Source organism: Bos javanicus, chromosome 15 (assembly GCF_032452875.1).
Source record: "Bos javanicus breed banteng chromosome 15, ARS-OSU_banteng_1.0, whole genome shotgun sequence".
NCBI lineage: Eukaryota > Metazoa > Chordata > Mammalia > Artiodactyla > Bovidae > Bos > Bos javanicus.
The window spans coordinates 82,184,975-82,257,063 of record NC_083882.1 but is presented as its reverse complement, the minus strand read 5'-3'; the positions used below and the strand labels follow the sequence as shown (position 1 = coordinate 82,257,063).

General features: G+C 40.0%; 5 protein-coding genes and 1 pseudogene across 5 annotated transcripts in view; 5 read left to right on the top strand and 1 right to left on the bottom strand.

Annotated features, from left to right (window-relative positions):
* The first annotated feature begins 830 nt into the window (after positions 1 to 830).
* LOC133261527 (olfactory receptor 5B12-like) lies at positions 831 to 1,775 on the top strand. Its single transcript, XM_061439995.1, has one exon. The coding sequence runs from the start codon at positions 831 to 833 to the stop codon at positions 1,773 to 1,775; it is 945 nt and encodes a 314-aa protein (XP_061295979.1).
* Positions 1,776 to 11,743: 9,968 nt separating this feature from the next.
* LOC133261526 (olfactory receptor 5B12-like) lies at positions 11,744 to 12,688 on the top strand. Its single transcript, XM_061439994.1, has one exon. It carries the CDS (start codon positions 11,744 to 11,746, stop codon positions 12,686 to 12,688), a length of 945 nt encoding a protein of 314 aa, XP_061295978.1.
* Positions 12,689 to 25,313: 12,625 nt separating this feature from the next.
* On the top strand, positions 25,314 to 26,750 carry LOC133261525 (olfactory receptor 5B12-like). The gene has a single exon (XM_061439993.1). It carries the CDS (start codon positions 25,314 to 25,316, stop codon positions 26,229 to 26,231), a length of 918 nt encoding a protein of 305 aa, XP_061295977.1. The 3' UTR covers positions 26,232 to 26,750.
* A 21,102-nt stretch (positions 26,751 to 47,852) lies between these two features.
* Positions 47,853 to 48,797, top strand: LOC133261524 (olfactory receptor 5B12-like). Its single transcript, XM_061439992.1, has one exon. It carries the CDS (start codon positions 47,853 to 47,855, stop codon positions 48,795 to 48,797), a length of 945 nt encoding a protein of 314 aa, XP_061295976.1.
* An 18,106-nt stretch (positions 48,798 to 66,903) lies between these two features.
* Positions 66,904 to 68,368, bottom strand: LOC133261575 (DNA fragmentation factor subunit alpha-like; annotated as a pseudogene).
* Positions 68,369 to 72,018: 3,650 nt separating this feature from the next.
* Positions 72,019 to 72,089, top strand: part of LOC133261574 (olfactory receptor 5B12-like) — a 954-nt gene continuing 883 nt past the window's right edge. The window contains exon 1 of the mRNA XM_061440027.1: positions 72,019 to 72,089. This exon is cut by the window's right edge and continues 883 nt beyond it. Coding sequence (XP_061296011.1) covers positions 72,019 to 72,089 — 71 coding nt within the window.

Genomic DNA, 72,089 nt, shown 5'->3' with positions numbered 1-72,089 from the left:
GAAACCTAGAAAATGATATATGGAAATTTGTGTCGCTAGAATATAACATTGTTCTTGATATAACGGTCTTCCCTGTAGCTGAAAGGGTAAAGAATCTGCCTGCTACACAGGAGACCTGGGTTTGATCCCTGGATTAGGAAGATCCTCTGGAGAAGGGAATGGCGATTCACTCCAGTATTCTTGCCTGAAGAATCCTGTGGACAGAGGAGCCTGGCAGGCTACAGTCCATGGGATAGTAAAGAGTCAAACATGACTGAGCAACTAACACTAAACTTGATACAATAGTGATTGCAGTGAAATGCATTAAATTATAGTAACCTATTTTATTGCATGAATTTCCTTGTTTTTGAAAATATGAATTGGGAGGCTAAAAAAGAAAAATGTCATTTTAACATTTATTTTTATTTTTTGGCCACACTGAATGGCATGTTGTATTTTAGTTCTCTGACCAGGAATCAAACTTGTGCCCTTGCTTTGGGAGCATGGAGTCTTAACCACTGAATCTCCAGTTAAGTCCGCTAACAAATCTCATTATAAGTAATCTCTGCAATCATCGTGTAGATGTCTGTTTACAATTCTGAACTTAAGATTCAATCATTTATGAGGACAGATGATTGGGTTATATTATCTTAAAAATTCTTTAAGCTAGAATATTCTGTGTTTCTACCATTGTTTAAAAATTAACTTTTGTTGTTACATCCATGTTAAACTGAGCGAATTCTCCTATAAGGTATACCTTGGATAGTATACCTTATATAGTTATACAGTTACAACCCAGATCCACTTTTCTCATTGATATAGTGCATTTTGATAATGCATAAATAACCCCCATGGAGAACAGTACAGTCGTGACTGAGTTCATTCTCGCCGGGATAACTGATGACCCACAACTGCAGATCCCACTCTTTCTAGTGTTCACGCTCATCTACCTCCTCACTCTGGTTGGGAACCTGGGGGTGATCACGCTGATCCTGCTGGACTCTCGTCTCCACACTCCCATGTACGTCTTCCTCAGCCACCTCTCCCTGATGGACTTTGGTTACTCCACAGCCGTCACTCCCAAAGTGATGGCTGGATTCCTCACGGGAGACAAGGTCATTTCCTACAAAGCTTGTGCTGCTCAGTTTTTCTTTTTTGCTGTCTTTCTCGTTGTGGAAACTTTTCTCTTGCCTTTAATGGCCTATGACCGTCATGCAGCAGTGTGCAAGCCACTCCATTACACCAACATCATGACACCAAGAGTGTGTGCCTGGATGGTCGTAGCGGCCTACGTCCTTGGTTTTCTAGTGGCCTCTGTGCACACTTGGAATGCATTCAGTCTCTCTTTCTGCAGATCCAACGTGATTGATCACTTTTTCTGTGATGCTACTCCTGTCCTGGCTCTCTCATGCTCAGATAACAACAGAAGCGAGATAGTGTTTTTTGTTTTGGTGAGCTTCAATATCACCTTTACTCTCCTGATCATCTTGATCTCTTACCTGTTTATCTTTGTCACCATTCTGAGGGTGCACTCATCTGAAGGACATCAGAAGGCCTTTTCCACCTGTGCGTCCCACCTCACTTCCATCTCCATCTTCTATGGGACAGGCGCCTTCATGTACCTACAGCCCGGCTCCCACCATTCCATGAGCACAGACAAGATGGCGTCTGTGTCCTACGCCATAATCATCCCCATGCTGAATCCGCTGATCTATAGTCTGCGGAACAAAGAGGTCAAGTGCGCCCTAAAAAGGGCTGTCGGTAAAGCAACGTCTTCTCTAAGATTCATATCTTAATTATATAGAAACAACTGTAGTATGGTTTCCTATACTTGCTAGGGAAAATACTGACTTGCTAGGTCAATAATTATCTAAATATTTTATGTCCTTTCTCAAGTTCTTTTTGAGTCTAGAAAGCAAACATGTGGACAAAATGAGTTCTCAGGAATAATAACTTTAGGAGAATCTGCCATGAACCTATAATTTATATTTCAAATTTTCTTTTAAATTAATTTTTACTGCATATTTGTTTCCATAATTACCCACATTCATATGTATATTTATGCTTATATGCATATTTAAGTACATGCCTACATGCATCTTACCAACGTAAACCACATGCAACTCACACACTCATGAGTGAACAGAAAAATGAGTTCAAGAGACAAATGGGACTTGTCTAGTTTTATAGTATAGCCTGAAGCAATGGTTTTGGTGTCTGATAACACATTCTTAAATATTAATCTGTATGTTTTTAAATAGAAATAAACATTTGGTATGTGAATTTAAACACACACACACACAACTCTTTATTTGAAGATATTTCATTTTAATACTTAATATATATCCCGAATATCCTTTGCTCTAGGTTTACTATGGAGTGCTTTTGTCTTATTCTTTTTTTCAATGATAATAAACATCATTATATGAACCTTTTTTTTTTTTTTTTTACTTTTTATTTCTTTATGGCTCTTCTGGTTCTTCATGGCCTCATGCAGGCTTTCTCTAAATGTGATGAGCAGGGGCTGCTTTTCCGTGCAGTGCACAGGCTTGCCATTGTGGACGTCTCTGGCTTCGGAGCGCAGGCTCTCTGGGCTGGGCTCCGCACTTGCAGCTTGAGGCCCTAGAATGAAGGCTCAGTAGTTGTGGCTCACAGGCTTAGTGCTTGGCAGAATGTGAGATCTTGCCAGACAAGGGATGGGACCCTCACCCTCTGCACTGTTAGGCAGACTCCTAACCACTGGACAACCAGGAATGACCCCATATGAGCATCTTTATTTAGCTCAGTTTTCATCTTTATTGACACATTACCCATATTATCGTCTTCATGTGACAATTTTAATGAAAAAAGAATAGCAGAGTATAAGATAAGGAACTAATGAAAACATGTTTTAACTCACTGAAGTAAAAAAAATAACAACTTTTAAGTTTACAGTAAGCCTTGACTCTTTGTCTTCAGATGCTCAGCCCAGGACATATTTTATGTTCCTTCCTTCCTGTGGACAGTCAGGTCACCAATGGACAGATCTCCATTCAGACTCAAGTTGAAGGCTGAACTGACTGATACTTACACACTCTAAGAATAACCTAACATAGTTTTTACATTTGGGTATATTAGAACACCACACAATTGCACTCATCTCACAAGCTAGTAAAGTAGTGCTCAAAATTCTCCAAGCCAGGCTTCAGCAATATGTGAACCGTGAACTTCCTGATGTTCAAGCTGGTTTTAGAAAAGGCAGAGGAACGAGAGATCAAATTGCCAACATCCGCTGGATCATGGAAAAAGCAAGAGAGTTTCAGAAAAACATCTACTTCTGCTTCATTGACTATGCCAAAGCCTTTGACTGTGTGGATCACAATAAACTGTGGGAAAAAAACAAAACAAAACAATAAACTGTGGAAAACTCTAAAGAGATGGGAATACCAGACTACCTGACCTACCTCTTGAGAAATCTGTATGTAGGTCAGGAAGCAACAGTTGGAATTGTACATGGAACAACAGACTGGTTCCAAATAGGAAAAGGAGTACGTCAAGGCTGTATATTGTCACCCTGATTATTTAACTTATATGCAGAGTGCATCATGAGAAGCGCTGGACTGGAAGAAACACAAGCAGGATTCAAGATTGCTGGGAGAAATATCAATCACCTCAGATATGCAGATGACACCACCCTTATGGCAGAAAGTGAAGAGGAACTCAAAAGCCTCTTGATGAAAGTGAAAGAGTAGAGTGAAAAAGTTGGCTTAAAGCTCAACATTCAGAAAATGAAGATCATGGCATCTGGTCCCATCACTTCATGGGAAATAGATGGGGAAACAGTGGAAACAGTGTCAGACTTTATTTTTCTGGGCTCCAAAATCACTGCAGATGGTGACTGCAGCCATGAAATTAAAAGATGCTTACTCCTTGGAAGGAAAGTTATGACCAACCTAGATAGCATATTCAAAAGCAGAGACATTACTTTGCCAACAAAGGTCCATCTAGTCAAGGCTATGGTTTTTCCACTGGTCATGTATGGATGTGAGAGTTGGACTGTGAAGAAGGCTGAGCGCTGAAGAATTGATGCTTTTGAACTGTGGTGTTGGAGAAGACTCTTGAGAGTCCCTTGGACTGCAAGGAGATCCAACCAGTCCATTCTGAAGGAGATCAGCCTTGGGATTTCTTTGGAAGGAATGATGCTAAAGCTGAAACTCCAGTACTTTGGCCACCTCATGAAAAGAGTTGACTCATTGGAAAAGACTCTGATGTTGGGAGGGATTGGGGGCAGGAGGAAAGGGGATGACAGAGGATGAGATGGCTGGATGGCATTGCTGACTCGATGGACCTGAGTCTCAGTGAACTCCAGGAGTTGGTGATGGACAGAGAGGCCTGGTGTGCTTTGATTCATAGGGTTGCAAAGAGTCGGACACGACTGAGTGACTGAACTGAACTGAAGAGTGGCATGGCAAATAGATGGGGAAACAGTGGGAACAGTCACAGACTTTATTTTTGGGAGCTCCAAAATCACTGAAGATGGTGGCTGCAACCATGAAATTAAAAGAGGCTTGCTCTTTGGAAGAAAAGTTATGACCAACCTCGACAGCATAGTAAAAAGCAGAGATATTACTCTGCCAATAAAGGTCTGTCTAGTCAAAGCTATGGTTTTTCCAGTAGTCATGTATGGATGTAAGAGTTGGAGTATAAAGAAAGCTGAGCACTGAAGGAGTGATGCTTTTGAACTGTGGTGTTGGAGAAGACTCTTGAGAGTCCCTTGGACTGCAAGGAGATCCAACCAGTCCATCCTAAAGGAGCTCAGTCCTGGGTGTTCATTGGAAGGACTGATGCTAAAGCTGAAGCTCCAATACTTTGGCCACCTGATGTGAAGAGCTGATTCATTAGAAAAGACCCTGATGCTGGGAAAGATTGAAGGCAGGAGGAGAAGGGGATGATAGAGGATGAGATGCTTGGATGGCATCACTGACTCACTAGACATGAGCTTTAGCAAATTCAGGGAGATGGTGAAGCACTGGGAAGCCTGGCGTGCTGCAGTTCATGGGGTCGCAAAGAGTTGGACATGACTGAGCATCTGAACAACAAAAAACCATCAATCCCAGTGGTTATTGCTTTATGCAGGACAAGATCTGAGCTGTCCTTACTAGTTGTCCTTACTGATCCTATGATCTATACCAGTCTTTCTTCCTGACAATCTCAGTGTTTGGGATGAGCATTTTGTTTGCTTGGATTTGTTTAAAGATTTTTTTTTTTTCTGGAAAGAATGTTAAATTGCCAAAGAAATCTTGCTTACTATCCTATAGTTACTTGGCTTCTTTAGATTCTGCCAACTTCTTTGACAACTTGAAGCCTTACCATAGCTTTTCACTTTTTCAGGGTAGTCTTTTTCATGTTACGTCTATTTATCCCTTCTGTATTGACGAAAGAGTCAATTGTCCTGAGGAAAGCATTCCGACCAGTTAGTTCAAAGTCGAGTTTTACTATTCAATCTCACGTGGACATCTTGTTCTATTTGTAATTAAGTCCTTATTTGTGTGTTTGCTTCATGCTTGTCTTCTCTGGTAAACTTCTGCATGTGAGATTAAGACCCATATTTGTTTTGTGTTGAGTATGAACAGCCAGGGCCAAGACCGACTGAACTCATTTGGGACCAATAAACAATTGAATGAATAAATAATCCTTATCAGCGATGCAAATATTCAAGCGACTTAAGGGATGCAATAATTTCTATGATCTATTTGACTTAATGACATATTTCTATCCCTGTTACCCATGTTTAAGTCAATATGGGTTCCTAGAGGCAATGATGTAACTCGATTTTAGCAGGATCAAAGAGATAATGAAGTTATTTTAATATACTGTCTATCAATTTGAGAGTGCTTATCTCTACCAATAAGCACAGCTGGATCCCTATAGACACATTCATCACTTATTCTCCAACAGTGAGGTTAGGACTTGTCATTGCTCTCGTGGGGGCGTTCCCCCTGGGAGTTCCATGGGTACACAACTCTCTCTCTCTTCAAGTTCTCATATGACTCCATTAGACCTTATATTACAGGCAGCAGACCACGTGCTGGAGTCCCTTGACCAACATCCAACTCACTGGGATTGTCAACAGTTGTCTAATAGCTATAATGGCCTTTCTCCAAACTGAGATATACTGAGAGCCTGCAGTAATGACCAGGGCAAATGCCTGCGAATAATGACTTTGATTATGATTATAGTGATGGCCCCTTTCAGGACACTCCAGGAATTCTCTTATCTTCTCATGACAGAAGTAGTCTTTCACGGAAGCTGCTGTTGGCGGCTACCTTTCTAGTATCTCCATTTTATGATCATATAGAATCTCAAAGCAACCAGGTGACTTATCTGAGAAGAGAGATCAACAGGTGTTACCACATAATTCATATTAGCTACTTCTTATGGAATTACATATTTTTTCTCAATATCACCTTGATCCAGAGGACTTTTTCCCTTTTGATCAAAGATTAAGAAAAACATCTCAGTAGAATGTCTCCTTTGTTCCATGGACTGAATTTATGATTTGAGACTCACATGTGAATGTACTGCATTTGCCTGTTGCATTTTTCAGGGAGCAGGTAAGCCTCTGCTCAGTCTACAGTCTGTATAAATTTGCAGGGTCAGATTTTTCTAGGAAAATACATCAATGCACCTGTCTCTCTTTGATTTATGTTTAAGTCAATATTGATCTTTTTGAAAATGTTATTATGTGTCTGTCACTTTTAACAAGACAATATGGTGCATGCATCATGGACTTTTTAAGGAGAATATGTATTTATCTAATAACGAAATGAAAGGAACAAGAGGCTCTTGGGTTCCTGCCCTGCCATGTAGGACTTTGTATCACTGGGCCAAGTTGTCAGACTATCTCAATTTCAGTTTTCCCTTTTAGAATATGGAAATATTAGCTATTTCATCTAATCCCAAGGTATTCCAGGTGGCTCCGTGGTTACAACAAACAAACAAACACAAAACAAAACACCAGCAATGCAGGAGACGGGCTTGATCCCTGCCTCAGGAAGACCCCCTGGAGGAGGGAATGGCAACCCACCCAGTGTTCTCGCCTGGAGAATCCCTGGACAGAGGAGCCTGGCGGGCTACAGTCCACGGGTCTCAAAGAGTCAGACACGACTGAGTGACTGAACAGCAACAGTGAGGGATACAGTTATTCTTTATTCCCATGAAGAGAGCATTATTTTTTTCCCTAACTTTGTTTGTTGTTCAGTCATTAAGTTGTACATTTGTCCCTAATAATTAATCATTATTCTGGGTGCCTAATGCCAGTAAAACTTCAAGTGATGGCTGAAGCCCAGGTTTCCTTATTCCCATAAACTGTCCTTTCTAGTGTGATATTTATAACTCTTATTTCCATGTACTTTTATAATTGCTGTATAAGCCTGAGTCTTCCTCATTCCTCTCTGTTTCTTCTCTTTTTTAATGTTGTCATGTTTTCTCCAGATTACAATGAATTTTCAAATTGAGATCAAATTTCATACTCTTAGAAGCTCACAGGAAGCTTAAGCTAAGATAAAACAAATTATTGTGAGTAACAAATGAGTTATGAGTCATTAATGGTGTTCCATAGGTTATAACAGGAAGGCGGCATCTAGAGAGAAGTTACTTAAGACTCTGTGTAAGTTTTAAAACTCGTGTTATTCTTTGAAGAATAAATTTGAATTTTATCAAGGACATAGAGCATCGTGTCAGGAAGACTGCACTTTTTAAGTATCTCCTGGATACCAGTTATTTTAAGTGGCACAATCCATGAAAAACTTCAAAGAAACAAGGTAATAAAGCCTGTAAATAATTTGAAGATTTTTTATAATGCTTATTCTCACCATTAGATTAATTTTATTGCAACAATGTACTTGAAACTAGCTTTTTCCCCCTCATGTAGGAAAATGCTGGTTTAAGAATCACTCCTCCACTTTGTTGAGAAGAAAGAGGGTTACAAAATAAAATAAAATGAGTTTTAGTATATCTCCCTCCCCAGAATTAGGGACATCTAAGAAGAGTATTGATTGGAGAAGGCAATGGCACCCCGCTCCAGTACTCTTGCCTGGAAACTCCCATGGACGGAGGAGCCTGGTAGGCTGCAGTCCATGGGGTCACTAGGAGTCAGACCTGACTGAGCGCCTTCACTTTCACTTTTCACTTTCATGCATTGGAGAAGGAAATGGCAACCCACTCCAGTGTTCTTGCCTGGAGAATCTCAGGGATGGGGGAGCCTGGTGGGCTGACATCTATGGGGTTGCACAGAGTTGGACACGACTGAAGCAACTTAGCAGCAATAAGAGTATTGATTAAGGTAAGTAAGAACCAAGCAGATGTCTTCTCTGGATAATAAGGCCTCCCAGTCTCCCTACCACTGAAAGCTTGTCGTTGAGATGTGAAAGATACAGGAATTCTTGGCCTCTGGAAGAGACGAATGCAATCTGGGCCCAGTGACGAGGTTTGATCACTCAGAGCTTTTGTGTAATAAACTTTTGTTAAAGTATAAAAGAGATAGAGAAAGTTTCTGACATAGACATCAGAAGGGGGCAGAAAGAGTGCCCCCCTCCTAGTCTTTAGTCAGATGTTTTATGTCTGTTAGAAAGCTATTCATCAGATAAGAGAGACACCTCAAGGCTGACAGAGATTCCACAGGCCCCTCTCCCACAATATGCATTTTTGAGATAGGATGGCATGAGGTCATCTCCCAGCCATAAAATATGAATACTGGTTTGTTGAGCTGTTATCAGCCCAAGGTTTGAGAAAAGAAAAAAATTTAGTCTTAGGTGGAACCATTTTGAAGACAGGCAAATTCCAAAGCATATACATAGTTTCATTAACATAGCTTAAGAAAAACATTTCCATAAAAAACACGCATTGGTTAGCCCAAGGTTTAGAAAAGCTAAGTTCAGGTGGAAACAGGTGTCGTCATGGCAACACATAATTTTAAGAGAGAAAAACAAAAACAAAACAAAACAAAAACTGACCCTTGTGGTTTTTTTCCTCCTGCCGCTTAAGGGAGAGATAAAAAATGTCTGACACTTGCAGCCTATTTCCTCTGTTTGGAGACCCCTGGCCTTCCCGCCTGTTACCCTCTCACCACCAAGGGTGGGTGGGGAGCTGCAGACTTCTGTCAAGACCTCCACCCTCCCTTCCCACCCACAACCTCATAGCCTGGTTTTTGTCCTCTACGTTGAGACTTAAGGACTAATCTCATGATTCTGTTTATTGCTGTGTCACTCACCACAAAGCTGAGGAATCTCAGGAAAGCCCTCAACCCCTGTTAAATACTGTCCACAACTCTTCATATCTCTCTTCTTAAGCCCAGCAGCCCCTCCTGCCCAATTCCGTAAATCATTCTACTGTTCCTTTTGGAATCTACAGTTAGTCATCAGCGTAACCTAATATACAGTAACTTTGCCTCCTTTTCCTAATATAACATTAACTTTACATTAACTACTTGTCCAGCTGAAATCTGTGTTCTGAGACAAGGCTTCCCTAGCAGCAATCTCAGTGGTGAAAATTTTCTTACCCACTTTCCTCTTAATGCTGTATTGTTCCATGATTTTGAATTTGTAATATTTTCATACTTTGATTTTTTTTTCTCCAAGCTCTTTCCTTAAGCGATCTTACTTAGTTTTGTGGATTCAATATGATATGAGAGGGTTAAATCAATACCAAATTGCTAACATAGTGAAGTGATATATAGTGAAGTCACTCAGTCGTGTCTGACTCTTTGCAACCCCATGGACTGTAGCCTACCAGGCTCCTCTGTCTATGGGATTTTCCAGGCAATAGTCCTGGAGTGGATTGCCATTTCCTTCTCCAGGGGATCTTCCCCACCCAGGGATTGAACCCAGGTCTCCCGCATTGTAGACAGATGCTTTACTGTCTCTGATGCAACTAGCTTAATTATTTATGCAGCCCTTCTAAGTTAGATGGCTAGAAGGAATCTGAAATTCACAACGCCTAACCTGCAATCGTCTTTCATGTTCTTTCTCAAACATCTGCTTCTTCTACACCATTCCCTATAGGACTATACACAAAATGGAATCATTATTGTTCTTTCTCTGATGCCTACATTCAATGTATCAGGAAATCCAGCAAGTTCTGTTTTTGAAATGCACTCAGAATTGGGTAATTTCTCACTGAGAGCCTGCTCCAAGCCATCATTAACTGTTGTGTAGATTAAGAAGTTGAATACAAAGAATAATGAAATGGGTGAAAGCATAGTAATCCAGACTTCATTCTCACATGGAATCTTTCCTTGTGACACCTACATTTTGTGTGCCTAGACACATGTTGTCACTATCTTCTAATAGTAAGAATATTTACATTGATTGAATCCTGTTAAGTGCCAGGCGATATTGTAATATCCACTTGACACATTAAGAAATTGAGGCTCATACACTCTAGTTAATATCCAAGATGACTCAGCAAATAATCAAGTCTTACTTGGCATAGCTGGACAGTGCACAACTTGAATAAAAGAGGACTATTGCTTGAAAAATTGCAAGAAGTATGGACGAATATGAGGCTGAAAGGATTTGGGGAAAGAAGCAAATGAATGAGTGAGCATATAAAATGCTCAACTTCACAGTTATCTGGAATTCGTCAATAGCAACATACACTCTGTAATCAATACATAGACCATTAACTCTGTCCTAGTCATAATGTGTGGAAGCCTACAATGCCAGTTTGCATTATCACTTCAGTTTGATAATGAGTTCAAGAGAAAACTGATGGCCAACTGATATTGAGTAACACCCAAAGTCAGTTATCTAGTACAAGGTGGAGCTAGAATTTGCATCCAAGTGTCCCTAGCCTGGAGTCACACTTTAAACAATTACTCTCTGATGTCTGAATTTCTATAGTATCCCACTGCCTGGGAATTACACATTCTATGTATCCTATTATCCTCTGAGACTACTGAAACCTAGAAAATTATATATGGAAATTTGTGTCGCTAGATTATAACGTTGTTATTGATATAACGGTCTTCCCTGTAGCTGAAAGGGTAAAGAATCTGCCTGCTACACAGGAGACCTGGGTTTGATCCCTGGATTAGGAAGATCCTCTGGAGAAGGGAATGGCGATTCACTCCAGTATTCTTGCCTGAAGAATCCTGTGGACAGAGGAGCCTGGCAGGCTACAGTCCATGGGGTAGTAAAGAGTCGAACATGACTGAGCAACTAACACTAAACTTGATACAATAGTGGTGATTGCAATGAAATGCATTAAATTATAGTAACCTATTTTATTGCATGAATTTCCTTGTTTTTGAAAATATGAATTGGAGGCTAAAAAAAAATCTCATTTTAACATTTATTTTTATTTTTTGGCCACACTGAATGACATGTTGTATTTTAGTTCTCTGACCAGGGATCAAACCTGTGCCCTTGCTTTGGAAGCATGGAGTCTTAACCACTGAATCTCCAATTAAGTCCCCTAACAAATCTCATTCTAAGAAATCTCTGCAATCATCGTGTAGATGTCTGTTTACAATTCTGAACTTAAGATTCAATCATTTATGAGGATAGATGATTGGGTTATATTATCTTAAAAATTCTTTAAGCTAGAATATTCTGTGTTTCTACCATTATTTAAAAATTAACTTTTGTTGTTATGTCCATGTTAAATTGAGCAAATTCTGGTATAAGTTATACCTTGGACATAATTATGTTTCTAAAAACAGTTACAACCCAGATTTTCTTTTCTCATTGATATAGTGCATTTTGATAATGCATAAATAACCCCCATGGAGAACAGTACAGTCGTGACTGAGTTCATTCTCGCCGGGATAACTGATGACCCACAACTGCAGATCCCACTCTTCCTAGTGTTCACGCTCATCTACCTCCTCACTCTGGTTGGGAACCTGGGGGTGATCACGCTGATCCTGCTGGACTCTCGTCTCCACACTCCTATGTACGTCTTCCTCAGCCACCTCTCCCTGATGGACTTTGGTTACTCCACAGCCGTCACTCCCAAAGTGATGGCTGGATTCCTCACGGGAGACAAGGTCATTTCCTACAAAGCTTGTGCTGCTCAGTTTTTCTTTTTTGCTGTCTTTCTCGCTGTGGAAACTTTTCTCTTGTCTTTAATGGCCTATGACCGTCATGCAGCAGTGTGCAAGCCACTCCATTACACCAACATCATGACACCAAGAGTGTGTGCCTGGATGGTCGTAGCGGCCTACGTCCTTGGTTTTCTAGTGGTCTCTGTGCACGCTTGGAATGCATTCAGTCTCTCTTTCTGCAGATCCAACGTGATTGATCACTTTTTCTGTGATGCTACTCCTGTCCTGGCTCTCTCATGCTCAGATAACAACAGAAGCGAGATAGTGTTTTTTGTTTTGGTGAGCTTCAATATCGCCTTTACTCTCCTGATCATCTTGATCTCTTACCTGTTTATCTTTGTCACCATTCTGGGGGTGCGCTCATCTGAAGGACATCAGAAGGCCTTTTCCACCTGTGCGTCCCACCTCACTTCCGTCTCCATCTTCTATGGGACAGGCGCCTTCATGTACCTACAGCCCGGCTCCCACCATTCCATGAGCACAGACAAGATGGCGTCTGTGTCCTACGCCATAGTCATCCCCATGCTGAATCCTCTGATCTATAGTCTGCGGAACAAAGAGGTCAAGAGGGCGCTAAAAAAGGCTGTGGGGAAAGCAACGTCTTCTCTAAGATTCATATCTTAATTATATAGAAACAACTGTAGTATGGTTTCCTATACTTGCTAGGGAAAATACTGACTTGCTAGGTCAATAATTATCTAAATATTTTATGTCCTTTCTCAAGTTCTTTTTGAGTCTAGGAAGCAAACATGTGGACAAAATGAGTTCTCAGGAATAATAACTTAAGGAGAATCAACCATGAACCTATGATTTATATTTCAAATTTTCTTTTAAATTAATTTTTACTGCATATTTGTTTCCATAATTACCCACATTCATATGTATATTTATGCTTATATGCATATTTAAGTACATGCCCACATGCGTCTTACCAATGTAAACCACATGCAACTCACACACTCATGAGTGAACAGAAAAATGAGTTCAAGAAACAAATGGGACTTGTCTAGTTTTATAGTATAGCCTGAAGCAATGGTTTTGGTGTCTGATAAGGCCATGGCACCCCACTCCACTACTCTTGCCTGGAGAATCCCATGGATGGAGAAGGCTGGTAGGCTGCAGTCCATGGGGTCTCACAGAGTCGGACACGACTGAGCAACTTCACTTTCACTTTTCACTTTCATGCATTGGAGAAGGAAATGGCAACCGACTCCAGTGTTCTTGCCTGGAGAATCCCACGGACGGGGGAGCCTGGTGGGCTGTCGTCTATGGGGTTGCACAGAGTCGGACACAACTGACTCGATTTAGCAGCAGCAGCAGCAGCAGCAACACATTCCTAAATATTAATCTGTATGTTTTTAAATAGAAATAAACATTTGGTATGTAAATTAAAGACACACACACACAACTCTTTATTTGAAGATATTTCATTTTAATAATATTTGTCCCGAATATCCTTTGCTCTAGGTTTACTACATAATGCGTTTGTCTTATTCTTTTTTCAGTGATAATAAACATCACTATATGAACCTCTTTTTAAAACGTTTTCTTTCTTTATTTCTTTATGGCTCTTCTGAGTCTTCATGGACTCGTGCAGGCTTTCTCTAAATGTGATGAGCAGGGGCTGCTTTTCCGTGCAGTGCACAGGCTTGCCATTGTGGGTGTCTCTGGCTTCGGAGCGCAGGCTCTCTGGGCTGGGCTCCGCACTTGCAGCTTGAGGCCCTAGAATGAAGGCTCAGTAGTTGTGGCTCACAGGCTTAGTGCTTGGCAGAATGTGAGATCTTGCCAGACAAGGGATGGGACCCTCACCCTCTGCACTGTTAGGCAGACTCCTAACCACTGGACAACCAGGAATGACCCCATATGAGCATCTTTACTTAGCTCAATTTTCATCTTTATTGACACATTACCCATATTATCGTCTTCATGTGACAATTTTAATGAAAAAAGAATAGCAGAGTATAAGATAAGGAACTAATGAAAACATGTTTTAACTCACTGAAGTAAAAAAATAACAACTTTTAAGTTTACAGTAAGCCTTGACTCTTTGTCTTCAGATGCTCAGCCCAGGACATATTTTATGTTCCTTCCTTCCTGTGGACAGTCAGGTCACCAATGGACAGATCTCTATTCAGACTCAAGTTGAAGGCTGAACTGACTGATACTTACCACACTCTAAGAATAACCTAACATACTTTTTAAAGTTGGGTATATTAGAACACTAAGACTCATTCAAAGATATGATGATACTTATAAAAATATCTTTTACAAAGAGAACAGCATCAAATTAATTGAGTCTAAAGAGAATTTCTTTGAATTATCATTTCCTATGTAGTGGGTAGCTCAAACTACTGCACAATTGCACTCATCTCACACACTAGTAAAGTAATGCTCAAAATTCTCCAAGCCAGGCTTCAGCAATATGTGAACTGTGAACTTCCTGATGTTCAAGCTGGTTTTAGAAAAGGCAGAGGAACCAGAGATCAAATTGCCAACATCCGCTGGATCATGGAAAAAGCAAGAGAGTTTCAGAAAAACATCTATTTCTGCTTCATTGACTATGCCAAAGCCTTTGACTGTATGGATCACAATAAACTGTGGAAAATTCTGAAAGAGATGGGAATACCAGACTACCTGACCTGCCTCTTGAGAAATTTGTATGGAAGGTCAGGAAGCAACAGTTAGAACTGGACATGGAACAACAGACTGGTTCCAAATAGGAAAAGGAGTACATCAAGGCTGTATATTGTCACCCTGTTTATTTAACTTATATGCAGAGTACATCATGAGAAACGCTGGACTGGAAGAAACACAAGCAGGAATCAAGATTGCGGGGAGAAATATCAATAACCTCAGATACGCAGATGACACCACTCTTATGGCAGAAAGTGAAGAGGAACTCAAAAGCCTCTTGATGAAAATGAAAGTGGAGAGTGAAAAAGTTGGCTTAAAGCTTAACATTCAGAAAACGAAGATCATGGCATCTGGTCCCACCACTTCATGGGAAATAGATGGGGAAACAGTGGAAACAGTGTCAGACTTTATTTTTGTGGGCTCCAAAATCACTACAGATGGTGACTGCAGCCATGAAATTAAAAGACGCTTACTCCTTGGAAGGAAAGTTATGACCAACCTAGATAGCATATTGAAAAGCAGAGACATTACTTTGCCAACAAAGGTCCGTCTAGTCAAGGCTATGGTTTTTCCACTGGTCGTGTATGGATGTGAGAGTTGGACTGTGAAGAAAGCTGAGTGCCAAACAATTGATGCTTTTAAACTGTGGTGTTGGAGAAGACTCTTGAGAGTCCCTTGGACTGCAAGGAGATCCAACCACTCCATTCTGAAGGAGATCAGCCTTGGGATTTCTTTGGAAGGAATGATGCTAAAGCTGAAACTCCAGTACTTTGGCCTCCTCATGCGAAGAGTTGACTCATTGGAAAAGACTCTGATGCTGGGAGGGATTGGGGGCAAGAGGAGAAGGGGACGACAGAGGATGAGATGGCTGAATGGCATCACTGACTCGATGGACGTGAGTTTGGGTGAACTCCGGGAGTTGGTGATGGACAGGGAGGCCTGGCGTGCTGCGATTCATGGGGTAGCAAAAAGTCGGACATGACTGAGCAACTGATCTTACCTGATATGATGTAGTGGGTTTTCCTGTGAATATTTTTTCTAGGCTAAATGAATTAGAATACATATATAATATAAAATATACGAAAGTATATATTTATTTCAAGGTGTAGTAATTTTTTTTTCATGTGATGTCTGAAATCTAGTATCAAGGGCTCCTGTGGTTTGACTTGAAGGGCCAGCACGTCCTGTTATGGAGTGACAGAGATAATGAAGTATGTATCCCTCAGAACCAAGTGAAATATCATAGGAATAGATTATCTCTCCTAGTAGGGAGGGACTGTCACCTTGTACAAGAAAAGGAACCAGGTTCTTCATTTTCTGTGAGTTATCCTTATAAAATGGGAAAACCTCCCTGGAGATTTAAGGGCAAAGAATCACTTTTGGCTATGCAATTTGAAGATCCCAGTGGAAAAGCAAAGATGTTGAGTCCCTTGATAAAAATGTTTAGTAATTTTAATTTGGCAAGGGCAGAGTGTTAAAACCAGAGCAGAACCTTCTAAGCACAAGGTCTGAGTGACGGCAGTGGATTCTTGCTCATGAAGCGAGCCCTGAAGAGTCCTCCCTTTCTTAGATATAATCTCTTAAAAATTACAACCATTAGTATTTAAAACTAAGTTAGTCTCCACTTTTTAGGTCATTGTGAAAATGCAAATCAAAATAACAATGAAAGAACACTGCACATTTTTCAGAATGGCCGAAGTCCAGAACACTGACAACACCAAATGCTGCTAAAGATGTGAACAGCTGAAAAAATATTACCATCTTGAGGAAAGGGATTTCTGTGGAGCACATTTTGAGACAAGTAGCCTTGTTGCGATTCACTTTTGACCATATATCAGCTGTTCTGTACTGTGTATGAACACCCTTCTTAGCAGAAAAGCATACAGCTTAAATGTATTAATACTTAGTATTTCTAAAGCCTGAATTCTCACATTTACCTCTGCTTTGTGTTTTTTCCAAGTTACTTAACTTCTCAAATGTGTTTATTTTTTTCTTTCTCATTTTTAGAAGGCAATCATAATAATGTCTACATGGGAGTTTTTTGTGAGTGCTGTATTAGGTAAGGCCTGGCATATATGTTCAGCAGCCATATACTATATTGTGTATATTATTGGCATAACATACATGAAAAAGTGAAAGTCATGTCCGATTGTTTGCAACCCTTTTTCCATGGACTGTATAGTCCATGGAATTCTCCTGCCCAGAACACTGGGATGGGTAGCCTTTCCCTTCTCCAGGAGATCTTCCCAATCCAGGAATGAAACCCAGGTCTCCCACATTGCAGGCAGATTCTTTACCAGCTGAGCCACAAGAGAAGCCCATAGCATACATAATACTATATTTTATATATATATACATATACATATACATACACACATACATATACACACACACACACACACACATTATACTACTAATGAAGGCAACATTACAGTCATTCTAAATGCTAATAGCACCTGATTGGCAACCCACTCCAGTACTCTTGCCTGGAAAATCCCAGGGACAGAGGAGCCTAGTGGGCTGCTGTCTATGGGGTTGCACAGAGTCGGGCACGACTGAAGTGACTTAGCAGCAGCAGACCATAATCATCACATTTTATTTGCAGCATAATAATTTGTATGCATTTTTAATATTCCAGTTTAAAATGTAAGCTTCTGTATTTCTGGGAAAAAAAGGTTTTAATATGTTGTGTGTTCTTAAGGAATCTTTGTAAGTTAATAAAAGAATAACAATAACCATAATAACATTTTTGAGTGATTATCACTTTAGGCACTGCAATGAGATAACACATAAAAATTACCTTCCAAGCATATTATGATACAATGATGTATAAAGGTTTCATAGTACAAAGGATAGAATCTGGTGTTTAAATTTAGTTACGTTTGTTTGCACTTTATATGCTCATATGTCTGATACTATATGGATAGTCTGCACCATGAACTTAGAAGAAAGATTCTAATGCATCTCTGGTAATAAGAGTAGAACTGTTTCTACCAGGACAAAAACAATAAACACCAAACATTGTTCGTCTATTACTTATTGAAAGATATGTGCAGCCTGAATACCTTGGTGTATGAGAATTCTATTTGGTCGTTTCTCAATACAGTAGATATTAACCACCCCAAAATCACAAGGTAAATCCTAGGAATTACTCTACTGAAGCTTTTAAAACTCACAGGCTGTTGGGAATAACTTTAAATGTGATGGATTCTCCCTGAGAAATAGGATATGACTTGGCACACATGATACAGATTCCTAATGAGTGAGAATAAAATGTACTCCAATCTGAAACTAATTGCCAACCCCAGTGGTTTTTCCTTTATGTAGGACAAGAGTTGAGTTATTCTTACCAGTTGTCCATGCTTTTCCTACAACCCATACCAATCATTCCGCCTGATAATTTTATTTTTACATTAATTAGTTTATTTTAGTTGTCCTCCTGATAATTTTGACATTTGGGATGAGCAGTTTTGTTTGTTTGCATTTGTTTATGAATTTTATTCTGTGACAGACCCTGAAAACAAACTTCCAAGGAACACGTCTTGCTAACTGTGGGCAATCCCTCTGGCTTATTCAGATTCTGACAACTTCTTTGACAACTTGAGTCCTGACCATAGCTTCATCCTTTGTGTAGTTTTCCCCATGTACATTTATTCATCCTTTATGTATTAGCTGAGGTGTTGCTTCTCTTGAGAAAACATTCTGGCCTGTCAATTTAAGGTAGATTTTTATCTTATATGGGCACCTGCTCCGTTTATAATTTTATATCCTTTTTTCTGAGTTTCTTTCTTGTTTGTGTTCTCCAGTAAACCTACGCATATGAGACTAAGCACATGTTTCTTTTGCCTGGATATGAACACCCAAGGCTAGGACTATGGTTCAACTCATTTGGGACCAATACACAGTTGAAAAAATGATAATTATAATTAATAGTTCAAATATTTCAGATGAAATAAGGCATGAAATTCTTTCTGGGATCCATTTGGCTTCATGGCAGACCTCTCTCCCTATCCTCCCATGTTTATGTCAATACTGGGCCCTAGAAATAAAGATACAACTTGATGTTAGCATGGTCATAGAGAGTTAATACGCATTATGCTAATACACTAATGACCTCCCTCAACAAGCAGAGCTGGATTCTTATAGACACATTCATTACCTGTTCTCCAGTGGTGAGATTAAGACCTGTTGCTTTCATGGGGACTTTGTCCCCTGAGAAGTCCATGAGTTTATAATGTTCTCTCTCTCTTCCAGTTTCCAATAACTCCATCTGGCCTTTTATTATAGGTAACAGACCAAGTGCTAGAGCCCCTTGACCATTCATTCATTTAAATGATTGTCAGTACTTGTCTAAACAGATATGATGGCCTTACCCAAACCGAGATGTACAGGGAGCCTGCAATAATGACCAGGGCAAATAATCATGACTTTGATTGTGGTGATCACCATTTTCAGGACACTACAAGGATTCTCTTCTTTTCTCATGACAGCGGTAGTCTTTCAGGGAGGGTGTTGTTTGGGGCTGCCTTTCTAATATCCCCATTTTCTAGATGAATATATAGTTGCTTAAGGAAATTAAGTGATTTACTTATTAAGAAGAAGAAAGATCAGCAGCTTTTTCTGTGCAAGTCATGTTAACTACTTTTCTGCCATTCAGTAGTTTTTTTTTTTTTTTTCAAAATCTCTGTTTACTGTGAAGAACTTTTTCCTTTGGTCAAAGACTCAGAACATTTCAGTAGAATGTTTCTTTTCTTTTATGGACTGAATTTCTGATTTGAGACTCATATGTGAAAGTGTTGAATTTGCCTGTTCATTGTCCAGGGAGCAAGGTAAGCATCCAATTAAATCTGCAATCTGTATAAATTTTTCAGGGCAGAGGTAACCAGGAAAATACATCAAGGCACCTGTTTCCATCTCTATTTATTCATAACTGAGTACTGAACATTTTGAATGGAATGTTACTATGTGTCTGTAATTTTAAAATAAGAGACTGTGTCACCAACGCCATAGAAATTCTTAAGGAGAATATGCATTTACCATGTTAAAACAAACAAAAGAAACAAGAGGGTCCTGAGTCTCTGCCTCCCCATACTTGACTATGTAGAATTTAAACAAGTTGTTAAACCTTTCTTATTTTTAAATTTCCTCTTTGGGGGTATGGTAATTGGTAATTTTAGCTCCATTGGCTAATCCCAATGTCTTTGCATCTCAACTGGAAAATTTATGAAAATCTGGAGAGCACGTGACAGTGTTTATGAAAAGAGGAGGAATAGAGAGTGATAAGCACGGAGGGTTCAGGCTAACAGACCCGCAGTAAAAATGCACTGAAAGAAGAGGTGTAAAAATCACGTCAGAAAGGAGAATTCACAGGAATGAGGAAACCTGGATTGCAGTTTCATTCTTTTTTTTTTTTTTAAATATTTGTTTATTTTTGTTTGTCTCCCGGCACCAGGTCCTAGTTGTAGCACAGGATCTTTAACCTTCCTTGCTGCATGCAAACTTTTATTTGCAGCACGTGGGGTCTGATTCCCCAACCAGGAATCAAACCTGGGCCCCCTGCATTGAAAGTGCAGAATCTTAGCCAGCGCACCACTAGGGAAGTCCCCCAGTTGTCATTCTGAAGCTTTGCCTGCATTAGGCACCCAGAATTATTAACTATTAGATATATTGCCTGGTGAACTAGACTGTAAATTAGATCATGGTACCATCCCACTGACCTGAGGGACAAAAGTGATGCTCTCTTCTTGGGAATAAAGAATAAGAATATATCATAATAATGATCATTGTATATAACTGTCTTCATCTTATACACTTTCTGATCAGGGAATATATATATATATATTCTTATGTCATTGTAAACCTTAGAATTAGGACACAACTGGATATACTGTAAGCACTTACTTAGTACTTGGAGAAAGAATAAGTGTTGGATGAATAACTGCACAAATTCCAACACTCTATGTGGCTTATTAATTGAGGTTACTCAAAACTTATGCAACTTCTAGGTGTAGAAGTATTTTTTTTTTTTTAATCTTTCTTTCTGGAGAGAGGGGAGAGGAACTAGATGGTATAATTGTGTGGATATCGTCCTTATCACTGGGCTGGGATTCTGAAAGATAGTGTATTAAGCAAATTACCACTAGCTAATTGTATGTTTGATTCCCAAAGCTAAGCTTTTTACCTCCTACATTGCCTGTGAATGATGAACTCAAGAAATCATCTCACTCATGAATAAGCCAATATAATAATTTTTTTGTGCCAAGTGCTGGGATAGAGAGTTTAGATTATATATAAAATATTAGGAGAATATGTTTTAGTGATCAAGAGCTCAGGCTTTGACACGACTTCAAATACCAGCTCTGCTACTTGCTAGCTTTATAGATGTCAGTGTGTAATTCCTTGTCAGCAAGCTTCAGTTTCCCCAAATGTGAAATGGGAATAATATCTCCCATGATTGGGAGATGAGTCAATGTAGATATGCACAATGTTATATGGTGTCCAGAAAATAGAAAGCGCTCAGTAGTTTTAACTCTCATAGTTTAATCCATTACGTTTCTCCACTTATACAGTATAGATGATCTGTATAGTGGATGAAGCTTAACTTAGGATAAAACAAATACGAGTAACAAAGTGACCCATGGGGCTCCATAGGTTATAACGGAAAGGCACTGTCTAGAGAGGAGTTGCTGAAGACTTCATGAGAGCTTTGAAACCCCTGTTATTCTTTGAAGAATGAATCTGAATTGTAATTGAGGGCACATAGCTTCTTGTGCACTTTTTAATTATGTCCTGAACACCCAATATATGCTGATCTGATCCATAAAAATCCTTAAAGAAAGACTGCTAAAAGGTCAATACATGATTCAAAGATTTTTATAATTCTTATCAGTAGATTAATGTTATCACAAGAATGTGCCTGAAACTATTTTGTCTCCCTTGTAGGAAAATGCCCAATTAAGACACACTCCTTTACATTATTGAGAAGAGAAATGGTAAAAAATAAAATGAAATGTTTCCAGTATATTCTTCCTCCCCCCGATTTATGGACATCTAATATATGGGCTTCCTTTGTAGCTCAGTTGGTAAAGAATCTGCCTGCAGTACAGGAGACCTGGGTTTGATCCCTGGGTTGGGAAGATACCCCTGGAAAAGGAAATGGCAGCCCACTCTAGTATTTTTGCCTGGAAAATCCCATGGACAGAGGAGCCTGGTGGGCTGAAAGAGTTGGGCATGACTGAGTGACTAACACTTACTTACTTAATATATGAGTATTGACTTAAGTAAACAATAAACAAGAAGGTATCTTCTTTGGATAATAATGCCTCCCTGTGACCTCCCTAACACCACCAGCAGGGTCAGGAGGCTTCAGTCAAGACCTTTACCCTCCCTTTTCAGCCCACAGGCTCATAGGCTGGTCATCATCGCCTACTGTGTGTCACTCACCACGAAACTAGCCCAGCAGCCACTCCTGCCCAACTCCTGAAATTCTACTCTTCCTTCTGTGCCGGGGACCAGCCCCGGCTGATCCAGGGTATTCGAAGGAGAGACGGCGTAGGCGAAGGTCAGGAGACAATTGCTTAATTAAATGTTAATTAAGGATATAAAGAGTAATAGAATGAGGATAGCTCAGTAAAATTCAGTGAAGAAAAGAGGCTGAAATAAGGATAGCTCAGTGAGGAAATTCAGTGGAGAAAAGAGGCTGAATAATTCAGCCAGAAGGTAAGAGAAAGAACGACATGGTGAGACCAAGTTTCGGTGAACAAGGCCCGTACTTTATTTTCCAAAGTAGTTTTTATACCTTAAGTTATGCATAGAGGATAATGGGGGAAGGGGTAGAGTCAGGCAGCAAGCCAGGCTTTCTTCCTGCAAACTTAGCATATGCAAAAGTTAGGTGATTTGCATCATCTTCTGGCCCGGAGGCCTGTTAACATTTTAAGACCTTTTCTTCAGAAAACTTATTTTTCTCTAAAGGTGATTGGTCAGGAGCCACCCTCCAAAAGCATTAGATAAAGTTGCATTCCTACAGAGCAAAGGTGTGGTGTGCTATAACAAGAAAAAGAATTAACTCAAGGGTCCCAGGTTACAAACATTAAAGCTACTACTTACACCAATTATATTAATCAATACACTGCCAGGGACACAGCAGGTAAGGGATATGGAGACTTAGCAGCAAACATTGGCCCAACAAGTGAAAATCCCTTCACCAATACAATTTCTAATCAATCTTTTAACTACTCAAAAGAATCTGTGTTTAGACAGTTTAGAACATCTCCTGCCTCTCACAGTTGGGAGGCTCTGAACAATCACATGTGGCCGGAAAAACCTATTCAGGCAGGCTAGACGATTTCCAAAGGAGTTTGTAGGTTAAACACTGTCACACCCAGGAATTATTAACTGGAGCTGTAAGCTAACTTTTTTCAGAGAGGTAGTGGGGGACAGCCCCCCGTAAAGTCAGAGGTGTAGGTGAAAGCACAAAGCAGAAAGTAGGCAGACTCTGGTTTTGGGGGTAGATTGCTCGAGAATTTCCAGGGAGACTCCTGAGGCTTGATCCCGCCTTTGCGTATGCCAAGCCTCCTTCCTCATGACCTTTGCCAGAGGCGGAGCTCGCTCCCCGCACTTCTGGAATTTACAGTTATCAGTATAACCAGTATACACTTAACTTCTCCCCTGGAAGTTCCCTCAACCTACTCGCCCAGATGAAAACTGTGTCCAGGGACAGGGCTTCCCTAGCACTCATCTCAGAGGTGACAATTTTCTTTCCTTCTTCCCTCTTAGAGTTGTATTGCTCCATGATCTTGACTTTGTAACATTAGCATACTCTGATTTTTTTTGTTCTCCAATCTCCTTCCTTAAGTGATGTCATTTAGTTTTGTGGATTTCATGTAATATGAGAAGGTTAAACCATAGCAATTGCCAGTATACTTTGATTTAATAAAATCTGATGCAACAAGTCCAATTGTTTATGCAATCCTTCTAAGTTAGATGGCCTAAAAAATCTCGAACTCACCATGACTAATCTGAAATCATCTTTCTTGTCCTTTCTCAAACATCTGCTTCTTCTACACCATTCCCTCTAGGACTGTACAAAAAAAAAAAAAAAAGGAATCAACACTGTTCCCTCTAATGTCCGACACTGAATACATCAGGAAATCCAGCAAGCTCTATTTTGAAATCACACTGATAACTAGATTATTTTCACTACTTCGTTTACTATCACCTTGCTCCAAGCCATCATTAACTTCTGCAGAGATTAATGGGATTAATGCACAGAAAAATGAAATGAGAGAAAGCATAGTGCCCCACACTTCCTGCTCGAATGGAAGTTTTCCCTAGCCTCATTGATGTTTGGGTCTCTAGACAGATTCTGTCACTATCTTCTAACAGTAAGAATATCTATATTGATTGAATCTGGTTAAGTGCTAGATGGTATTCTTTATTCCATTTTACAGGAGAAACCTAGGCTCAGACACTCTGGTTAATACACAAGATGACTCAGAAAATAAATCAATTCTGACTTGGCATAGCTGCACTGTTCATGACTTGAGTAAAACAGGGTTATTATTTGAAAAATTGGAGGAAATTATGGACAGAATATGAAAGTGAAAGGATTTGGGGAAAGAAGACAAGTGAATGAGTGAGCATATAGGATGTTTGATTTCAGAGTTATCTGAAATTTCTCGATTACAGCATTCACTCCTGTAATCGATGCATAGACCAATAACTCCGTCCTAGTCATAATGTGTATGGCAACCCACTCCAGTATTTTTGCCTGGAGAATCCCCATGGATAGAGGAGCCTGGTGGGCTACAGTCCACAGGGTTGCAAAATGTCCAACTTGACTGAGTAACTAAGAAGTCATAATGTGTAAAAGCCTACAGTGCCAGTTTGCATTATCACTTCAGTCTGTTGATGAGTTCAAGGGAAAAATGATGGCCAAATGATATTAAGCAATACCCGGTCATCTCATACAAGGCGGAGATAGAATTTGCACTCAGATATTCTTAGTCTGGACTTACACTTTAAACTTTTACTCTCTGATGTCTTTATTCTTTATAGAGGACTTTCTCAGTATCCCACTCTGTGGGAATTACTTGTTCTACGTATCCTATTACCTGTGAGACTATTGAAGTCTTGAACATGATATATTAAAATTTGCATTACTAGAATAAAATACTGCTCTTGATACACCAGTGGTAACTACAATGAAGTGAATTAAGTTACAGTAATCTATTTTATTGCATGAATATTCTGTTTGAAAATCTGAATGGAAGGATAGCAAATCTAAGTTTAATTAATTTATTTACTTTTCTTTTTTGGCCATACCATGTGGAATATGAGCTCTCCATTCCCAACCAGGGATCAAACCTGCACCCCCTCACTGGGAGCATGGGGTTTTAACCACCAAACCACCAGGGAAGTACCCTAACAAATTTCATTTTTAACAGATCTCTGCAGTGATTTTGCATAAGTCTCTTCACTCTTATGCCCATGTTAAATTCGGACAATTCAGATATAAAGCATAACTTGAATGCAATTATGGTTCTGAGCTCAGTTACTACCTGAACCCTCTTTTCTCATTGATATAGTGCATCTTCATAATGCATAAATAACCCCCATGGAGAACAGTACAGTCGTGACTGAGTTCATTCTTGCCGGGATAACTGATGACCCACAACTGCAGGTCCCACTCTTTCTACTGTTCGCTCTCATCTACCTCCTCACTCTGGTTGGGAACCTGGGGGTGATCACGCTGATCCTGCTGGACTCTCGTCTCCATACTCCCATGTACATCTTCCTCAGCCACCTCTCCCTAATGGACTTTGCTTACTCCACAGCCGTCACTCCCAAAGTGATGGCTGGATTCCTCACGGGAGACAAGGTCATTTCCTACAAAGCTTGTACCACTCAGCTTTTCTTTTTTGTTGGCTTTCTTGTTGTGGAAACTTTTCTCTTGGCTTCAATGGCCTATGACCGTCATGCAGCAGTGTGCAAGCCACTCCATTACACCAACATCATGACAGCAAGGGTGTGTACATGGATGGTTGTAGGATGCTATGTCTTTGGCTTCCTCCAGGCCTCCATGCACACTTGGAATACATTCAGTCTCTCTTTCTGCAGATCCAATGTGGTTGATCACTTTTTCTGTGATGTTACTCCCGTCCTGGCTCTCTCATGCTCAGACAGCAACAGAAGTGAGATGGTGTTTTTTATTTTGGCAGGCTTCAATATCATCTTCACTATTATGGTCATCTTGATCTCTTACCTGTTTATCTTTGTCACCATTCTGAGGGTGCACTCATCTGAAGGACATCAGAAGGCCTTTTCCACCTGTGCGTCCCACCTCACTTCCATCTCCATCTTCTATGGGACAGGCGCCTTCATGTACCTACAGCCCGGCTCCCACCATTCCATGAGCACAGACAAAATGGCGTCTGTGTTCTACGCCATAATCATCCCCATGCTGAATCCGCTGATCTATAGTCTGCGGAACAAAGAGGTCAAGAGAGCCCTAAAAAGGCTGTGGGGACCCTGAGAATGAGCTTATGGTTGCTGGGGTAGGGGGAATGATGGGGAAGGGATAATTAGGGAGTTTGGGACGGAGATGCACACACTACTGTATTTAAAATGGATTAAGGGCCTACTGTAGGGCGCATGGAACGCTGCTCAATGTTACGTGGCAGCCTGGATGGAGGGGGAGCTCGGGGGAGAGTGGATGTATGTGTATGTCTGGCTGAGCCCCTTCACTGTTGATCTGAAACTATCACAACATTGTGAATCAGCTATATCCCAGTACAAAATAAAAAGTTAAAAAATAAAATAAAATAGACCTAAAAATGGCTGTGGGGAAAGCAAAATCTTCAATAAGACATATATTTTAATTATGTATATACAACAACAGTATGGTTTCATATAAGTCATATCAAGCTAGGGAAAATATTGACTTGTTATGTCAACAATTATAAAAATGTTTTTACATCCTTTCTCAAGTTCTTTTTAAGTCTAGGAAGCAAATGTGTTGACAAAATGAGATCTCAGGAATAATAACATTGGAAGAATCAATCATGAAGCTATAATTCATATTTTTAAATTTCCATTTTAATTACTTTTATTGTATATTTGTTTCCGTGATCATCCACACTTTCATAAGCACATTTATACTCACCTGCATATTTAAGTACATGCTCACATGTACCTTGTTCATGCAAATCACATGCAACTCACACACCTATGTGTGGACAGAAAAATAAATTCAAGAGACAAATGGGATTCACCTTTTTTTTAATATTATAATTTGAAGCAATGGTTTTGGTGTCTGATAACACATTCTTAAATATAAACATATATACTTTTAAATAGAAAGAGTCATTTTGCATGTCATTTTATTTTAAAAAAACTCTCTATTTGATACTATTTCATTTAAATAATTAATGTTCATGCCAATCATCCTTGCTATAGGTTATTACTGAGTGCTTTTATTTTATTCTTTGTTCAACGATAATAAACATCATCAAATGGGCATCTTTATCTCAATTTTCATCTTTATCAACTCATCACCCAGAGTAACATCTTCATGTGATAATTTTAATGAAAAAAGCATTGCAGAGTATAAGACAAGGGAGATAGTAATGTAAGCATATTTTAATTTACTGAAGTAAAGATAACATTTAGTTTTACAGTCAGACATGACCCTTTGTCTTCAGATGCTCATCTCAGGACACATTTTATGTTTTTTCCTTCCCATATACAGTCAGGTCACCAACTGACAGATCACCATTCAGGCTCAAAGTAGAGGCTGCTCCGATTGTCCTTATGAACCTCTAAGAATAACATGGCCTAGCTTAAAAAAATTTTTTTTATTATTTTTTGGTGTGCTGGGTCTCCATTGCTCTGTAAGCTTCTCTAGTTGTGTTGAATGGGCAGATCATGGGCTCTGGGGCACGTGGGCTTCAGTAGTTGCGGCCTGTGGGCTCAGTTGTTGCCATTCCTGAGCTCTAGAGCACAGGATCAACAGTTGTGGCACATGGGCTTACTTGCCCTGGGGCTGGAATCGTCCTAGACCAAGAATCAAATTCATGTCTCCTGAATTTGCAGGCAGATTCTTTACCACTCAGCAAAGAGGGAAACCTTAGCCCAGCTTTTAAATTGGTAATATTAGAATACTAAGAATCGATCAGAGATATGGTAATAGTTATAAAGATATCTCTTAAAATGAAAATAGTACCAATTCAAATGATTCTAAAAAGGATTTCTTTGACTTATCAATTCTCTATGTATTGTTTTCTTCTGTGACTATTTCTTTCCATGCTAAATGATTTACAACACATATAAAAATATATATTTATTTCAAAACAGTGGACCCATACATGGGAAGAATGAAATACATATGCTTTCATGTTATGTCTTGAATCTAGTATTGAGGGCTCCTGTGGTTTGACTTGACATGCCAGCATGTCCTGTCAAGGAATAACAGAGATAGTTAAATGTATATCCCTCCAAACCAAATAGACATCAGTTCAATCCCTGGGTCAGGAAAATCCCCTGGAGAAGGGAATGGCTACCCACTCCAGTATAATTGCCTGTAGAATTCCATGGACAGAGGAGCCTGGCAAGTTACAGTCCAAAGAGTCACAAAGAGTCAGAATTGACTGAATGACTAACACACACACACACACACACACACACACACACACACAGAACCAAATGAAAGACCACAGCAATAGAGTGTCCCTAATGATAGGGATAGTTTTTCCTTTTGGAGAAAATAATCAAGAATCTTCATTTTCCAGAAAATTTTCCTTGTGAAGTACTAAGCCCCTCTGGAGTATTTCAAGTGTGAAGAATGATTTTGCCTACATACATTGCAGATCCCAGTGTAAAAACTAAAATGTTAAGCTCCTTGTTAAAAATGTATGACAATTTTAAGTTGGCAAGAGCAGAGCTTTAAACTCAGAGCAGGACCTTCTAAACACAAGGCCTGTATGGAGGCCCCAGATTCATGATCAGGAAGCCCCCTGGAGTCCTCCTCATCTTAGGTATAATCTTTTTAAAATTCACAAACCATTAATATTTAAAATTAAATCATTCTCCACATTTTAGGTCATCATGAAATTGCAAATTAAAGCAACAATGGAGAATACTGCACATCTTTTAGAATGGCCAGTGTCCAGAACACAGAAACACCAAGTGCTACTAAGGATATGGAGCAACAGGAACCCTCATTCATTGCCAGTAGGAAGGCAGACTAGTGCAGCCTCTTTGGTAGACAGTTTGTCAGTTTCTTACAAAAAGAAACACACTCTTACTATATAATCTGCACTTGTTCTACTTGGTATGTACCCAAAGGAACTGAAAACTTATGCTAAGGAAAAAGCTAGCTCAAGTATATTTATAGCATCTTTATTAATTACTGCCAGAATTTGGAAACAATTAATATGTCCTTCAGTAAATGAATGGATTAATAAGCTGTCCAACCCAAACAATAGAATGTTATTCAATGTTAAAAAGAAATGAGCTATCAAGCTATGAAAAGACATGGAGAAAACCTAAACTCACATTTCTAAATGAAAGCTATCAGTTTGAAATGATTATGAGCTGTGTGATTGTGTTATTTGACTTTCTGGAAAATATAAATCTATGGAGACTGTGAAACAGATCAGTGTTTCTTTGGAATTAGGGTGTTGAACTGGATGAAGATCAAGCTGGAATCAAGATTGCCGGGAGAAATATCAATAACCTCAGATATGCAGATGACACCACCCTTATGGCAGAAAGTGAAGAAGAATTAAAAAGCCTCTTGATGAAAATGAAAGTGGAGAGTGACAAAGTTGGCTTAAAGCTCAACATTCAGAAAATGAAGATCATGGTATCTGGTCCCATTCAGTTCAGTTCAGTTCAGTTGCTCAGTTGTGTCTGACTTTTTGCAACCCCATGAATCGCAGCACGCCAGGCCTCCCTGTCCATCACCAATTCCCGGAGTTTACTCAAACTCACATCCATTGAGTCAGTGATGCCATCCAGCCATCTCATCCCCTGTCGTCCCCTTCTCCTCCTGCCCCCAATCCCTCCCAGCATCAGAGTCTTTTCCAATGAGTCAACTTTTTGCATGAGGTGGCCAAAGTACTGGAGTTTCAGCTTTAGCATCATTCCCTCCAAAGAAATCCCAGGGCTGATCTCCTTCAGAATGGACTGGTTGGATCTCCTTGCAGTCCAAGGGACTCTCACGAGTCTTCTCCAACACCACAGTTCCATTACTTCATTGCAAATAGATGGAGAAACAATGGAAACAGTGATAGGCTTTCTTTTGGGGGGCTCCAAAATCACTGCAGATGGTGACTGCAGCCATGAAATTAAAATAAGCTTGCTTGCTCCTTGGAAGAAAAGTTATGACCAACTTAGACAGCATATTAAAAAGCAGAGACATTACTTTGCCAACAAAGGGCTGTCTAGTCAAGGCTATGGTTTTTCCAGTAGTCATGTATGGATATGAGAGTTAGACTATAAAGAAAGCTGAGCACTGAAGAATTGATGCTTTTGAATGGTGGTGTTGGAGAAGACTCTTGAGAGTCCCTTGGACTGCATGGAGATCCAACCAGTCCATCCTAAAGGAAATCAGTCCTGAATATTCACTGGATGGACTGATGTTGAAGCTGAAACTCCAATACTTTGGCCACCTGATGTGAAGAACTGGCTTATTGGAAAAGAGCCTGATGTCGGGAAAGATTGAAGGCAGGAGGAGAAGGGGACAACAGAGGATGAGATGGTTGGATGGTATCACCGACTCAATGAACATGAGTTTGAGTAAACTCCAGGAGTTGGTGATGGACAAGAAAGCCTGGCATCCTACAGTCCATGGGGTTACAAAGAGTCGGACATGACTGAGTGACTGAACTGAACTGAACTGAACTGAAAGGATGAGTAGATGCATCTAAGAAGATTTTTAGTGCAATAAAAGCACTTGGTATGATACTTCAATGATGGATAATATCATTATATATTTGTCAAAATCCATAGAATATACAACACTAAGAGTGAACTATAATGTAAACTAATAACTTTATGTAGCTGTGTTAATGTATGTTGATCCTTGGGAAGAAAATATTCTCACTACTTTTTTGGTTGCTGCATATTTTAGGCTCCCTTACAATCAGATTGATAAAATTCTAATTGATGCTAACATTTTGGATTGTGACAGAGGTCAAGTACATGCTTGCTTTGAAAGCTTTCTTCTTACACACACAGAAATTTTCTTGCAAATGTGATAGGAGTGTATGGTGTTTCTCCACCATGCATTTTTTTTTTTAAATCACACTCTCTCCTTCCACATTCAGAAACCTTTGGAGTCACTTGTGGGTGATATCAGTATTATTAAGTGTAAGGATGAGAAGGCATGGTCTCTGTCTATCTCTTAGAAATAAATTGCTTGGAAAACTACTCAGCCTATGTGTGATTGTAAGAAAACCAATAAATAAAATTTCACCTGAAGGTATACAATATGCATAAAAGGGAAGCAAGATTAGTGTTGAGTGAGAAGAAAATTGGGATGCTTGCCTTTTGCTAGACTTTACTTCCAGTCAGGTTATGATTTCCAAATTCAAGGGCACAAGAGACACAGGAAGATATTTACTCCCAAAGAGAAAGTGAAGTGAAAGTGAAAGTCACTCAGTCGTGACTCTGCGACCACATGGACCGTATCCATGGAATTCTCCAGGCCAGAATACTGGAGTGGGTAGCCTATCCCTTCTCCAGCACATCTTCCCAACCCAGGAATCAAACTGGGGTCTCCTGCATTGCAGGAGGATTCTTTACCAACTGAGCTGTGAGGGAAGCCCCTCCAAAAAGAAAGGAAGACAATAAACTCCATAAGTTCTATGGGATTTTATTTTTTCATCCAAAGAGGGAAGAAAAAAAATCCCACAGAACTTTTGGAAGTCATGTTGTCTGAGATCTTTGTGACTGGTTCGATGCCACAGCCTGTTTCTTTGCCTGCTCTAATGTCCTTGTCAGCAGCTTCCAAGAATGTTAAAATAACTGTTTCTTTATTTTGGGGAACAGATGGGTCTACTTGAGAAGAAATAACAACTCTTACACCCATGACTTTCCTTAGTAGTTTCCCTAAGTACTTGGTCCCCACGGGCAAGATTTTAATTAAAATATTCAATACATGAGGCATGGAGCTATGGATGTATTACAAGAGAACTTGTTCCCTAAGAGTTTGTTGCCAGTATAATCCCCTTCAAGACATCAGTCACCAGACCCTTAAATCCCAATCTGGCTTCATTCAAACTCACTAGAGTGAGAAACCCTGGTGCCCAGGGCAAACTTGTTCACTTGATTTTATTTTCTCACAAGGTGGTCTTCAGGGTCTCAGAGCTGGAGGCCTTTACCTTCACAGGGACTTTGTTGTGGCGCATCAGTCGGGATGACCTTGCATAGCACCGCCTGATAACCAGAGAAATCTTTTCTTAGACCGAGTGATTTACCAAAGGTTTCACATGCTCCATCTTATTCCATAGTCAAACAACTCTGTAAAACATCAGGGGTGGGTATCACTAATTCCATTAAAAAGATTTAGAAAGTGGGGCTAAGTGAAGGAATTCACTTTAGTTTCCATCTGAAACAAGAAGTCTAGAATTGAGGACTTTTGAGGTTTGTCAACTAGAGCCATCGTGTCCATTTATGAACCAAAAGTAGTCAAAAGAATTAGATAATTCAGAAGGCAAATCTTGTGGTTATAAAGTAAATTAACATATAGCATAGTGACAATAGTTAATAAACCTCTACTGCATATTTGAAAGTTGCTAGGTGACCAGATCTTAAAATTCCTCATCACAGGGAAAAAATTGCAATTACAGGTGGGAATGGATGTTAGCTAGTCTTATGATGATCAATTTGCAATCCATACCAGTGTCCAATCATTATGTTGTACACCTGATATGATGCTATGTGTCAGTTATACCTCAGCTTTAAAAAGGTAAATCAAGACTGTGTACAAAGAGGAAGCCACAGCCTGCTTCTCCTGTTAAGTTACCATGCAATCTCATCTTGTAAAGTTGGCTCCTTGAGTGCTGTGACTTTGAAATGTAACAGAACCCTATGGTCCTTCCCCACCATGTCTTCTGCCTGCCTCTTGTCTGTAAAAAGACTGTAGCCAAAGATTGAATTTAATCAGAGAAGTGAGAAAATGCAGAAACAAAGGGAAACAGTCAGGACCAAATAATAATAGTTTAGTCATGAAAAGGAGTCAGGTACCTTTGGTTCCTCCTTAAGTGCTGTGTGTAACATTCTGTTTTGTAGACACTGAAACCTCACTAGGTGGAGGAAGTTAATTGTGTGATGGCCAGGTGGTAGCCATGGCAGAAGCTGCCACAATTTTGAGAACTGGCCTCAAATAAATGGGAACAAGCTGACCTGGAACTAAAGATTAAGTGCACTTAAAACAATCAAGATGACACACATCAGACCTCTGATGACCAGTTTCAAAAGGACTGTCAGAGCTGACTGGGCTGTTTCTGCATGTAGCCCCCTCCCTCCACCTATACATCCCTGAAAATCCCCATTTAAAGCTCCTGCCCACTGAGTATCAGTGGGGATGTGGCCTTTGGACATGAGTCCATCCTACACCCTACCCCCACCCCAGCTGACAGCCTCCAAATAAAGCAACCTTGCCTTGCCTCTTTATTGGCTTTAAAGTGGCGAGCAGCCAGACCCCACTTTTGGTAACAACTGTGGGAGAAAAAATAGTAGAAAAAGAATTGTGATTGCATCTTCTTAGTGTAGCTTTAAGAAATACTGAAGACTAATTTGCATGATGTAAGGCCAGCAGAAGTCATTTTATTAATTTTTTTAACAATTAGGAAACAAGTGTTTTATTATCACGATTTCATACATAAATATATATTCAACTCAAAATATTCCAGCTCAATAAGCTTTTCGGTTCAGTTCAGTTCAGTCATTCAGTTGTGTCCGACTCTTTGCAACCCCATGAATCACAGCATGCCAGGCCTCCCTGTCCATCACCAACTCCTGGAGCTCACTCAGACTCACGTCCATCGAGTCAGTGATGCCATCCAGCCGTCTCATCCTCTGTCGTCCCCTTCTCCTCCTGCCCCAATCCCTCCCAACATCAGAGTCTTTTCCAATGAGTCAACTCTTCACATGAGGTGGCCAAAGTACTGGTGTTTCAGCTTTAGCATCAGTCCTTCCAATGAATACCCAGGACTGACCTCCTTCAGAATGGACTGGTTGGATCTCCTTGCAGTCCAAGGGACTCTCAAGAGTCTTCTCCAACACCACAGTTCAAAAGCATCAATTCTTCGGCGCTCAGCCTTCTTCACAGTCCAACTCTCACATCCATACATGACCACAGGAAAAACCATAGCCTTGACTAGACAGACCTTTGTTGGCAAAGTAGTGTCTCTGCTTTTGAATATGCTATCTAGGTTGGTCATAACTTTCCTTCCAAGGAGTAAGTGTCTTTTAATTTCATGGCTGCAGTCACCATCTGTAGTGATTTTGGAGCCCAGAAAAATAAAGTCTGACACTGTTTCCCATCTATTGCCATGAAGTGATGGGACCGGATGCCATGATCTTCGTTTTCTGAATGTTGAGCTTTAAGTCAACTTTTTCACTCTCCACTTTCACTTTCATCAAGAGGCTTTTTAGTTCCTCTTACTTTCTGCCATAAGGGTGGTGTCATCTGCATATCTGAGGTTACTGATATTTCTCCTGGCAATCTTGATTCCAGCTTGTGCTTCTTCCAGTCCAGCGTTTCTCATGATGTACTCTGCATATAAGTTAAACAAACAGGGTGACAATATACAACCTTGACATACTCCTTTTCCTATTTGGAACCAGTCTGTTGTTTCATGTCCAGTTCTAATTGTTGCTTCCTGACCTGCATACAGATTTCTCAGAGGCAGATCAGGTGGTCTGGTATTCCCATCTCTTTCAGAATTTTCCACAGTTTATTGTGATCCATTTCAAAGGCTGTGGCATAGTCAATAAAGCACAAATAGATGTTTTCTGGAACTCTCTTGCTTTTTCCATGATCCAGTGGACGTTGGCAATTTGATCTCTGGTTCCTCTGCCTTTTATAAAACCAGCTTGAACATCTGGAAGTTCATGGTTCACGTTTTGCTGAAGCCTGGCTTGGAGAATTTTGAGCATTACTTTACTAGCGTGTGAGATGAGTGCAATTGTGCAGTAGTTTGAGTATTCTTTGGCATTGCCTTTCTTTGGGATTGGAATGAAAAGTGACATTTTCCAGTCCTGTGGCCACTGCTGAGTTTTTCAAATTTGCTGGCATATTGAGTGCAACATTTTCACAGCATCATCTTTCAGGATTTGAGATAGCTCAGCTGGAATTCCATCACCTCCACTAGTTTTGTTCGTAATGTTACTTTCTAAGGCCCACTTGACTTCACATTCCAGGATGTCTGGCTCTAGGTCAGTGATCACATCATCGTGATTATCTGGGTCATGAAGATCTTTTTTGTACAATAAGCTTTTATCTTTATATAAAATTATTGGACTTTGACATTCAAAGTGATAACAGATATAGTGGGTTGAAACCTGCCTCTTGGTTTTCTTTTCAACACCCCTCTTCTGTGTTTCATATTTTTCCTTTCTTTAGAATTGGACAGCAGCCCACCAGGCTCCCCTGCCTATGGTATTTTCTAGGCAAGAGTACTGGAGTGGGGTGCCATTGCCTTCTCCAAGAATAAGATTACCTAAGATTAAATAATTAATTTTGCTTTTTGTCTCTTATATAGCAACTTTCATCCTTTACGTATTTACTTGAACCTTTATACTTTTATTTTTTCATCAGTGTTAAAGAGTTGTATGAAATTTTGATTCTGATTGCTTCCCACCCCTTTTTGCTTTATTGTCAAATATTTTAACTCTACATACAATTAAAACTTTAGAATTTTCAACATTATTTAAAGCAGTTAATATATTTATTTGTACTACCAACATATTAGTCTTTTCAGTGCTTTTTCTAATCTCTTATATTTTCATTTTGAAGCTTTTTTTTTTTTTTCTGGAAAAACTTTCTTTGCTTTTCCTTTCAGTATAGATCTGCAGGCACCTGGATCTCTCAATTTTATTGTGGGAAGAGGTTTTTGCTCTTTTTCATTTTGAAAGATATGATAACTGGCTATAACATTCTTATTTATGAGTTACTAGTCCTTAATACTTTTACAGACATCATTCCCATCACTCCTGAACTTGTTATTTATGTTGAGAAGTCAGCTGTCAGTCCCCCTTTTGCACCTTTGAAAGTGTTTGTTTATTCTTTGGCTGATTTTGAAATTTGCTTTTTGACTTTCATTAAATGTAAATATGATGAATCTGAGTAAGATGGAAGTATTTTGGATTTTCTGTTTGTTTGTTTGTTTTTAAGTTTGACATTTTGATTGGACACTTAAGTGGAAGTGCCAAAATGTAAATGGATAAATAATCTAGACCTTAGAACAAAGGTCAGGAGAAGAGGTATGGATTTGGAAGTCATCCATAAATAGATGAGATCCCTGAAGAAGGGAATGACAACCAACTCCAGTAATCTTGCCTGGAGAATCCCATGGAGAGAGGAGCCTGGTGGGTTCCATGGGCCACAAAGAGCCTGGAGTATAATTGCTTCAAAATGTTGTGTTAGTTTCTGCTGTACAACAAAGCAAATCAGCTATATGTTTACATATGCCCCCTCCCTCCTGAATCTCCTTCCCACCCCCCTCTACCCACCCCTCTAGGTCATCACAGAGCACCAAGCTGAGCTCTCTGTGCTGCCCAGCAGCTTCCCACCAGCTATTGTATACATAGCCCTGTCTACACCAATCCTCAGTTGAGCTCAGTTCAGTTCAGTCACTCAGTCATGTCCAACTCTTTGCGACCCCAAGGACTGCAGCACAACAGGCATCCCTGTCCATCACCAACTCCTGGAGTTTACTCAAACTCATGTTCACTGAGTTGGTGATGCCATCCAACCATCTCATCCTCTGTCATTCCCTTCTCCTCCCACATTCAATCTTTCCCAGGATCACGGTCTTTTCCAATGAGTCAGTTCTTCACATCAGGTGCCCAAAGTATTGGGGCTTCAGCTTCAGCATCAGTCTTTCCAACGAATAGTCAGGACTGATCTCCTTTAGGATGGACTGGTTTGGTCTCCTTGCAGTTCAAGGGACTCTCAAGAGTCTTCTCCAACACCACAGTCCAAAACCATCAATTCCTTGGCACTCAGCTTTCTTTATAGTCCCATCAAAGCAGGCTCTCCTGCACTGCAGGTGGATTCTTTACCATCTGAGCTATCAGGGAAGCCATGCCAATACTATTCTCCCAATTCATCCACCTCCTTCTTCATCCCTCTGTATCCACAGGCCCATTCTCTATGTTTACATCTCTACTCCTACCCTGCAAATAGGCTCAGCTGTACCATTTTCCTAGACTCCATATATATGCATTAATATATGATATTTACCATGGGAGTATTTAAAAGATGCTACTCCATTTTATCCTCAAACTCATTTGATAAAAAGTCAATAGGAATTCCTTAAAAAGTAGATTTAGGGTTAAAGTTAAGGAACATTGGATCTGTCAAATATAAACTTAACTTTAAAGTCATGTATAAGTTGGTGTCCATGAAAGGATTATACAGCATATTATATATATTTGAATAAGTAATACCACCTTGAAGAAATACAATTCTGTGGGGCACTTTTTGAGACAACCAGACTTATTGTGATTCACTTTCTACCATAAGTAAGCTGTGATATACTAAATGTGTAACATGCTTTTCAGCAGCATAGCATACAGTTCAAACATAATCTTTATGATTTTTGTGGCCTGATTTCTCACATATACCTGTTGTACGTCCTTTGCAAGTTACATAACTTCTCCAATGGTGCTTTCCCCCCTAATTTTAAAAAAGAATAGTAATAACATCTATATAGGAGTTTTTTGTGAGTACTGCATTAGGTAGTACCTAACTTCCCAGTGGTAAAGAATTCAATGCAGGAGATGCAAGAGATGTGGGTTCAATCCCTGGGTTGGAAAGATCCCCTGGAATAGGAATGGCAACCCTCACTCCAGTATTCTTGCCTGGAAAATTCCAAGGACAGAGGAGTCTGCCGGGCTACAGTCTCTGGGGTCACAAAGAGTTGGACATAACTGAACATACAGAGCATATAACGTATGTTCAGTAGCTATGTATATTATATATTATTGTTTTAATATATGTAATACTATAATACATTTGCAGAGTACATCGTGAAAAATGCTGGGCTGGATGAAGCACAAGCTGGAATCAAGATTGCTGGGAGAAATATCAATAACCTCAATTTGCAGATGACACCACCCTTATGGCAGAAAGTGAAGAGGAACTAAAGAGCCTCTTGATGAAAGTGAGAGAGGAGAGTGAAAAAGTTGGCTTAAAACTCAACATTCAGAAAACTAAGATCATGGCATCCAGTCCCATCACTTCATGGGAAATAGATGGGGAAACAGTGGAAACAGTGGCTAACTTTATTTTTCGGGGCTCCAAAATCACTGCAGGTGGTGACTGCAGCCATGAAATTAAAACAAGCTTGCTCCTGGGAAGAAAAGTTATGACCAACCTAGATAGCATATTAAAAAGCAGAGACATTACTTTGCTAACAAAGATCTGTCTAGTCAAAGCTATGGTTTTTCCAGTGGTCATGTATGGATGTGAGAGTTGGTTTATAAAGAAAGCTGAGCACTGAAGAATTGATGCTTTTGAACTGCGGTGTTGGAGAAAACTCTTGAGAGTCCCTTGGGCTGCATAGAGATCCAACCAGTCCATCCTAAAGGAGATGAGTCCTGAATATTCATTGCAAGGACCGATGCTGAAGCTGAAACTCCAATATTTTGGCCATCTGATGTGAAGAATTGATTCATTTGAAAGACCTTGATGCTGGGAAAGATTGAAGGCAGGAGGAGAAGGGGACGACAGAGGATGAGATGGTTGGATGGCATCACTGACTCAATGGACATGAGTTTGAGTAAACTCCGGGAGTTGGTGATGGACAGGGAGGCCTGGTGTGCTGCAGTCCATGGGTCACAGAGAGTCAGAGAGGACTGGGTGCCTAAACTGAACTGAACTGATACATACATATATATATGTATACACACGCATATATGTGTCTTCTCACTCAGTCGTGTCCAATTCTTTGGACTATATTGGACTATATAGTCCCTTATCAGATCAGATCAGACCAGATCAGTTGCTCAGTCGTGTCCGACTCTTTGCGACCCCATGAATCACAGCACGCCAGGCCTCCCTTTCCTTCACCAACTCCTGGAGTTCACTCGGACTCACATCCATCGAGTCAGTGATGCCATCCAGCCATCTCATCCTCTGTCGTCTCCTTCTCCTCTTGCCCCCAATCTCTCCCAGCATCAGGGTCTTTTCCAATGAGTCAACTCTTCACATGAGGTGGTCAAAGTACTGGAGTTTCAGCTTTAGCATCATTCCTTCCAAAGAAATCCCAGGGCTGATCTTCAGAATGGACTGGTTGGATCTCCTTGCAGTCCAAGGGACTCTCAAGAGTCTTCTCCAACACCACAGTTCAAAAGCATCAATTCTTCAGCACTCAGCCTTCTTCACAGTCCAACTCTCACATCCATACATGACCATTGGAAAAACCATAGCCTTGACTAGATGGACCTTTGTTGGCAAGGCAATGTCTCTGCTTTTGAATATGCTATCTAGGTTGGTCATAACTTTCCTTCCAAGGAGTAAGTGTCTTTTAATTTCATGGCTGCAGTCACCATCTGCAGTGATCTGGGAGCCCAAAAAATAAAGTCTGACACTGTTTCCACTGTTTCCCCATCTATTTCCCATGAAGTGATGGGACCGGATGCCATGATCTTTGTTTTCTGAATGTTGAGCTTTAAGCCCACTTTTTCACTCTCCACTTGCACTTTCATCAAGAGGCTTTTAGTTCCTCTTCACTTTCTGCCATAAGGGTGGTGTCATCTGCATATCTGAGGTTCTTGATATTTCTCCAGGCAATCTTGATTCCAGCTTGTGCTTCTTCCAGTCCAGCATTTCTCATGATGTACTCTGCATATAAGTTAAATAAACAGGGTGACAATATACAGCCTTGACGAACTCCTTTTCCTATTTGGAACCAGTCTGTTTTTCCATGCCCAGTTCTAACTGTTGCTTCCTGACCTGCATACCAATTTCTCAAGAGGCAGGTCAGGTTGTCTGGTATTCCCATCTCTTTCAGAATTTTCCACGGTTTATTGTGATCCACACAGTCAAAGGCTTTGGCATAGTCAATAAAGCAGAAATAGATGTTTTTCTGAAACTCTCTTGCTTTATCCATGATCCAGTGGATGTTGGCAATTTGATCTCTGGTTCCTCTGCCTTTTCTAAAACCAGCTTGGATGTCAGGAAGTTCACGGTTCACATATTACTGAAGCTGGCTTGGAAAATTTTGAGCATTACTTTACTACCATGAGATGAGTCCAATTGTGTGGTAGTTCGAGCATTCTTTGGCATTGCCTTTCTTTGGGATTGGAATGAAAACTGACATTTTCCAGTCCTGTGGCCACTGCAGTGTTTTCCAAATTTGCTGGCATATTGAGTGCAGCACTTTCACAGCATCATCTTTCAGGATTTGGAAAAGCTCAACTGGAATTCCATCACTTCCACTAGCTTTGTTTGAAGTGATGCTTTCCAAGGCCCACTTGACTTCACATTCCAGGATGTCTGGCTCTAGGTCAGTGATCACACCATCATGATTATCTGGGTCACGAAGATCTTTTTGTACAGTTCTTCTGTGTATTCTTGCCATCTCTTCTTAATATCTTCTGCTTCTGTTAGGTCCATACCATTTCTGTCCTTTATAGAGCCCATCTTTGCATGAAATGTTCCTTTGATATCTCTGATTTTCTTGAAGAGATCCCTAGTCTTTCCCATTCTGTTGTTTTCCTCTATTTCTTTGCATTGATCGCTGAAGAAGGCTTTCTTATCTCTTCTCGCTATTCTTTGGAACTCTGCATTCAGATGTTTTTATCTTTCCTTTTCTCCTTTTCTTTTCACTTCTCTTCTTTTCACAGCTATTTGTAAGGCCTCCCCAGACAGCCATTTTGCTTTTTTGCATTTCTTTTCCATGGGGATGGTCTTGATCCCTGTCTCCCGTACCATGTCACGAACCTCATTCCATAGTTCATCAGGCACTCTATCTATCAGATCTAGGCCCTTAAATCTATTTCTCACTTCCACTGTATAATCATAAGGGATTTTATTAAGGTCATACCTGAATGGTCTAGTGGTTTTCCCTACTTTCTTCAATTTCAGTCTGAATTTGGCAATAAGGAGTTCATGGTCTGAGGCACAGGCTGCTCCTGGTCTTGTTTTTGCTGACTGTATAGAGCTTCTCCATCTTTGGCTGCAAAGAATATAATCAATCTGATTTCGGTGTTGACGATCTGGTGATGTCCATGTGTAGAGTCTTCTCTTGTGTTGTTGGAAGAGGGTGTTTGTTATGACCAGTGTATTTTCTAGGCAAAACTCCACTAGTCTTTGCCCTGCTTCATTCCACATTCCAAGGCCAAATTTGCCTGTTACTCCAGGTGTTTCTTGACTTCCTACTTTTGCATTCCAGTCCCCTATAATGTAAAGGACATCTGTTTTGGGTGTTAGTTCTAAAAGGTCTTGTAGGTCTTCATAGAACTGTTCAACTTCAGCTTCTTCAGCGTTACTGGTTGGGGCATAGACTTGGATTACTGTGATATTGAATGGTTTGCCTTGGAAACAAACAGAGATCATTCTGTCATTTTTGAGATTGCATCCAAGTACTGCATTTCGGACTCTTTTGTTGACCATGATGGCTACTCCTTTTCTTCTGAGGGATTCCTGTCCACAGTAGTAGATATAATGGTCATCTGAGTTAAATTCACCCGTTCCAGTCCATTTCAGTTCGCTGATTCCTAGAATGTTGACATTCACTCTCGCCATCTCTTGTTTGACCACTTCCAATTTGCCTTGATTGATGGACCTGACATTACAGGTTCCTATGCAATATTGCTCTTTACAGCATCGGACCTTGCTTCTATCACCAGTCACATCCACAGCTGGGTATTCTTTTTGCTTTGGCTCCATCCCTTCATTCTTTCTGGAGTTATTTCTCCACTGATCTCCAGTAGCATATTGGGCAACTTGTTCTAATTATAATTTTATATCATTGTGAGTTTCTTTCACGTTTGTTTCCCCATTAGACTTAAGCACATCAGACTAAGAACGTGTTTGTTTTGCATGGATATGTACATCCAGTGTCAGGACTACCACTAAACTCATTTGGGACAAATACACAGCTGAGTGAATTAATATTTGTTACCAATAGTTCAAATGTTTCTGATGAATCAACTCATGCACTTCTTTCTGGGATCCATTTGGCTTAATGACAGACTTCTGTCCTTATACCCTGTGTTTATGTCAATATTGGAACCTAGAGGTAAAGATGTAACTTGATTTTAGCGTTATCATAGAAAATTAATATACATTACGGTAATACACTTGGGGTTATCCTCAACGAGAAGAGCTGGATCCCTAGAGACACATTCATCAGTTGTTCTCCAGCAGTGAGATGAGGACCTGTTATTGGTCTCATGGGGGCTTTGTCCCCTGAGAAGTCCGTGAGTGCATAACTTTCTCTCTCTCCTCCAGTTTCTAATAGCTCCATCTGGCCTTATATTATAGGTAACAGACCAAGTGCTAGAGCCCCTTGACCATTCATTCATTCAAATGATTGTCAATCGTTATTTAACAGATATGATGGTATTTCTGCAAACAGATTTACAGGAAGCTTGGAATAATGACCAAGGCAGAAAGCTGCAAATAATCCTGACTTTGATTAGCATGATCACCATTTTCAGGACACTACAGGGATTCTCTTATTTTCTCATGACAGCAGTAGTCTTTTAGGGAGGATATTGTTTGGGGTTACTTTTCTAGTATCTCCATTTTATAGAGGAATATATAGTGGCTTAGAGCAATTAAGTGACTAATTTAAGAAGATAGATCAGCAGCTCTTACCAGACAAGACATGTTAGCTACTTCTCTGCCATTAAGTGTTTTTCCCTTAATCTTTCCATGCTCTGAAGAACTTTTCCCTTTTGACCAAAGGCTGAGAAGACCATCTCAGTAGAATATATCTTTTCTTTTATAGACTGAACTTCGGATTTGAGACTCATATGTGAAACTGTTGAATTTGCCTGTTCATTGACCAGGAAGCCAGGTAAGCTTCCAATCAAGTCTACAATCTGTATAAATTTTTAGGGACAAAGGTAACAGGAAAATATATCAGGGCACCTGCTTTCATCTTGATTTATCCATAACTGAATATTGAACATTTTGAATGTTATTATGTGTCTGTGATTTTTAAAAAGAGACTGTGTCACAAACACTACGGAAATTCTTAAGGAGGATGTGCATTTATCTTGTAAAAAAGTAAAAGGAATGTAAGGGACTTGAGTCCCTGCTTTGCCATGCAGGGGTTTGTAGAAATTGAAAAGTTATTCAACTTTTCTCACTTTTTGTTTCTTCTTTTGAAGTATGGAAATATTAGCTCCATTGTCTAATCCTAAGATATTTGAGAGTATCAAATTGAATCTCGATTTGAAATTTATTAAAATCTGGAGGGCATGTAACACCATTAACGAAAAAGAGAAGAAATAGAGATAAATAAAGGGGACCATGTCTAACAGAACAATCATAAAAATGCATCAAGAGAACGGGCGTAAAAATCACACCAGAAGGAACAATTTCATGAGTGAGGGGACCTAGACTCCAGTGGTCATTCTTGTGGTTTGCTGGCATTAGGCACCCAGACTGATCACCTATTAGCCGTATTGACCAAAGGGTAAATCAACATTCATCATTTTATATATCTTGCTTGATCCTCTGCACTTCCTGATCAGGGAATGTTTTTCTATGTCATCGTGGCCCTTAGAATTAGCACACAACCTGATCTACTGCAAGCACTTAGTACTTGGAGGAGAATGAATGTTGGATGATTTACTGAAAAAAATTTCATCACTTTACAAGGCTTATTAATTGATGTTATTTATGTAACTTTTATATGTAGAAATATTTTTTCTTTTCATTCCTTTTCCTTTCCCTTTTTCTCTCTTTCTTTTGAATGAGGAGAGGAATTTGATTATGAACGTTGTGGATCTAGTTCTCATCATTTGGCTGGGTTTCAGAAAGATAATGCCTTAGCCAAATTCTTACTAGCTAATCATACGTTTCATTCCCAAGACCATGCCTTTCACCTCCCATGTTACCTGTGAATGATGAACTCAATAATTATCAGTTCATTCATGAATAAATCAATATAATGAGTAACTTTTTGTGCTCAGGACTGAGGTACAAAGTTTAGATTATATACAAAAGATTTGGAGAATATTTTTTACTGATGAAAAGCCCAGACTTGGGACTTTCCTGGCAGTCCAGTGGTTATGATTTCACATTTTAGTGGTGTGGGTTTGATCCCTGGTCAGGGAGCTATGAACCCACATGCCACATGGTCAAAAAACCAGAACAGAAACAATAGGAGCAATATTGTAACGAATTCAGTAAAGACTTTAAAAATGATCCACATTAACAAAAATCTTAAAAAAAAAAAACCTCAGGCTTTGATTCAAAATGATATGACTTCAAATGCCAACTCTGCTAACTTGCTAATTTTATGGACCTCAGTGTATAACTCTTTGTCAGTAAACTTCAGTTTCACCCTAGGTGAAAAGGGGATAATATCTCACATAGCTGGGGCGTAAGTCCATGGAGGCATAGCATGTTTGTGGTGCCCTGAAAATAGAAGGTGCTCAGTAGTTCTAACTATCATAGTTTAATTCATTATTTAAGTTTGTCTACTTCTACAGAATTGATGCTCTATATGGGAGATGAAGTTTAAATTGTTGTTGTTGTTCAGTTGCTCAGTCGTATCCAATTCTTTGTGACCCCATGGATTGCAGCATACCAGGCTTCCCTGTCCTTCACTGGCTCCCAGAACTTGCACAAACTCATGTCCATTGAGTCGGTGATGTCATCCAACCATCTCATCCTCTGTCATCCCCTTCTCTTCCTGCCTTCAATCTTTCCCAGCAACAGGGTCTTTTCTAATCAGTCAGCTCTTTGCATCAGATGGCCAAAGTATTGGAGCTTCAACGTCAGCATCAGTCCCTCCAATGAATATTCAGGGTTGATTTCTTTTAGGATTGACTGGTTTGATCTCCTTGCAATCCAAGAGACCTCAAGAGTCTTCTCTAACACCACAGTTCAAAAGCTTCAATTCTTTGTCACTCAACCTTCTTTATGATCCAACTCTCACATCCATACATGTTTAAGTTAAGATAAACCAAATCATTAAGAGTAACAAAGTGATGAATGGTGCTCTGTAGTTTATAACAGAAAGGCCGTGTCTGGAGAGAAGGAGTTTTAGAAGACTTCATGGAAGATTTGAAACTCCTGTTATTCTTTGAAGAATAAATCTGCATTGTACTGGGGGCACAGGGCATCTTGTGCACTTTTCAATTATATCTGGAACACCCAATATGTGGTAGCCCAATCCATAAAAACCTTTTTAAAAGACTGCTCAAAAAGTCAACACATGATTCAAAGGCATTTTATAATTCTTATCTTAACATTAATGTTATCTCAAGAACATGCTTGAAATTATTTTTTCTCCTTAGGAAAATGCTGGGTCAAGACTCACTCCTTCACTTTGTTAAGAAAAGGGATGGTGAAAAATAAAATGAAATGCTTCCAGTGTACTTGCCCTATCCCTCAACTTACGGATATCTTTGTATTGATTAAGGTAAGGTGGAAACCAAGAGGCTGTCCTCTCTGGATGATAATGCCCTCAGTGGCCTTCCCACCACCAACAGCAGGAGTAGAGAGGGGGTGAGGAGCTGCAGGCTTCTGTCTAGACCGTCACCCTCACTTTCCACCCCACAGCCTCATGGCCTGGTTTCCCCCTCTATGTTGAGACCTAAGGACTAATCGCATGATTCTCTTTACCAGCGGGTCACTCACCACGAAGCCGAGGAATCTCAGGTCAGCCCTCAACCCCTGTTAAATAACAGTCACATCTCTTCATATCCCTTTTTCTAAGTCCAGCAGCCACTTCTGCCCAACTCCTGATCATTCTACTCTTCCTTCTGGAATTGACATTCAGTCATCAGCATAACCAGCACACACTTAGTTTCTCCTCTGAAAGTTCCCTACTTGTCCAGCTGAAATCTGTGTCTTGAGACGGCCATCTCTGTGATGGCAATTTTCTCTTCCACTTTCCTCTTAATGCTGTATTGTTTCAGGTTCTTGACTTTATAACATTATCATACTCCCTGATTTTTGTTCTCCAAAGTCTTTCTTTTAGTGGTCTTATTTAATTTTGTGGGTTTAATGTGATATGAGAAGATTAACTCACTAGCAAACTGCCAATATAGTTCGAATTAATAAAATCTGAGGCAACAAGTCCGACTGCTTACACAACCCTTCCAAGTTAGATGGCCAGAAGGAATCCCAGACTCACCATGACTATTTGGAAATTGCTGCTCTTGCTATTTCTTGAACATCTGCTTCTTCTACACCATTCTTCTGTTATTATACAAAAAATAGAGTCATTATTGCTCCTTCTTTCCCTAATGCCTACATTCAACATATCATGAAATCTAATCAGTTCTGCTTTTGAAATATATCTATAATTGCATAACTTCTCACTACCTCCCTCAGTAGCATCCTGTTCTAAGCCATCATTAACTGTTGTATAGATTAATAAGCTTAATGCAAAGAAAATGGAAATGGGTGACATCATAGTAATCCAGACTTCATTCTTACATGGAAGTTTTCTTTAACCTCACCTACATTTTGGGTCCCTAGATAGAATCTGTCACTATCTTCTAACAGGAAGAATATCTACATTAATTGAATTCTGTTAAGTGTCAGGCAATAATGTTAGACCCATTTTACAGATGGAGAACCTGAACCTCAGACACTCTAGTTAATACACAAGATGACTCAGAAAACACTTGGCACAGCTGGACTGTGCACAACTTGAGTGAAACAGGATTATCGTTTGAAAAATGAAAGGAAGGTAAGGACAGAATATGAGAGTCAAAAGGTTTTGGTAAAGAAGCAAACGCATGAGGGAGCATTTAGGATGTTTCATTATAGAGTTATCCGGAATTCCTCTATTACAACGTCCACCCTTCTAATCAATGCATAGACCAATAACTCTGTCCTAGTCTAACGTGTAAAACCCTGCAGTGCCAGCTTGCACCATCACTCCAGTTTGATATTGAGTTCAAGGGAAGACTGATGACCAAGTGAGAGTGAGCGATACCCCAAGTCAGTTATCTAGCACAAGGCAAAGCTAGAATTTGCATTTAGATGTCCGTAGTCTGGACTCCCACTTGTTCACTTCTATTCTCTGGATTTCTTATTCCTTGTATGGGAATTTCTACAGTATTGAACTTTGTGGAAATTACTCATTCTATGTATCCTATTATCTTGTGAGACTATTAAAGTTAGAACTTGATATATTAAATTTTGTGTTACTAGAATATAGCACTGCTCATGATACAAGAGTGGTAATCACAATGAAATGAATTAAATTACAGTAACCTATTTTATTGCATGAATATTCTTTGTGTCAGAAAAATCTGAATTGGGAGACTAACAAATCTCATTTTTTAATTTATTTATTGTTCTTTTATTAGTTTTTGCCCACACTGTGCAGCATGTGACATCTTAGTTCGCAACCAGGCATCAGACCCATGCCCCCTATGTTGGAAGCACAGAGGCTTAACCACTGAACCACTAGGGATCTCATTTTTAACAAATCTCTGCAATGATCTCATATAAGTCTCCTTCCATTTCTGTACTTCAGTTTCAATCATTTATGAGGATAGAGGTACTGGGTTATATTATCATCCAAATCCTTTAAGCTAGAACATTTTATATTTCTAACATTACTTAAAAATTACTTTAGTTGTTATGCCTATATTTAATTTAGAAAATTCAGATATAAGGTATAACTTGAACATAATTATGGTTCTAAGCTCAGGTATCACCCAGATCTTCTTTTTTATTGATACAGTGCATTTTCATAGTTCCTAAATAATCCCCATGAAGAACAGTACAGTCGTGACTGAGTTCATTTTTGCCGGGATAACTGATGACCCACAACTGCAGATCCCACTCTTTCTAGTGTTCACACTCATTTACCTCCTCACTCTGGTTGGGAACCTGGGGGTGATCACGCTGATACTGCTGGACTCTCGTCTCCACACTCCCATGTACTTCTTCCTTAGCAACCTCGCTCTGGTGGACTTTGGTTACTCCACAGCCATCACTCCCAAAGTGATGGCTGGATTCCTCACGGGAGACAAGGTCATTTCCTACGAAGCTTGTGCTGCTCAGTTGTATTTTTTTGGTAGCTTTCTCTCTGTGGAAACTTTTCTCTTGGCCTTAATGGCCTATGACCGTCATGCGGCAGTGTGTAAACCACTCCGTTACACCAATATCATGACACCAAGGGTGTGTGCCTGGACGGTCATAGGGTCCTACGTCCTTGGTTTTCTAGTGGCCTCTGTTCACACTTGGAATGCGTTCAGTCTCTCTTTCTGTAGATCGAATGTGATTGATCACTTTTTCTGTGATGCTACTCCTCTCCTGGCTCTCTCATGCTCAGATAACAACAGAAGTGAGATGGTTTTATTTCTTCTGGTTGGCTTCAATGTCCTTTTTTCTAACCTGGTCATCCTGGTCTCCTATCTGTTTATCTTTGTCACCATTCTGAGGATGCGCTCATCTGGAGGACATCAGAAGGCCTTTTCCACCTGTGCTTCCCACCTCACTGCTGTCTTCATTTTTTATGGGACGGGTTCCTTCATGTACTTTCAGCCCGGCTCCCACCATTCCAGGAGCACAGACAAAGTGGCGTCTGTGTTCTACGCCATAGTCATCCCCATGCTGAATCCGCTGATCTATAGTCTGAGGAACAAAGAGGTCAAGGGTGCCCTAAAAAAGGCTGTGGGGAAAGCAAAGTCTTCCATAACATTCATATCTTAATTATATGGAAACAACAACAGAATGGTTACATACACGTCAAATCAAGCTAGGGAAAATATTGACTTGCTCGGTCAATAATTATGTAATTTTTTTTTTTTTACATCATTCCTCAAGTTTTAAGTCTAGGAAACAAACATGTTGACAAAATGCAATCTCAGGAATAATAACTTTTCAGGAATCTAGCATGAAACTATAATTAATATTTTTTAAATTCTTGTAAATTATATTTTATTGTATATTTGTTCCATGATGAACCATACTTTCATATGGACATTTATGCTCACCCACATATTTAAGTACATGCCCCCTGCACCTTATTTTCATGCAACTTACATGTGACTCACACAACCATGGATGCAGAGAAAAATGAGTTCAAGAGTCAAATGGGATTGGTCTGTTTTTATACTGCCATTTGAACCAATGATTTTGGTATCTGATGATACATTTTTAAATATAATTTTATGTATTTTAAAATAGAAATAGTCATTTTGTATGTGATTGTATTAAAAAAGAACTCTATATTTGAAATTATTTCATTTAAATACTTAATACTCCTGCCAAACATCGTCACTATACGTTTATTACTAGTGCTTTGTTTTTTTAATTCTTTTCAATGACAATAAGCATCATTAAATGGGCATCTTTATTTATCTCAATTTTCATCTTTATGGACTCATTACCCAGAGTAACATCTACATGAGACAATTTTAACAGAAAAAAGCATAGCAGAGTATAAAGGGAAATTAATGAAAGTATAATTTAAACATGATATAAAAATAACAACATTTAGTTTTATAGCCAGGCTTAACTCTTTTTCTATAGATTTCCAGCTTAGGACACATTTTATGCTCTTTCCTTTCCAATTACAGCCAGGTCACCAACTGATAAATCACCATTCAGGCTCAAATTAGAGGTTGAGCTGACTGGTCCTTCAGTTCAGTTCAGTTCAGTTCAGTTCAGTCACTCAGTAGTGTCCAGTTCTTTGTGCCCCAATGAACTGTGGCATGCCAGGCCTCCCTGTCCATCACTAACTCCCGGAGTTCACTCAAACTCATGTCCATAGAGTCGGTGATGCCATCCAGCCATCTCATCCTCTGTCGTCCCCTTCTCCTCCTGCCCCCAATCCCTCCCAGCATCAAAGTCTTTTCCAATGAATCAGCTCTTCGCATGAGGTGGCCAAAGTACTGGAGTTTCAGCTTTAGCATCAGTTCTTCCAAAGAACACCAGGACTGACCTCCTTTAGAATGGACTGGTTGGATCTCCTTGCAGTCCAAGGGACTCTCAAGAGTCTTCTCCAACACGACAGTTTAAAAGCATCAATTGTTCGGCACTCAGCTTTCTTCACAGTCCAACTCTTACATCCACATATGACCCCTGGAAAAACCATAGCCTTGACTAGATGGACCTTTGTTGGCAAAGTAATGTCTCTGCTTTTCAATATGCTGTCTAGGTTGGTCATAACTTTCCTTCCAAGGATTAAGCATCTTTTAATTTCATGGCTGCAATCACCATCTGCAGTGATTTTGGAGCCCCCCAAAAACAAAGTCTGACACTGTTTCCACTGTTTCTCCATTTATTTGTCATGAAGTGATGGGACCAGATGCCATGATCTTCGTTTTCTGAATGGTGAGCTTTAACCTAACTTTTTCATTCTCCTCTTTCACTTTCATCATGAGGCTTTTGAGTTCCTCTTCACTTTCTGCCATAAGGGTGGTGTCATCTGCGTATCTGAGGTTCTTGATATTTCTCCTGGCAATCTTGATTCCAGCTTGTGCTTCTTCCAGTCCAGCCTTTCTCATGATGTACTCTGCATATAAGTTAAATAAGCAGGGTGACAATATACAGCCTTGACGTACTCCTTTTCCTATTTGGAACCACTCTGTTGTTCCATGTCCAGTTCTGACTGTTGCTTCCTGACCTGCATATAGGTTTCTCAAGAGTCTCAAAAATGATAGAATGATCTCTGTTCATTTCCAAGGCAAACCGTTCAATATCACAGTAATCCAAGTCTATGCCCCAACTAGTAATGGTGAAGAAGCTGAAGTTGAACAGTTCTATGAAGATCTACAAGACCTTTTAGAACAAACACCAAAAAAAGATATCCTTTTTATTATAGGGGACTGGAATGCAAAAGTAGGAAGTCAAGAAACACCTGGAGTAACAGGCAAATTTGGCCTTGGAATACAGAATGAAGCAGGGCAAAGGCTAATAGAGTTTTGCCAAGAGAACACACTGGTCATAGCAAACACTCTCTTCCAACAACACAAGAGAAGACTCTACACATGGACATCACCAGATGGTCAACACCGAAATCAGATTGATTATATTCTTTGCAGTCAAAGATGGAGAAGCTTTATACAGTCAGCAAAAACAAGACCAGGAGCTGACTGTGGCTCAGATCATGAACTCCTTATTGCCAAATTCAGACATAAATTAAAGAAAGTAGGGAAAACCACTAGACCATTCAGGTATGACCTTAATCAAATCCCTTATGATTATACAGTGAAAGTGAGAAATAGATTTAAGGGCCTAGATCTGATAGATAGAGTGCCTGATGACTTCTGGACTGAGGTTCGTGACATGGTACGGGAGACAGGGATCAAGACCATCCCCATGGAAAAGAAATGCAAAAAGCAAAATGGCTGTCTGGGGAGGTCTTACAAATAGCTGTGAAAAGAAGAGAAGTGAAAAGCAAAGGAGAAAAGGGAAGATATAAACATCTGAATGCAGAGTTCCAAAGATTAGCAAGAAGAGATAAGAAAGCCTTCTTCAGTGATCAATGCAAAGAAATAGAGGAAAACAACAGAATGGGAAAGACTAGAGATCTCTTCAAGAAAATTAGACATGCCAAGGGAACATTTCATGCAAAGATAGGCTTGATAAAGGACAGGACTTAACAGAAGCAGACAATATTAAGAAGTGGCAAGTATACACAGAAGAACTGTACAAAAAATATATTCATGACCAAGATAACCATGATGGTCTGATGACTCACCTAGAGCCAGACATCCTGGAATGTGAAATCAAGTGGGCCTTAGAAAGCATCACTACGAACAAAGCTAGTGGAGGTGATGGAATTCCAGTTGAGCTCTTTCAAATCCTGAAAGATGATGCTGTGAAAGTGCTGCACTTAATATGCCAGCATATTTGGGAAACTTAGCAGTGGCCACAGGACTGGAAAAGGTCAGTTTTCATTCCAATCCCAAAGAAAGGCAATGGCAAAGAATGCTCAAACTACCACACAATTGCACTCATCTCACACACTAGTAAAGTAATGCTCAAAATTCTCCAAGCCAGGCTTCAGGAATATGTGAACTGTGAACTTCCAGATGTTCAAGCTAGTTTTAGAAAAGGCAGAGGCACCAGAGATTAAATTGCCAACATCCGCTGGATCATGGAAAAAGCAAGAGAGTTTCAGAAAAACATCTATTTCTGCTTTATTGACTATGCCAAAGCCTTTGACTGTTTGGATCAGAATAAATTGTGGTAAATTCTAAAAGAGATGGGAATACCAGACCACCTGACTGGTCCTTACCATTCTCTAAGAATAAGCTAGTCTAGCTTTTAAATTTGGGTATATTAGAAGACTAAGACTAATTCAGAGATATGATAATAATTGCTTATAAACATATCTCTTAAAGCTAAAATAGTACCAACTTAACTTAGTCTAATGAGAATGTCTTTGAATTATCAATTCTCTATGTATTTGTTTTACTGCAATTATTTCTTTCTGGGTTAAATGATTTAGAACACATATAGGAAATATATAAGAATGTAAATTTATTTCAAAACCATGGACCCATATGTGGGAAGCAATGTTTTGAATAGGATGTTTTGAATCTCGCGTTGAGGGCTCCTGTGGTTTGACTTGAAGAGCCAGCTTATCCTTTTATGGGATAATGGAGAGTGGCTCAGTGGTAAAGAATCTGCCTGCCAATGCATGAGCTGCAGGAGCCATGAGTTTGATCCCTGGATTGGGAAGATCCCCTGGAGGAGGAAATGGCAGCACATTCCAGTATTAATCCTAGGATAATCCAATGGACAGAGGAGCCTGGTGGGTTACAATCCATGGATCGCAAAGTCAGACATAACTGAGCAATTGTGCATAACAATGAAATGGAGATACTTAAAATGTATATCCTTCAGAACTAAGTGAAAGATCGCAGCAACAGATTATCTCTCCTGATAGGAAAGATTTTTCCTTTTGGAGAAAAGGAACCAGGTTCTTCATTTTCTATGAATTATCCTTATAAAATGCTAAAGCCTCCCTGGAACATTTCAAGTGTGAAGAATCATTTTGGCTACCTGTTTTGCAAATCCCAGTGTAAAAACAAAAGTGCTGAGCCCCTTGTTAAAAATGTATAGTAATTTTAAGTTAGCAAGAACAGAGTGTTAAACGCACTGCAGAACCTTCTAAGCACAAGGTCTTCATGGCTACATGGGATTCATGCTCATGAAGCCATCCCTGAACACTCTGCTTCCTCTTGTATATAATCTTATAAATTATTGGTCATAAAGTTTGTTCAAGTTTTTCCATAACATCTTATGGAAATGAACTTTTTGGCCAACCCAAATACAAAACCTTAATATCTAAAGTATTGTCCACATTTTATATCATAATGAAAATGCAAATTAAAGCAACAATGGAAGAATACTGCACATCTTTTAGAATGGCCGAAGTCCAGAACACTGACAACATCAAGTGCTACTAAGGATGTGGGGCAATAGGAACTCTCATTCATTGCCAGTAGGAATGCAAAATAGGACCATCTCTTTGGAAGACAGTTTGTCAGTTTCTTACAAAGCTAACCACACTCTTACTATATAATGTAGCACTTGTTTTACTTGGTATTTACCCAAATATGTTGAAAACTTAAAAGTAGCACACAAAAAGTAGCTCAATTTATAGCAACTTTATTCATTATTAAGAAAACATGGAAGCAATCAATATGTCCTTCAATAAATGAATGGATTGATATTGTGCAATTCAAACAATAGAATGTTATTTGGTGTTAAAAAAATGAGCTATCCAGCCATGAAAGGACATGAAAAATATTTAAATTCATATTTCTAAGTAAAGAGACCAATGTGAATTGACTACCAACTGCCTGGTTTTGCTATTAACATTCTGGAAAAGGCAAAACTATGGTGATAGTAAAAAACAGTGCTTTTTAAGAGTTCAGGGTTTGAAAAGGATGAGTAGATGGATCACAGAGGATTTTTAGTGTATCAAAAATAGAGAAGACTTTTGAGAGTCCCTTGGACTGCAAGGAGATCCAACCAGTCCATTCTGAAGGAGATCAGCCCTGGGATTTCTTTGGAAGAAATGATGCTAAAACTGAAACTCCAGTACTTTGGCCACCTCATGGGAAGAGTTGACTCATTGGAAAAGACTCTGATGCTGGGAGGGATTGGGGGCAAGAGGAGAAGGGGACGACAGAGGATGAGATGGCTGGATGGCATCACTGACTCGATGGACGTTGAGTCTGAGTGAACTCCGGGAATTGGTGATGGACAGGGAGGCCTGGCGTGCTGTGATTCATGGGGTCACAAAGAGTCGGACACGACTGAGCAACTGATCTGATCTGATAATGAAAGATAATACCATCATCAGTTTTCAGTCGTCCATCTAATCAGTGATGCCATCCAGCCATCTCATCCTCTGCCGTCCCCTTCTCCGACTGCCCCCAATCCCTCCCAGCATCAGAGTCTTTTCCAATGAGTCAACTCTTCACATGAGGTGGCCAAAGTACTGGAGTTTCAGCTTCAGCATCAGTCCTTCCAAAGAAATCCCAGGGCTGATCTCCTTCAGAATGGACTGGTTGGATCTCCTTGCAGTCCAAGGGACTCTCAAGAGTCTTCTCCAACACCACAGTTCAAAAGCATCAATTCTTCGGCGCTCAGCCTTCTTCACAGTCCAACTCTCACATCCATACATAACCACAGGAAAAACAATAGCCTTGACTAGATGGACCTTTGTTGGCAAAGTAATGTCTCTGCTTTTGAATGTGCTATCTAGGTTGGTCATAACTTTCCTTCCAAGGAGTAAGCATCTTTTAATTCCATGGCTGCAGTCACCATCTGCATACACTTGTCCAAATCCATGGACTATCCAACACTAAAAGTGAACCCTAATGTAAACTGCTACCTTTATATGGTTATGAGGTGTCAATGTATGTTCATTCTTGGTGAGGAAAAATAGCATTCTAGTGAGTGATATTGCTAGTTGGGAGGCTATAAATGTGTGGTGACATGGGGCGTATCGCAGAAATGATCATAAAATTTACACAACTTAATTGAGATTGATCAAGAAAAAAGAGAGAACACTCAAATTACTTAACAGAAATAAGAAGGTTTAAAAGAATTCTAAGAGGAATTATATGGTAACAATTAGTTGACAGACACAATTTCTATAAAAGACACAAACAAACACTATAGATTCAAGGACAAATAAAGAGATAAATGAACTTACGCTAAGTAAAAAATGAGATTAATCATAACTAAAACACTACCCAAAGCAAAAATTTTATGTTCAAGTGGCTTCACTGGTGAATTGTCCTAAACCTTTAGAGAAGAAATTAATAACACAATATTGCATAGAATATACAATAGGGAGAAACACATTTTTGTTTTGTGTATCCCTTACCTGTTTATTGTGGATGTAGATACTTTTATTACTTTTGTCTCTTAACCTTCCTACTAACATTATAAGTGGTTAATTTGCTACCTTTTTTGTATAATTGCCTTTGCCAATGAGATTTCTCCTTTCAGAATATTCTGTTTGTGGTTGTAGCTTATTCCTTTCCACTTAGAGAAGTCTCATTTACATTTCTTGTAAAGCTAGTTTGGTGGTCCTGGACTCTTTTAGATCTTGCTAAGCTGTAAAACTTCTGACTTTTCCTTCCAATCTTAATGATAGCCCTTCCAGATAGAGTATCTTGGTTTTCCCCTTTCATCACTTTAAGCGTACCATGCCACCTTCTTCTGGCCTGCAGAGTTTCTGCTGAAAGTTAGATGATGTCCTTCTGGTAGCTCCTTTGTACATGATTTGTTGCCTTCCCCCTTGTTTCTTTTAATATTCTCTCTTTAATTTTTGTGTTTTTAATTACAAGGTGTCTGGGTGTGGACTTTTTGGAGTAGATCCTGTTTGGGATTCTCTGTGTTTCCTGGAGTTGGATATCTGTTTCCTTTCCCAGGTTAGAGAAGTTTTCAGCTTTATGTCTTAAGATATGTTCTCTTCCCTTTTCTCTCTCTCTTTTCTTCCTGGAACCCCTATCACAAGAATTAGTTTCCTTGATGTTGTCTTGGAGGTCTCTTGAACTATTCTCATTTCTCGATGTTTGTTTTTCTTTTTTTCTGTTCTGCGTGTGTGATTTCCACTAGCCTGTCTTCCAGTCCACTGATTCATTCCTCCATATCATCTAATCTTCTGCTTACTTTTTTCTAGTGTATTTTTTAATTTCAATTATTCTTCAGCTTTGTTCAGATCTTCTTTATGTTCTCTACTTTGTTACAAGTTTCACTATGTCCATCTTTTCTTCTCCTGAGTTCTTTGAGCATCTTTTGGAGCAAACCCTTGAACTCTTTATTGGATAGATTGGATATATCCATTTAGTTCTTATGAACTTTATCTTGTTATTTCATTTGGATCATATTATTTTGTTGCCTTATTTTGACTGATTCATTAATTAGTCAAATTCACTACTTTATATGTATTTGATAGGTTGGTTATGTTCCCCGGTCTTGGAAAGTGGCTTGATGTAGGAGGCATCCTACGTGTCCCAGCAGGGCACTCCCCTCTGCTCCCCAGGGCTCTGTGCTCCAGGGGAGGCCCCTGTATGGGTGGTGGAGTCATTTTGCTGCAGCAGGATGACTTATCTGGGTGTGCAGATAGGTGTGACTGGCCTCTGGTCTGGCTGGTCACTGGGCCTGGCCTTGTGCAGAGGCTGTCAGCTGCTGGTTGGAAGGACTGGATCCTAGCCAGGCTGACTGTGTGTCTAGGAAAGTCCTCTGTAGTGCTGGCCCAATGGTGAGTCAGGCTGGGTCAAGGTGGCTGGCTATAAGCCCCCAGGGCCCCAGGAGCAAGTGCTGCCCTGCTGGTGAGTGGAAGTGGGTCCCCGGCTGACTCCCTGAGGGTCCCAAGGAGTGCTCAGGTACAGACGCCTAGGTATAAGAGAAACAAGTTTTGAGAATGTATGTACAGCATAATCACTACAGTTAATTATACTCTACTGTATATTTAAAAGTTGCTCAGAGGGTAGACCTTGATTTCTTAACCAAAGAAAATAAATTGTAATTACATTAGGTGATGAATATGTTAATTAAACTTACCAAGGTAATCATTTAAGTATATATATTATATACATAAAATTAACACATATATACATATGTGTGTGTGTGTGTGCTTCAGTTATGTCTGACTTTTTGTGACTTTGAAGACTTTTGAGAGTCCCTTGGACTGCAAGGAAATCCAACCAGTCCATCCTAAAGGAAATCAGTCCTGAATATTCATGGGATGGACTGATGTTGAAACTGAAACTCCAATACTTAGGCCACCTGATGTGAAGAGCTGACTCATTTGAAAAGACCCTGATGCTGGGAGGGATTGAAGGTGGGAGAAGGGGACGAGAGAAGATGAGATGGTTTGATGGCATCACTGACTCGATGGACATGAGTTTGAGTAAACTCCAGGAGTTGGTGATGGACAGGGAGGCCTGGCATGCTGTGGCCCATGGGGTCGGAAAGAGTTGGACACGGCTGAGCAACTGAACTGAACTGAACTGATGGTGTGTAACCTGCCAAACTCCTCTGTCGATGGGATTATCCAGGCAGGAATACTGGAGTGGGTTGCTATGCCCTCTGCCAGAGTTTTTTTCCAACCCAGGGATTGAAATCTCTTGCATCTCCTGCTTTGGCAGGCAGGTCTTCTTACACTGGTGCCCCCTGGGAAGTCATATACATATATATATGTATATACTCAGCTTGGTGGTTGTCAAATTTCTATAATGTCATATAACAATTATATTTCAAAGAGGTGGAAATAATAAAAGTAAACATTATTTAGAGATACTTAACAAACTCATCAGAGATCAGAATAGGATATAATTTTCTATTATACTTTGCATTTGAATGGGAATGTATAGAATTATTTCTCACTACTTTTTGTTTGCTATATATTTCAGGTTCCCTGAAAATCACATTGATAAAATTCTAATTGAACTAACTTTTTGGATAGTGGCAGAGATCATATACACACTCGCTACAAAAGTTTTCTTCCTACACACAAAGAAATGCCTTTGCAGATAGGACATTTCTTTGCAGATAGGCGTGTATGGTTGTTATCCGACATGCATTTTTATCACACTCTCTTGTTTCACTTACAGAAACCTGTAGAGTCACTTGTGGAAGATGTCAGTATTACTAAGTGTAAGAATGAGAAGGCGTGGTCTCTCTTTACCACTTAGAAATGAATTACTTGGAAAACCACTCGACCCTTATATGACTGTAAGAAATCTGAGAAATGTAGATTCATCTAAAGGTATGAAATATGCATAAAAGGGGAGCAAGATTAGTAGTGGGTTAGAATAAAGCTGGAATACTTGCGATTTGCTAGGTTTTACCCCAATCAGGCTAAGATTTCCAAATTCAAGGGGCACAATAGGCACAGAAAGATATTTACTTTCCAATGGGAAAGAAAGAAAATCCCACAGGATTTATGGAAGCAATGTCTGAGGCTTTGTGGTTCGATGCCCCAGCCTGTGTTTTCCTTCCTGCTCTGATGTCCACATCAGCAGCTTCCAAGAGTGTTAACAGCCTCTTTTTCTTTATTTTTGAGAACAGATGGGTATACTGTGGAAGAAATACCAACTCATACACCCATGACTGTGCTTAGTTGGTTCCCTAAGTATTTGATCCCCAAAGGCAAGATTTTAATTAAAATACTGAGTGCATGAGGCCTGGACCTGTGGATGGATCACAGGAGAGCTTGTTCCTGGGAGGTTCACGTCAGAGTAATTCCCTTCAAGACATTTGTCATCAGACCCTCAGTCCCAACCTGACTTTATTGAAACTCACTAGAGTGAGAATAACCTGGGGCCCCGGGCAGCTTGTTCACTTGATTTTATTTTATCACAAGCAGGTCTCAGTGCAGGAGGCCTTTTCCTTCACAGTGACACTGCTGCAACACGTTAGTCAGAATGACCTTGGCTAGCACTCTCTGACAACAAGAGGAGTCTTTTATGTGGACTGAGTGATTTACTAAGCATTTCACATCCTCCATCTTATTTCATCTCCATCGCTCTATGAAACATCAGGGGTGGGAATCACTAATTCCATTAAAAAAATACAGTAAGTGAGGCTAAGTGTAGTGAAAGACTTCACTTTTGTTCTCATCTGAAATGAGAAATCTAGAACGGAGGACTTTTGAGGTTTGAAGTGTAGTGTCAAGGAATCTACTTATGGTCCAAAAGATGTCTTTAAATTAATGAGATAAGACAATTCACAAGGTACAAACTCATGGTTATAACGTAAAAAAATCGTGCACAGCACAATGCACAGCATAGTGAGTACAGTTCATATTCCTATACTGCATATTTGAAAGTTATTAAGTGAGCAGATCTTAAAAATGCTCATCACAGGGGAGAAAAATTGTAATTATATCAGAATGGATGCTACCTAGACTTACTGTGATGATCATTTTTCAGTACATTCAAGTATCAAATCATTACGCTGTACATCTGAAATTGATATATGTCAATTTTCCCTCTATTTAAAAGAGGTAATTTAGGACCATAAGAGGGGGAAGCCATAACCTGCTTGTCCTACTAAGCTTTCATCCAACCTCATCTTGTAGGGGTGTTGGTAGTTATGTTGCTGTGACTTGAGTAGAAAAGTTAGTAGAAAAGGAATTGGGATTGCATCTTGGAGTAGCTTTAGGAAATATTGACCATTGCTTTGCGTATATAAGCCATCCAGTCATTTTTTCTTAAGAGTTAGAAAATAAGTGTTTTATATTATCAAGTGTTTGATTCCTTAATATATATATTCACTTCAATATATTTCAGTTTAAAAAGGAAATTATTGGACTTTGACACTGAAATTAATAACTGATACAGTGGGTTGAAATCTGCCTCTTGTTTTCTATTCAACACACTAGTTTTTCATTTCATTTTTGTCCTTTGCTTTGGACTAGAGTTATCTCAGACTAAGTAATTAATTTTCCTCTTTTCGTCTCCTATTATTGGGACTTTTGTCCTTCACTTATTAAGTTGTACCTTGATATTTTAATTTTTCTTCATTATGAAAGAACTGTATAACATTTTTATTCTGATTGATTCCCACCTCTTTTGCTCTTATTGTCAAGTATTTTAGGATCTTTCCAACCCAGGGATCGAACCCGAGTCTCCTGCATTGCAGGCAGACGCTTTACCATCCGGGCCACCAGGGAAGCTGGCATTTTAGCTTTACATGCAATTAAAACTTTAGAAGATTTTTTCAATAGTATTTAAAACACTTCATATATTTATTTGTGTTATCAACATGTTAGTTTTTCCAGTATTTTTTCTAATTTCCTCTATTTTTCATTTTGGAACTTTTTTGCAGAAGAATCTTCTTTAATAATTCTGTCAGCATGGATCTATAGGCAATTGGATTATTCCACTCCACCCTGAATCAGTTGCTTATGTTGAAAAACTGTAGTCAGTTTCACTGTAGCTCTTACAAAAATAATGTTTAGTTTTCTTCTCTGGCTGCTTTTCATATTTACTTTTTGATTTTCATTAAATGAAAATATCACGATCAATCTGAGGAGCTCAGGAGTATTCTGAATGATACTACACTTATTCTCAAACTTATGCTATATAAAGTTTGTAGGAGTTCCTTTAAAAGTAGGTCCAGAATTAAATAAAGTTGGGAAAACATTGGATTTGTCAAACCTAAACTTTAGGATCACTGATAAGTAAATTCCCATGAAAGTGCTACACAGCATACCACAAATATTTGAAAAAAGAGTCCCATGGATCACTTTTTGAGACAAGCCGTCTCACGGTGATCCACTTCTACCATATACCAGCTGTTCTGCACTGTGTATGAACACCCTTCCTAGGAGATGAGCATAAAGTTTAAATGTCATACTTAGGATTGCTATAGCCTGATTCCTCACATATAATTGCTGTGTGTCTTTTGCAAGCTGCTTAACTTCTCAAATGTGTTTTTTCTTCTGAATTTTAAAAGTTGATAGTAATAATGTCTATATGGGAATTTTTATGAGTACTGTATTAGATTGGGCCTGGCATATAATATATGCACAGCAGTCATGTATATCTTATGCAAGTAACATATAATCTAAATTTTATGTATATACACACACACACATATATATATACATTATACTATTAATGAAAACAGCATTACAGTCATTCTAAATGCTAATAGCAACTGACTTGTAATTTTCTGACCATAATCATCACTTTTTATTTGTAGCATAATAATTTGTAAGAATGATGCTGAAGCTGAAACTCCAGTACTTTGGCCACCTCATGCAAAGAGTTGACTCATTAGAAAAGTCTCTGATGCTGGGAGGTATTGCGGGCAGGAGGAGAAGGGGACGACAGAGGATGAGATGGCTGGATGGCATCACTGACTCAATGGACATGAGTTTGAGTGAACTCCGGGAGTTGGTGATGGACAGGGAGGCCTGGCGTGCTGCGATTCATGGGGTCACAAGGAGTCGGACATGACTGAGCGACTGAACTGAACTGAACTGACTGAATTTGTAAGCATGTTTTATATTGCAATTTACAGAGTAAGCTTCTCTGTTTTCTGGGAAAAAAGGATTTAATATGTTGTGTGTTCTTAAGGGTGAGTTAATAAAAGAATAGCAATAACCATAAAAACATTTTTGAGAGATTATCACTTTTGACACTGCAATGAGGGTGTATATAAAAGTTGTCTTCCAAGTACATTATGATACAGTGATGCATACAGAAGTGTCATGTCGATGTTACACAAGTGTTTAGAGTTTCGTAGTACAAAATGGAGAATCTGGTATTAAATCTAGGTAAGTCTATTAAACTTTATATGCTTATCTCTCTCACACTATATAGACATTGTCCAACCATGGACTTAGAAGAAAGATTCTAATGCATTTCTAGTTATAACAGTAGCAGCTGTTTCTACCAGCATAACAATACACAACAAACACTGATAGTCTAAATTATAAGGTGGTCTCAATACTTCGGTGTATGAGAATTCCATTCAATCATCCCAAAATATCACAAGGAAAATTCTAGGAATTACTCCACTGGGGCTTTTAAAACATAGGCTGTAAGAAAGAGATTTTGGGTATGATGGATTCTCCTTGAGAAATAGGTTACAGCTTGGCACACAATGATGCATGTTTCCAAATCAGTGGGACTGAAAGGTACTCCAGTCTGAACCTGATCGTCAGTTCCAGTAGTTTTTGCTTTATGCAGGACAGGATTTCAGTTATTCTTGCCAGTTGTCCACGCTGGTCCTATGGTCCACACCAGTCATTCCTCCTGATGATTTTGGTGTTTGGGTTGGGAATTTTTGTTTGCTTGTATTTGTTTATGAATTTTGTTCTGGAAAGGACACTGAAAACAAACTTTCCAGGAACAAGTCTTGCTAACTGTGCTGCTGTCCCTCTGGCTTCTTTAGATTCTGCCAACTTCTTTGACAACTTGAAGACACTGTACCTTTTCACTTTGTTTGGGCAATCCTGCCTATGCTGTGGAGAAGGAAATGGCAACCCACTCCAGAATTCTTGCCTGGAGAACTGCATGGACAGAGGAGCCTGGTGGGCTACAGTCCATGGGATTGCAAAGAGTCAGACATGACTGAGTGACTATCACTCACGCTTACTATGGTACCTCTATCCATCCTTCATGCATTGGCTGAGGTGTTGATTCTCTGAGAAAACCTTCTGCCTGTCATTGAAAGTACGTTTTTGTAGGACTTCCCTATAGTAGTCAGTGGTTAAAAATCCACCTTACAATTGCCTTGCAATTTAGGCAACAGATTCGATCCCTGGTCGGGGAAGTAAGAGCCCACATGCAGAGGAGCAACTGAGCCCTCTTGACACAACGAAAGATCCCGCCTCGTGCAACGAGGATCCCACTGGCCAACTAAGATCCGACACAGTCAAATAAATGAACATGTTCAAAAGCAGATTTTCATTATTCATTCTAATGTGGGCACCTTGTTCTAATTATAATTGTATCTCCTTATTTGTGAGTTTGCTTAATGTTTGTCTTCTCCTGTAAACCTGAGCATTTGAGACTGTGAACATGTTTGTTTTCTGTAGATATGTACACCTACGTCCAGGACCATGGCTAAACTCATCTGGGACCAATACAGTGTTGAATGAATGAATGATTCTTGTCAATGGTGCAAGTGTTTCAGTCGAATTAAGGCACGCAATTCTGTCTGAAATCCATTTGGCTTAATAACAGACTTCTGTCCCTGTTACTCCATGTTTATGCCAATATGCAGCCCTAGAGGTAATGATCTAACTTGATTTTAGCATCATCAAAGAGAATTAATACAAACTACGTTAATTCACTCACAGTCTCCCTCAGCAAGCAGAACTGGATTCCTATGCACACATTCATCACTTTTTGTCCAATAGTCTGAGATAAGGCCCTATTGTTGCTCTCATGGGGGCTTTGTCCCCTGAGCGTTCCGTGGGTTTATAACTCTCTCTTTCAGTTCCCAATAACTCCATTTGGCTTTATATGTAAAAGACCATGTAAATGGACCATAAAATGTTACTTGACCATTGATTCATTCAACTGATTGTCCACAGTGTCTATTACCTCCTATGGCCTTGCCCCAGAGTGAGATCTCTCTGAACTTGGAGCCTGTAGTCATGACCAGGAGAAATAATCATGACTTTGATTATGATGATTGCCATTTTCAGGACACTGCAGGGATTCGCTTCTTTTCTCACGACAGCAGTATCCTTTTAGGGAGGATGTTGTTTGGGGCTGCCGATCTAATACCTCTGCTTTATAGATGAATATAAGGTGACTTAAAGGAGTTGGGTGGCTTATCTGAGGAAACACATCAGCAACTCTTACCGTACAATCGTGTTAGCTACTTCTGTGGCACTGCTTTTTTTCTCAGTCTCTCTTTGCTCCAAAGTTCTTTTCCCTTTTGATCAAAGACTAAGAAGAAAATCTCAGTAGAATGCTTCTTATCTTTTATGGATTGAATTTCTGATTCAAGACTCATGTGAAATCAATGAATTAGCCTGTTCATTGTTCAGCATACCAGGTAAGTCTCCGATCAAATCTACAGTCTGTATATATTTTTAGGGACAGAGGTAAGCAGGAAAATATATCAAGGTACCCATTTCTCTCTTGATTTATTCATAACTGAATACTGAATATTTTATGCAACATACTGGATATTATTAGGTGTCTGTGATTTTTAGTGACAGACTGTGTTACAAATACCATGGAAGTTCTTAAGAAGAATATGTATTTATGTTGTATAAAAATAAAAGGAACAAGAGGGTCTTGAGTCCCTGCTTTGCCTTAGAGGAGCTTTTAGAACTTGGACAAATTATTAAACCTTTCTCATTTTTAGCTTCCTCTTTTGGAGTATGGTATTATTAGTTAACAACTGGCTAATCCCAAGGTCTTTGCGAGTATCAATTTGGATCTCAATGTGAAAATTTATTATAAGTTGGAGAGCACATAACATTAATGAAAAAAGAGCAAGAATAGAGAAAAATTAAAAAAGGGGGGACCCAGGCTAAGTGACCAACTATAAAAATGCACTGAAATAAGAGCCATAAAAAAAATCACACCAGAATGAAGAATTTATGGGAATGAAGGAATCTGGACTCTAGCTTTTATTCTGAAGCTTTGCTGGCATTCAGTTCAGTTCAATTCAGTCACTCAGTCGTGTCCAACTCTTTGCGACCCCATGAACTGCAGCATGCCAGGCCTCCCTGTCCATCACCAACTCCCAGAGTTCACTCAAACTCATGTCCATCAAGGCGGTGATGCCATCCAGCCATCTCATCCTCTGTTGTCCCCTTCTCCTCCTGCCCCCAATCCCTCCCAGCATCAGAGTCTTTTCCAATGAGTCAACTCTTCACATGAGGTGGCCAAAGTACTGGTATTAGGCACTCAGTTAATAGTTAATAGATTGATTAACTATTAGATATATTGACTGGTGAACTATAGTGTAAATGAGACCATGGTACCATCCCACTGGCCCGAGACAAAGATAATGCTCTCTGCTTGGGAATAAAGAATAGGAATATCCCAAATAATCAACATTTTATATATTACTCTTGTACTTCTATACTTTCTGATCAGGGAATATGTTTTTTACATCATTCTAGACCTTAGAAAAGCACACAACCTGATACACTGTAAGGACTTAGGTTGGAGAGAGAATGAATGTTGGGTGAATTACTGAACAAATTCCGGCACTTTATGTGGCTTATTAATTGGTGTTATTGAAAATTTATATAACTTTTAAATGTAGAAGTATTCTTTCCTTTCCTTTTCTTTCCTGATAGAAGGGAGAGAGGAAATTTATTGTAAACGTGTTCATATAATGTTTGTCATTCAACTTGGATTCAGAAAGATAGTATATTAGTTAAGTTCCCAGTAGCTAATTGTATATTTGATTTCAATACCCATGCTTTTTATTTCTTCACATTACTTGTGAATAATGCACTAAATAAATTAGTCATTCATGAATAGGCAAATATAATGAATAACATATTTTGTGTTCCAGCTGGGGTAGAGCGACTATATATCAAATATTAGGAGATTATTTCTCGGGGATCAAGAACTCGGGCTTTAATTCAAAATGAAATGGCTTCAAATACCAGCTCTGCCACTTGCTAGATTTATGGACTTCTTTGTGTCACTCCTTGTGAGCAAGCTTCAGTTTCCCCATATGTGAAATGGGGACAGATAACACGTCACAGGGTTGGGTGATAAATCAGTGGAGGTGTAGTATGCGTGCACATTTCAGGTGCCGTGAAAACTGAAAGTACTCAGCAGTTTCTAACTATCATCATTTAATTCATTATTTAAGTTTGTGCATCTGCTTATATAGTATTGATGATGCATATGAGAGATGCACGTTAAATTAAGATGAAACAAATTATTACAAGTAACACAGTGGTCAATGGTGCTCTATAAGTTATAACAGAAAGGCAGTGTCTATAGAGGAGTTTTTGAAGACTTCATGGAAGCTTTGACATTCATGTTATTCTTTGAAGAACAAATTTGAATTGTACTAAGGGTACTAAGCTGAGTGCTGAAGAATTGATGCTTTTGAACTGTGGTGTTGGAGAAGACTCTTGAGAGTCCCTTGGACTGCAAGGAGATCCAACCAGTCCATTATAAAGGAGATCAGCCCTGGGTGTTCATTGGAAGGACTTATGCTAAAGCTGAAACTCCAGTACTTTGGCCACCTCATGAGAAGAGTTGACTCATTGGAAAAGACCCTGATGCTGATAGGGATTGGAGGCAGGAGGAGAAGGGGACGACAGAGGATGAGATGGCTGGATGGCATCACCAACTCGATGGACGTGAGTCTGGGTGAACTCCAGGAGTTGGTGATGGACAGGGAGGCCTGGAGTGCTGAAATTCATGGGGTTGCAAAGAGTCAGACATGACTGAGTAACTGAACTGAACTGAAGGGTACGGAGTAGCTTGTTCAATTTTTAATTGTGCCCATACACCCAATATGTGGTGATCCAATCCAAAAAAAAAAATCTTTCAAAGAGATTGCTAAAAAGCCAATACATGATTTAAAGACCTTTTATAATTCTATCTTATCAGTGGTGGTTTATTTGCTAAGTCGTGTCAAACTCTTGCGACCTAATGGACAGAAGAGCCTGACAGGCTACCGTCCATAGGAGTCTCCAGGCAAGAATACTGGAGTGGGTTGCTATTTCCTTCTCCAGGGGATCTTCCCAACCCAGGAATCAAACTTGTGGCTCTTCCATTGTAGACAATTTGTTTACCAACTGAGCTACAAGGGAAGATTTGCATATAATAATAGGCAAATTGGTAGCTACGATTCAGGGTCTGCAGAGGTGAATAAACCCCAATACAAGTGTCTCCCTGCAAAAGTCAGGGTCCCTGGTGCTCACCCACCTCCATATGCTGACTAGACATACTCAGCTCTGGGGCAGGGTTTTCCTTCAGTGCTAAGAGGATCTGGCCCACAGGCCTAACTTCGGAGGAGCTGTCTCTAACGCCCGTGTCAACTGCGTCCCTCTCGTCCCGAGGTCGGCTCTGGACTCTTGCTGCTTCAACAAGAAGCCAGCGTCCTTCTCCAAAGCCCGGCAGGAACGTTCCTGGAGCCGCCTGGACTGCTGGGCTTCCTCTCTCCGGTCAGGCACCTGCTGCAGGGCGTTCTGAAGCTGCTGGACAGCCACACGGCTCTGGCCGAGGTCCTGAACCAGCTCGGAACACGGGACATCAAGGAGCGTCTGCAGCTCTTCCTCCGGCAGCAGGGTAAAGCTGGATACAGGCCTTCTATCAGCAGCCTAGCCACGTTCTTCCACTCCGACCCTGCCCCACTGTCTGTTTCACCTCTGTCCAAGGACTCCTGGGTGAGCCAAGCTGTCCCTGCATCTGAACTGTGTGTCCCCCACTGGTTCCCAGCTGATGTCACAAACTTAGCATTGGCGGGAAGACACAGGAAGTAATCACCGCCATCTGCTTGGGCGCCATCCTCTGCCAGGACCGGGGTGACGGGGTCCCGGGAACTCACTGATGGCTGGAACGTCACGAGACTTGCTCCTCATCTTCTTGAGGCAGGAGGCCGCCGCGCCCCGCTGTTCCCGGCGGTTGTTGCTGCACAGCAGACGCTGCTTTACAGCCCAGATCTCGCCGGGTTCCGGAGCTGCAGGGCCGCTTCTTGTGAACACAAGACTGTGTTTGCAACTACTTTTTTTTCTCCCCTGTAGGAAAGTGCTGACTTAAGACACTCCTTCAGTTTGTTGCTGCTGCTAAGTCGGTTCAGTCGTGTCCAACTCTGTGTGACCCCATAGACGGCAGCCCACCAGGCTCCGCCATCCCTGGGATTCTCCAGGCAGGAACACTGGAGTGGGTTGCCATTTCCTTCTCCAATGCATGAAAGTGAAAAGTGAAAGTGAAGACGCTCAGTCATGCCCGACTCCTAGCGACCCCATGGACTGCAGTCCACTAGGCTCCTCCATCCATGGGATTTTCCAGGCAAGAGTACTGTTGAGAAGATGGTAAAAAAATAAAATGAAATGCTTTCAGCACGTTTCCGCCCCCCTCGCTAGATTTAGGGGCAAATGATATGAGTATTGATTAGTGTTAGTGAGAACCAGGAAGGTGCCTCCCCTGGATGCTGACGCCTCCCACGGCCTCCCTACCACACCAGCAGGAGTAAACAGGGAGTGGGGACCTGCTTTTTCCGTCAAGACCTCCACCCTCCCCTCCACCCTCCAACCGCATGGCCTGGCTGTCATCCTCTACCTCGAGACCTGAGGACTGACTGATCTCATTATTCTCTCTTTTGGCGTGTAGACATGTAGACATGTAGACATCACCGTGAAGACAAGGAATCTCAGGTCAGCCCTCAATGGCTGTTGAATAAAGTCCACATCTCTTCATATCCTTGTTTCTAAGCCCGACAGCCACTCCTGCCCAACTCCTGAAATCATTCTACTCTTCCTTCTGGGATTGACAGCCGGTCATGAGCATAGCCAGAAACTCCCCTCTGGAAGTTCCCTTAACCTACTGTCCAGCTGAAATCTGCGTCCTGGGACAGGGCTTCCCTAGCGACCACCTCAGTGGTGACATTCTCTCTCCCTTTTCTTCTTAGTGCTGTACTGTTCCATGATCTTGACTTTACAACATTATCATACTCGGATTTTTTCCCCCAAACCTCTTCATTTAGTTTTTTAGTGGCCTTTTCTAGTTTTGTGGGTTGAATAGGATAGTTTTAGGAACAGTTCAACAGTTAGTCGCTCAGTTGTATCTGACTCTTTGTGACCCCATGGCCTATAGAGTCCATGGATTTCTCCAGGCCAGAATACTGGAGTGGGTAGCCTTTCCCTTCTCCAGGGGACCTTCCTGATCCAGGGATCGAACCCAGGTCTCCCAAATTGCAGGCGGATTCTTTACCAGCTGAGCCACAAGGGAAGCCCAAGAAGACAGGAGTGGGTAGCCTATCCCTTTGCCACTGGATCTTCCCAGTGCAGGAATCAAACCAGGGTCTCCTGTATTGCAGGCAGATTATTTACCACCTGAGCTATTAGGGAAGCACTTAATATTTTGAAAACTCAGCAGTGGCCACAGGACTGGAAAAGGTCAGTTTTCATTCCAACCCCAAAGAAAGGCAATTCCAAAGAATGCTCAAACTACTGCACAATTGCACTCATCTCACACACTAGTAAAGTAATGCTCAAAATTCTCCAAGCCAGGCTTCAGCAATATGTGAACCGTGAACTTCCTAATGTTCAAGCTGGTTTTAGAAAAGGCAGAGGAACCAGAGATCAAATTGCCAACATCTCCTGGGTCATGGAAAAACAAGACAGTTCCAGAAAAACATCTGTTTCTGCTTTGTTGACTATGCCAAAGCTTTTGACTGTGTGGATCACAATAAACTGTGGAAAATTCTGAAAGAGATGGGAATACCAGAACACCCGATCTGCTTCTTGAGAAATTTGTATGCAGGTCAGGAAGCAACAGTTAGAACTGGACATGGAACAACAGACTGGTTCCAAATAGGAAAAGGAGTACATCAAGGCTGTATATTGTCACCCTGTTCATTTAACTTTTATGCAGAGTACATCATGAGAAATGCTGAACTGGAAGAAACACAAGCAGGAATCAAGATTGCCGGGAGAAATATCAATAGCCTTAGATATGCAGACAAAACCACCCTTATGGCAGAAAGTGAAGAGGAACTCCAAGCCTCTTGATGAAAGTGAAAGAGGAGAGTAAAAAGTTGGCTTAAAGCTCAACATTCAGAAAACGAAGATCATGGCATCTGGTCCCATCACTTCTTGGGAAATAGATTGAGAAACAGTGGAAACAGTGTCAGACTTTAGTTTTCTGGGCTCCAAAATCACTACAGATGGTGCCTGCAGCCATGAAATTAAAAGATGCTTACTCCTTGGAAGGAAAGTTATGACCAACCTAGATAGCATATTCAAAAGCAGAGACATTACTTTGCCAACAAAGGTTCGTCTAGTCAAGGCTATTGTTTTTCCTGTGGTCATGTGTGGATGTGAGAGTTGGACTGTGAAGAAGGCTGAGCGCCGAAGAATTGATGTTTTTGAACTGTGGTGTTGGAGAAGACTCTTGAGAGTCCCTTGGACTGCAAGGAGATCCAACCAGTCCATTCTGAAGGAGATGAGCCCTAGAATTTCTTTGGAAGGAATGATGCTGAAGCTGAAACTCCAGTACTTTGGCCACCTCCAGTACTTTGACTCATTGGAAAAGACTCTGATGCTGGGAGGGATTGGGGGCAGGAGGAGAAGGGGGTGACAGAAGATGAGATGGCTGGATGGCATCACTGACTCGATGGACGTGAGTCTGGGTGAACTCCGGGAGTTGGTGATGGACAGGGAGACCTGGCGTGCTGCGAATCATGGGGTCGCGCAGAGTCAGACATGACTGAGCGACTGATCTGATCTAAACCAAAAGGAATCTCAAACTCACTATGACACATCTGAAATCATCTTTCTTATTCTTTCTAGAAAATCGGTTTCTTCTACACCATTCCCTCTGTTGCTGTACAAAAAAATGGAGTCATCATTGTTTCCCCTTTCTCTAATGTCTTACGTTCAATACATCATGAAATCCAGCCAGCTCTATTTTGAAATATATCTAGAACTGGGTACTTTTTCATTGTCTCTTTCACTACCTGCCTGCTCCAAGACATCAGCTTCTGTTACATAGATTATGAGATTAATGCAAAGAAAAATGAAATTGGTGAAATCATAGTGTACTAGACCTCATTCTCACATGTACATTTTCCTTAACCTTGCCTACATTTTGAGTCCTTAGAGAGATTCTGTCACTACCTTCTAACAGTAAGAATGTCTTCATTGATTGTATTCTGTTAAATGCCAGACAATATTGTTATATCCATTTTACAGATAGATAAAATGAGGCTAAGGCACCCTAGTTAATACACATTGTCATTCAGGAAAAAAATGAATTCTTACTTAGTACAGCTGTAATGTCCTTTATCTAGGTAGACAAAAATATTGTATGAAAAATTGGAGGAAGACATAAATGGAATATGACAGTGGAAGAAATTTGGGGCAGAAGCAAATGGAATGCATGAGGATGCAGGACATTTTATTTTCTAGTCATCTGGAATACCTCTAATCCACTTCTCAAATCAATGCAGAGACCAATTGTCAGTAATGCCTAACGTGGATGTCGGGAGCTGTGTTAGGCATTACTGACAACCGATAACTCTGGCCTAACCTTAATGTATGCAATTCTACAGTGCCAGTTTGTATTATCTCTCCAGTTTGACAATGAGTTCAAGGGACAATGGGTGGACAAATGATATTGAGTAATACCCAACATCTGTCATCTAGTACAGGATGGAGCAGGAATGTGCATCCAGCTGTCTCTATTCTGAACTCACACGTTTAACTTTTACTCTCTACATGTCTTTATTGCTTGTACAGGATTTACTACAGTATCCCACTGTATGAAATTACATAATCTATGTACCCCATTATCTTTTGAGAAAATGAAAGCCTAGAACACAATATTCTAAACTACAATTTAGTAGAGTATAATACTGCTCGATACAATAGCAGTAATTGAAATGACATGAAGTAATTTACAGGGACCTATATTATTTCATGAATAGCCTGTCAGTGTTTAAAAGTTTGAATTGTGATGCTAACACATCTAATTTAATAACAAATCCTGTGATTTTCCAGAAGTTGCCTTTTGTCTATGAACTTTAATTTTGGTAATTTAAATAGAAGTATAGATAATTAAGATAGAAGATAGGATTGTATTATCTCCAAAATCCTTTAAGCTAGAACATTCTATTTTTCACCAATATTTGAAAATTGCAGTTTGTTGTTACACTCATGTGAAATTCAAAGTATTCATATACAAAGTATTTATTGGACATAATGATAGCTCTAACTATGCTGCTAATAAGCTCCTCTTTTCTCATTGCGATAGGCCATTCACATACTGCACAAATGATCCCCAAGGAGAACAGTACAGTTGTGACTGAGTTCATTCTTGTCGGGATAACTGATGACCCACAACT

What these genes read in the sequence shown, in the direction of transcription:
- LOC133261527 (XM_061439995.1), top strand. Translation starts at nt 831, where the DNA reads ATGGAGAACAGTACAGTCGTGACTGAGTTCATTCTCGCCGGGATAACT.
- LOC133261526 (XM_061439994.1), top strand. Translation starts at nt 11,744, where the DNA reads ATGGAGAACAGTACAGTCGTGACTGAGTTCATTCTCGCCGGGATAACT.
- LOC133261524 (XM_061439992.1), top strand. Translation starts at nt 47,853, where the DNA reads ATGAAGAACAGTACAGTCGTGACTGAGTTCATTTTTGCCGGGATAACT.
- LOC133261525 (XM_061439993.1), top strand. Translation starts at nt 25,314, where the DNA reads ATGGAGAACAGTACAGTCGTGACTGAGTTCATTCTTGCCGGGATAACT.